Genomic DNA, 72,089 nt, shown 5'->3' on the forward strand with positions numbered 1-72,089 from the left:
TCCTAATGCAGCTTGCTTGTGAAATTTAAAGGAAACTGGATTGCTTGCCTAATTCTTGTCCAGTCCCTTGCCCAGGAGTAGAAGTTAACTCCACTGTGTTGGCATCACCATAGTCTTACCAGATCATAGGGCTGCTCTCCCATTAGAGAGAGTTGATCAGTGGTCGTTTAACTGAGCCTCACTCCACCTCAGGTGATGAGAGACGTTGAGGAGGAGGCACCTGCATGGTAACCTCAACTAGTGCAGGAATTGAACCCATGCTTTTGGCATCACAAACCAGCCATCCAAGTTAATCAACCCCTGCTGACAGACTAATATCTGTATTCTGCCAACATTGACATGAGTCGCTCTTGCTCAAACTGATATGAACTGCTGAAGTGGCAGGCCCTGATAATAAAGACTGTTAAATGGAAAGTGTCTTGAAAGTTTCAAGTGAATGGGGCTGTGACTAATTCCTTTGGAAGATTGTTCCCTGATAGGATTTTATTTGAAAATAAAAATTGCTGGTACGTTGTCTTAGAGACAAATAGTTTGTGTAGATGACTAAATAAAGGATAACTCAGGAGATATTAGAGATGTTGTGAATCATGACAATTAGAAAGCTAGCATAAAAGCACTTTACCTTTACGTAGCATTCGTAACAAGGTTAATGAGTGAATGGCACAAATCATCGTAAACGAATATGATTTGGTCACCATCACAGAGACATGGTTGCAGAATGGTCATGATATTTAATGGGAATTAAATATCCAGGGGTACCAGACTACTTGGAAGGACAGACAGAAATTCAAGAGAGGTAGTGTAGCTCTGATGTTCAAGGACAACATCAGGGCGATGCTGAGAGATGATATAGGTTCTATGGAGCATGAGGTCGAATCCGTTTGGATGAAAATGAGAAATTCCAAAAAGAAAATGTCACTGATAGGCGTTGACTATAGGCCACCAAATAATAACATCACATTGGGGGGGGGCAATAAACAAGGAAATAATTAATGCCTGCACAAATGGTATGGCTATTATCATGGAGGATTTTAATCTGCATGTAGTTTGGTGGAACCAGCTTGGTCAGGGTAGCCTTGAGCAGGAGCTTGTTGAGTGGATCCGTGATAGTTTTCTTGAACAACATGTAATAGAACCGACGATGGAGCAAGCTATCCAAGATCTGGTCCCATGTAATGAGACAGGAATAACTAATGATCTCATAGTCCGGGATCCTCTTGGAAGGAGTGATGAGAGTAAGGTTGAATTTAAAATACAGCTGGGTCATGTGAAGATAAAATCCAATACCAGGGTCCAATGCTGAATAAGGGGGACTATAATAGAATGAGGGAGGACCTGGTTAAAGGAGACTGGAAACAGAGACTTTATGTTGCAACAGTTGTCGAGAAATGGAGGACCTTCAAAGAATTTTTTTAAGGTGCTCAGCAAAAGTACATTCCGGTGAGAAGGAAGGACTGTAATAGGAGGGGTAATCTGCCATGGGTGTCCAAGGAAATAAAGCAGGCTATCAAAGTAAAGGGAGAAAACATACAAATTAGGAATTAATTAGGTCAAAAACAGCAGGAATCTAGAAGATTGGGAAAACTTTAAAGGTCAACAGAAAGTCACAAAAACAGCTGTAAAGAAAAGGAAGATAGAGTATGAGAAAAAAAAGTAGCACAGAATATAAAGACAGATAGTAAAAGTTTCTATAAATATATAAAACAAAGAAGAGTGGCTAAAGTAAATGTTGGTCCTTTAGAGGATGAGAATAGGCAGATAATTATGGGATATGATGAAATGGCTGAGGCATTGAACAGGTACTTTGCATCAGTCTTCACAGTGGAGGATACTAATAACATGCCGTTAAGTGACGAAGAGACGAAGGAAACAATTGTTATTATGGAGGAGCTAGTGTTGGGTAAGCTAATGGAGCTAAGGATAAATAAGTCTCCTGGCTCTGATGGAATGCATCTCAGGGTATGAAAAGAGATGGTGGGAGAAATATCAGGTGGACTGGGGGTAATGTTCCAAAATTCACTGGACTCTAGGCAGTCCCAGCAAATTAGAAAATAGCAAATATAATGCCACTGTTTAAAAAGGTAAGGAGAGAAAAGATGGGGAATTATAGACCAGTGAGTTTAACCTCTGTAGTGGGGAAGATGCTTGAGTCTATTATCAAGGAAGAAATAGCAGCGCATCTCGAAAGAAACTGTCCCATTGTACAGACTCAGCATGGGTTCATGAAGCGCAGGTCATGCTTCACAAATCTTTTAGAATTTTATGAAGACATTTCAAGCAAGGTGGACAACGGGGACCCAGTGGATGTGGTGTATCTAGATTTCCAAAAGGCCTTTGACAAGGTACGCACATGAGGCTGCTGCATAAGATAAGGATGCATGGTGTAAGGGGTAGAGTATTAGCATGGATAGAGGATTGGTTGACTGACAGGAAGCAAAGAGTGGGGATGCATGAGTGCTACTCTGGCTGGCAATCAGGGATCGGTGTTTTGACCACAATTATTTACAATTTATATAGATGATTTGGAGTTGGGGACCATGTGTACAGCGTCAAAATTTGACAATGACACTAAGATGAGTGGCAGAGCAAAGTGTGCAAAGGACTGTGAAACTTTGCAGAGGAACATAGATATGTTGAGTGAGTGGGCAAAGGTCTGGCAGATGGAATACGATATTAGTAAATGTGAAGTCATACGTTTTGGTAGGAGTAACAGCAAAATAGATCATTACTTGAATGGTACAGCATTGCAGCATGCTGATTTGCAGAGGGACCTGGGTGTCTTTCTGCATGAATCACAGAAGGTTGGTTTGCAGGTACAAGTAATTAGGATATGAAGACATTTCAAGCAAGGTGGACAACGGGGACCCAGTGGATGTGGTGTATCTAGATTTCCAAAAGGCCTTTGACAAGGTACGCATATGAGGCTGCTGCATAAGATAAGGATGCATGGTGTAAGGGGTAGAGTATTAGCGTGGATAGAGGATTGGTTGACTGAGAGGAAGCAAAGAGTGGGGATGCATGAGTGCTATTCTGGCTGGCAATCAGTGACTTGTGACCACAATTATTTACAATTTATATAGATGATTTGGAGTTGGGGACCATGTGTACAGCGTCCAAATTTGCAAATGACACTAAGATGAGTGGCAGAGCAAAGTGTGCAGAGGACTGTGAAACTTTGCAGAGGAACATAGATACGTTGAGTGAGTGGGCAAAGGTCTGGCAGATGGAATACGATGTTAGTAAATGTGAAGTCATACGTTTTGGTAGGAGTAACTGCAAAATAGATCATTACTTGAATGGTAAAGTGTTGCAGCATGCCGATTTGCAGAGGGACCTGGGTGTCCTTCGGCATGAATCGCAGAAGGTTGGTTTGCAGGTATAACAAGTAATTAGGAAGGCAAATGGAATTTTATCCTTCATTGCTAAAGGGGTTGAGTTTAGAAGCAGAGAGGTAATGTTACAGCTGTACAAGGTGCTGGCGAGGCCACATCTGGAGTACTGTTTGCAGATTTGGTTTCCTTACTTGAGAAAGGATGTACTGGCACTGGAGGGGGTGCAGAGGAGGTTCACTAGGTAGATTCCAGAGTTGAAAGGGTTGGCTTATGAGGACAAGCTGAGTAGATTGGGATTATATTCGTTGGAATTCAGAAGAATGAGGGGGATCTTATAGAAACACATAACATTATGAAGGGAACCGATAAAATAGAAGAAGATAGGATGTTTCCACTGATGGGTGAAACTAGGGCAAGTGGGCATGGCCTCAAGGTTAGAGGAAGCAGGATTAGAACTGAACTGAGAAAGAACTTCTTCACCCAGAGGGTTGTTAATCTATGGAATTCATTGCCCAGGGAAGTAGTTGATGCTACTTCAGTAATCGCTTTTAAAGCTAAGGTAGCTGTGTTTTTGAAAAAATAAAGGAATTAAGCGATATGATGAAAATGTGGGTAAGTGGAGCTGAGTCCATGAAAAGATTAGCCATGATCTTATTGAATGGCAGAGCAGGCTCGAAGGGCCGGATGGCCTACCCCTGCTCCTGGTTCTTATGGCTACTTCATGTTTTGTCATTACTGGAAGGAGGGCAACAGGCATTTGTTCTTCTCAGTTTATACTCATCCATTCCATAACATCTGACAGGAAAACTTCTCTTCATTTCAATGTTTCCAACAGTTGTAATCCTTCTAGAATCAAAGACAGAATTGCAGTCTGATAATTGTCACTTCCCATGTATCCTTGATCAGATCAGCATCTTTCTATTCCTTCAAGAATATCTAACTCATTGAAGTAGGAATGGTGAAAGATCATGAGCTATACTGTAAAATCTGGTGAAAGAAAAATCTCATATGAAGCCAGTTATATCTAAGGAAAACTCTGGGCATCAGCAATTCAGAATTTCACATTAAATAGTGATTTGGAATTGCTTATCAGTCATTGCTTGACATTAATAATAATGATATTTATGAGGGAGAGTCCTTTAATGCCCTGAAAGCACGAAGTGATTGCTAATGAGGAATAAGCATAATATAAAATGGTAATAGGAAATATCTTGAAATATAGATGAAAGGGCAATATAATTTTCGCATTTAAAATGAATACAGGATTTTGATAGGGTAGAGTGTGGGAGGGTCTAGAATAGAGTGGGGTGATCTTAAAATTACAGCCAGACTATTCAGGACTGATGTCAGAAAGCAATTCTCCATGTGGTCTGAATTAACCACTCAATTTCCTGTATGCATCATGTAAATATAATTGACTGGTGTGTGTATCTACATATATGTATTCATATATACATATGTGTGAAAAATGGTTTGATAAGGGCCATGTATTGAATATTTGATCTCTATTCATACAGCTCCCCTTAAAACTGCCTGTTGATTTCCACACTCCCCACCTACCCAACCTCCACTCCCGGCACCTTCCCCTGCAACCGCTCCCCTTAAAACTGCCTGTTGGTATACTCATGGCAACTGAGTGCAAACCCAACCTCTCCCAGGGCAGTTTTGGTGTTAATGGATTGCCTGCTTTAAGGTGGTGGATCACTCACATTAGTGAAGTTCACATCTATCAATGTCAGAGTTAGATGCTGCTAAATTGCTATTGAACAAACTAATTAGTTTAACATTACAAAGAAATAACTATATAGAAATTTACAGCACAGCAATCTTTCATCCCATACTACTTGATAGGGATTCAATACAACAATGACAGTTTGCACTTAGGTAGCATCTTATTCAACTTTAGTCAATAGCCCAAAGCATATGAACAAAAATAAGCTCAAAGAATTAGGTTTTAAGCTTCAACTGAAGGAGGGGAAAGTGATCAAATGGTAAAGAAATTTAGGTTTGGAATTCCAAAGTTTAGGGCCAACCAGTTTGAAATCAGCAATGGGCAAGTGTCCAAAGCTGGAGGAATGCTAATTTCTCGCAGGCTGGAAGAGGTTTACTTGTCAAAAGACCATGGAGGGATTTGTAAGCAAGAATGGGAATTTCCAAAGTGAGTGTTCCTGGACCAGAAGTCAACAAATAGAGGGATGATGCATGAATAGTATTTAACAAGATTTGATATACAGATAACTGCATTTTGCATGAGTTCATTATCATATAGGGTGGAAGGTGAGGATCCAGTGAAAGAAAGCATTGCCATAGTTGAGTCTCAGGCAACAAGTCTATGGGTGAGAGTTTCAGGAGCAACTTTGCAGATGGGGCTATGTTACAGAAGTGAAAATAGGTTGCCATAATGATGTGGAATCAGAGATGTCCAAGAAAATGCATCTTAATACAACAGAAAATTATGTACCCAACACTTGTCTCTGCCAGAAACATCTTTAGATTACTTCCAGTGTGGAAACAGGTCCTTTGGCCCAACAAGTCCACACCGACCCTCCGAAGAGCAACCCACCCAGATTCATTCCCCTAAATTTACCCCTTCACCTAACACTACGGGCAATTTACCTAACCTGCACATTTTTGGACTGTGGGAGGAAACCCATGCAGCCATGGGGAGAATGTGTAAACTCCACACAGACAGTTGCCTGAGGCGGGAATTGAACTCAGGGTCTCTGGTGCTGTGAGGCAGCAGTGCTAACCACTGTGCCACTGTGCCACCCACTTTAATGCATCATATGGAGAGTACTCATGATCATGATGAAAATGAGCTAATGTGATTTCTTTGATTAACGTTGGCTTTCAAAAGGTTGGGCATTGTATATCTTCCATCAAACACGGAGATTAAAGACGAACGTGCTTTCAGGCTGAAACGTAATTATTAGTACAATGCTATCACAGATTAACAGGGCATCCAGATTGATCTGAAAATGTGTTGCTGGAAAAGCGCAGCAGGTCAGGCAGCATCCAGGGAACAGGAGAATCGACGTTTCGGGCATAAGCCCTTCTTCAGGCCATCCAGATTGTCAACTGGCAGAACACATCATGGGAGGTGACATTACACATCCCTTTAGCTGTAACCTCTCCATCTCTACACTCTCAGCTCATCCAACCTTGTGTGCTCTGCATTTCCAAGGCCATTGGGAAGTGAAGAAGCTCTTCATTAACTGATTGTATATTTCTTGACACTCAGTCAAATTGCCTACTTCCACATTGCTAAAAGTTGTGCAACTTGTAAATGAATTCATTCAAAGAAATTGTAAAAATACACAATTCTTTGCCTTGCAACTTAATTCTCATCAGAGTTCCATGGAGAGCTGACAACTGCACGTGAGGTTCAGACACTGACACTGACATCAACAACATGCTTCAGAGAAATGAATAGAAAACGGATGCAGAGCCAAAGATGTATTTGATGGCTAAAGTGCATGTTAAAGGAGCGATAAATTTAAAAGTGAGAACATAACTTTTCCAAACTCCTCGACTGAGCATCCAAAAATGCTGCAAATACTTGACAGATCTGGCAGCATCTGTGGAGAGAGAAATCAGGTTAACATTTACATCTATAATTTTTCAACAGGATGTCAGCATTTGTTTTTGCTCTTTTGGTAAGTTTGCTTTGTAAGAGATGGTGAAGTGAAGGAGCATCAGCCATACAGTTTCTCTCAGGCACATATAAAAGCAAGGAAGTGATGCTACACCTCTACAAATCATTGCTGAGACCACATTTGGAGCACTGTGTTCAGTTCTGGTCACCATATTTACGGAAGGATGTTAAAACCATGGAGAGAGTGCAAGGGAGATTTACTAGAATGATATCAGGAATGAAGGATTTTAGAGACATGAAAGATTAAAGGAATTGGGCTTATTCTCCACAGAGCAGAGAAGATTAAGAGGTGACCTGATTGAGGTTTTCAAAATTATGAACAATTTTGACAGGATAAAGAAAGATATTCTGTTTCTACTGGTGTATCAGTAACTGGGGTCACAATTTCAACACTGATAGCAAGAGAGCTAGGAGTGAGATGAGGAGATATTTCTTCAACTCAGACAGTTAGGATTTAGAATTCATTGCCTGGGAAAGTGGTGGAGGCAGATTCCATAGGAGGTTTCAAAAGAGAGCTATATGTATACTTGAAAATGTCTTTAATTCAGAGTGCTATCAAGATAGAGCTGGAGACTGGGACTAGCTGGGTAGCTCTTTCAGCAGCTTTTTTTTTAGATTACATTACAGTGTGGAAACAGGCCCTTCGGCCCAACATGTCCACACCGACCCGCCGAAGCGCAACCCACCCATACCCCTAACCTAACACTACGGACAATTTAGCATGGCCAATTCACCTGACCTGCACATCTTTGGACTGTGGGAGAAAACCGGAGTACCCGGAGGAAACCCACGCAGACACGGGGAGAATGTGCAAACTCCACACAGTCAGTCGCCTGAGGCGGGAATTGAACCCGGGTCTCAGGCGCTGTGAGGCAGCAGTGCTAACCACTGTGCCACCGTGCCACCCACTGGTACAGACACAGTGGTTGAATGGCCTCCTTATGTCCAATAAATTCAATGATTCTATGTACTCCATCCTCTTGATTCTGAGAAGGAAATTTGCATTTTTGCAGTGCCTGTAACAGTATCCCTCAGTACTGCACTGGAGTGAGACTTGAATCTCTACAACCATTTGAGTCAGAGGCTAGGATGGTACTCACTAAGTCTCAACTTACTTTTTTAGTAGTTTGTTATATCTGTTGATATTAATATTAAAACAAAGTAATGACTCTCCATTGGCAACTTACCACATATTCAATGACAAGTCATTTCTGACTGGTTTAACACACTTAAAGTTCCTTCTAAATTTCTGAAAGATTGCAATATTGCGTTTGAATGAGCCATTGAAGTGAATGTTCACTGTTTGATATGTATGGAGCCTAACTTTATTCTGACCCAGTCAGATTAATGCTATCTCGTGTGGGAATTATATGTCACTAGATAAAGGAAAATATTGCATTGATGAGAGGGGTCTTTAACCAGATATCACTCTTTTAATTTTATTGGTAAAAACATCTAGAGAAGAGTTGAGGAGAAATTGGATAGATACTCAATATCACAGGAAGAAAGCAGTCATGTGGTGGGACTAATTAATGCAATATATGGTTTTGGAAGAGTCTGAAACTGTTCATACTAGATTGAGTGCAATAAGCACCTCCTGCTGTCATGATGCCATGAAAACATCATGGGAACATAAAATGGAATCTTATGGGAGACAGACCTAAGTCTCGGTCATCGCTATGTCCTAAAAAAGAGCTTATTCTTATGACGCGTATATTGTCACAAATGTCCAATGTACTAACATTCAATTTGCTCTGCAGGGTTCTCCTTGTTAGACCCTCTCACACACTAGGCCACGTAAATTCCAAAGGAGTTCATGTACTTAGAAGATACAAATGGCAGTGCATATAACACCTGTAACTTTCAAGAAACCAGCACAAGATGCAATAAGGCAAATGGCTTTCTTAAATGTTTCTGTGATTCTATGGGGTACAATGGTCTGAAGAGTGATGCCTTTCAATATAAAAATGGCCAGACGCTATTATGAAAAGTAACAGTATAAAAGGAGCTTTTGGAATACCTTCCCAAGGGAAGGATTCAGGAAAGAGTTACTTTAAAATGTGCTTCAAGTTAAGTTAAAGATTGCTATGGGGCAGTGGAAATGGAAGAGTCAGCCTAGATGTTATAAAACGCATTGGGCAAAACAGTAACCAATGGAAATCCTAGAGTAGTGCTTAAGCAACAAATATCTCAACACAGGGTGAAGTTGCTTCAAGGAAACTAAGAGACAATCAGGGTCGGCCAGACTTAATTTTGGATGCTCCACTCAGCAAGAACAACAATGCGTGTTTACATTGCACACTGAATGTAATGAAGTTCCCCTTCACAGCAACATTATAAAATAAAACTTGAAATGTTAAGGCTAAAGAGAATGTTTCTGCTTATCCAATACAATAGTGGAGGGCTCTGGTGAAGTATTAGTGAGGAAATGTGTGGTGTTTGCATTAACTCTGCTACCCTTGACCAACTTGCACCAAGTCCTGCTCACCCTCTGTTTCATCTACTTTGGTTCTAACTCAACCAGTGCCTAATTCTAAAATTCTCATACTGTTATTCAAATGCCTCCAAGAGCTTGTCTGTCCTTTTTGGTAACTACCATTGGTATTACAATCCACCACCGACCCATCCAAAGATCTCAGCACTTAGCTAAACCTGGCCTCTTGGACAGTTCCAATTTTTATCACTTCACCATTGGGAACCATGCCTTCAAATGTCTTAAACCCAAGCTCAGAAATTCCCTATATCCCCTATATCTCCCTATATCTGTCCACCTCTCTTCCTCTCTTTCTTTCAATAAGAAACTCCTTAAAAACGCTATCATTAGGCCAAGCTTTTGATCACTGGCCTAATTTTTATTCATCTGGTGAAAATGTCAAATTCTGTTCCAATTTGTTTCTGTAAAGCATGATTAATGATGTTACATAAATGAAAATTATTGTTGCATGTGCTATCTGTTGGGTTTACAGATGAAGTCACCAAGCAGTAGTAGGGAATAGAAAGATGCCAGGATAGATATGACGAGAAGCTTGACACCATCCAGGTCAAAGCAGCCCCCTTGATTGGCACCACATCCAGAAACATTTACCCTTTCACTTTTTAGTTAGATGACTGAAATTCCTTCTGACGTTATACGGTCTGAATGATCTGGACTAAACTTTTGGCAGAATTGGATGAGAAATCTGGTGAGACCCATCTCTACATTGGAAGTATTTTGTTCCATTATTTTTTATTTTGACAAGCAACAAATGAGTTTCTGGCTAATCAGCAGTGAGTCGCCAATTAAGGGAATTTTTCCTTGTTAAATACCTTGTTAATGGCACAATGTTCCTCGTTAGTGTTTAGCTTCCGAAAGTATTAAATGGTGCCAACCAAGTCAGACATTGAGAATTCTCAACATAACAATCAAGTACTTGGCAACCTTAGCTTGCGGCTGTCTCCAAAGGATCTCCATATTAATAAGACCAAGCAGCATCTCAGAGCACACTCCATGCTCATCTGTGGGCATCAGAACCCGGATTTTGTCAACTCTTCATAGCCAATATGATTCCACTCCAATACACTCGCAGGCCACTCATGTAGCACAGTCCTGCATTGTAGGGTGCAGTGGAAACTAGGCTTGAAAGGCTGCAACAGGGACACTGTGAGTACAGATAGTGAACCAGCTGATAGATTGGACCAGGCTGCATTTCAGGGCTGCTTGTTTGTTCTCTTAGCATTTGCTCACTTAGCACCTAACTGTATGCTTGCAACCTCCATTGGGTCTTGCCTTGCCAAGCCATGCCAGTTAGTGCATTGGTGCTTCAGCCAGTCAAAGGCTCCTTGGGCAGTAATATACAGGCAGATTGCTTGTTAGTAGTGATCTGTTCAGGGAGTACAGAGAGTTATCTTACTGTGTGGCAGAGGGAGACATCAATTTAATACCAACAGCATATATTAGCTGCCTGTGCTGCAAACACCTTGCACAATTATTCAACTAAATGGCCATGTCAGAAAGTGAAGGGTGAGGTCTGTCAGCAGGCCCCAGCATCATCGATTACAGGCACAGGTCACACACAGTGCAGGGACTAGGTCACAGACAGCTAGCAGTTCGGGTCACTCACAGTCTGGGCAACTGAACAACTACAGGTCAGGGAATCAACAACGACCTGGCCTATTGAGCTAGAGCCAGCAGTCAGCAGATTCACGTATTTGAGTCAGGGAGGTTCTGCAAACACAGTGTCTGGTCGGTCATGTCTGGGGGCTGTTTCTTGAAGTCAATAAGAGGGCTGGAGTGAATATGTCCTGGGGGAGTGCATCTACCAATCATTACAGCAGATGCAAGGAGGAGCATTCTGTAATGGCAGTGGGGGATTCCCTGCAATAAGCGATGTAGGAGTCAAGGCTGGGGGCAAGAAAGCAGAGGCACTTGTGGGGGTGGGAACAATAATGGTCAGGGAGGGAAGCTCAAGATGTAAGGGGGGGAGGGTTGTATGTAACAGCATCGGACGGCATGGTGAATTACAGCAGAGGAAATGTTATTGGCAGTTAGCAGCTCAGTGACCTCTACAAGGAAGGCATGGAAGAGCAGGATGCCCATCATTAAGGTGTAATGTTTGGAGGGGCAGGGAGATGAGGTTCAATGTGGGGCATCTTCACATTGGGAGTGGGTGGGTGAAAATGGACTTTTGGGCATTGTGAGGTGAAAGGGGACATGGAAGTTCTTAAGGAATCAGGTGGAACCCTGTACTGATGGTTCCCACCTTAAGCCTCCTTCCCTGCTATCACTTGCTATTCTCTAGATGCACAATGCAAGTGGAAAATAGCTTGGACAATGCCTCAAAGCGCAAGATCCACGTCTGATGGACATTGAAATATGAGTTTGCAAACTCCAGCTACATTTCATTTGCAAACATTTCTTCACTCCAATGCAATGCATGCAGAGTGAACATGCTTAAGCATCAAATGTTGATCAAAGGCAAATTGCATCATGCCATTGGTGCTACCTAAATTAGCATTGGCATCTGATCGATAGAAAGGTTAATGGCAATAGTTGAAAATGAGGTGACTACTAGCCAAAAGCAAGCCACCATTTGCTTTATATGTTGCATTATATGTTATGTAAATATGACAATGGTCTCAGAGAATTTTAATGGAAAGTAGAATGGTTGACGTGGGTCTGGGATGGGAAGGGCGCAGGAGATCCTCACACGCTATCTTTTAGACTTAATACGTTGGTCACTCATGGGTATGGCATGTTCACTGAGCTGGTGAAGGTGCTGTGACTAAGGCCGTGATGTGGCAGAACAAAGCAGTCCACTTAATTGGCAGCATTTCCATAACCATCCACTCTCTCTGCCACTGAAGCTCAGTTGCAGCAGGTAAGTGGGAATACCACCACCTACAAGTTTCCCTCCAAGCTACACATCATCCAGACTTGGAAGTGAATCACCATTCTTTCAGTGTCACTGAGTCAAAATACTGAAACTCCCTCCCTAACAGCATTGTGCTACCTGCACCAAATGGACTGCAGTGGTTCAAGAAGGCAGTTTGCCACCACCTTTTAAGGGCAACTAGTTATTGAGCAATTAATGCTGACGTCCCCATCCCATGAATGAACATAAAAGGGTGAAGGAGCAGCTGGAGGTCCAGTTCCCAACTTGGAATGGCCTGAAGGGTGCGGAAAGAGCAGTGTTACACCTTCCCGGTGTGCTGTCGTCTGCGCAATTGACGCAGGCAACTAGGTAATGTGATAGATGCTGAGAAACGGGCGGAAACAGGAGCAGTTGTCCAAGGTGAAGGATGATATTATTGAGCGGGAGGAAACTCTCCTTCTGGATGGTGGTGCTATTGTATTGGTCTTTATGACCCAGGCATGGGTTGATTAACACCCAGTTCCAATGGATGCGAGCTGGCTGCAGAAGACTGTCATGGAGTGTCAAGTTCAAGACGCCAATATTTGGTTTGCATTGTGGCTGCAAACTACATCCTGTACTCATGTCATGTTCCTGTTTTGGACCTGACAATTGAAGCTCATGTTTGAATGCTTGCTTTTATGTAATGTTCCCTTGCTGGACAACAACAAGATGATGGCAACTATTGAGTATTGGAGTACCAGGGACTTAGAGAGGGTGTTCAGATGAAATGTATTTAAAGGATAAGCTGTGGTTTTGATTGGTAACTAGGGTAAGACTGAGGTTGTATGGGTAAGGGAGGGGCAGCCTTTTTGCTAGGGGCAGCATGGCTTTGGGGTGTTGTGTCATGCTGTTGGTGAAGGGCAAAGCCAGATGCCAACACTTGCCATGGTGGTGTGGGTGCAAGGAATGCCAGTACTTTGGCAGATAATCGCCTGGTGGCGAGCTGTTTTGGGAGCAGCACTAGCAAGATAGAGCTGGAATTTCATGAGAGGCATGCCATAGGGGCTGGGTAGGTAGTTAATGAGATGCATTTGATAAGATGTGGCAAGAAATCACACCAGGCTTTATGGCTGAAAATCTCAACAAAACTCACACTTAGTCAAAAAGAGGTAAGATCAAATCCCGTGTTTTTGTGCACACCCAGTCTTTTTATTGGTCAGCCTGCTGCAAAGCCATGTATGCAAGGGAAGATTGCTGATGACTGTTTCTGTCCTTAGGCCCAGCTCCTGAGAAATCATCCAAAACTACAATCTTTTATTTAACAAATAGCTGAGCAGGCTTGAAGGATTAAGATGGCTCCTTTTGCTGTTAATTCTTATGCTTGTAAGTCTGGACTCAGTGCAGCCATCCATGTATTTTATAAATAATTTATTATGCCTATCTAACGTTCTCATCAATTCAAAGTTGCACTGGATTTAAATGACTGCGGAGAGTATCTCATCATTTTTCTTTTATCATTGTTATTAGATTATTTTTATATCTTGCTTGGGGATTGCTTTATGGCTCTGCTGATTTTGCAGAATCAAAATGTATTTCATGTCTTCCTACGTTAACACTGTTAATAATGCAGCACCTCCAAGAAATATTTCCTCCAAATGAACAGAAATGATCTTGGGTAATGAAGCAAGCTGGCTGTTATGGTATCATGGCATCATTTGCACCACTGTGTCATTACTCCTTCATAAGCTGTCATAAAACGCTTACTTGCAATATTATGGAAAAGCCATTGTGCCCACCATCGATATTACTGCAGTGATTAGGGAAAGAAGATAAGGTAATTCTTTAAATCATGGTTAGTTTGCAGCAAGTTTTCCTTTAATTTAAACCCTTGTAGATTATAGGAAGAAGAGATGACCTCAGGGAGAGAAATTGTCCCACAGTTTCGAGACTCTGAGGAAGAATGAGTGAGTGTAGAAGATGGGGTTGAGTCTTGCTATCAATACAGTAAGGGAGGATGCTGTGAGGAAGAAAGGTGGCAACAATGTGAAAGTGAAGCAAGAGAACACAAAACAGTAATTACACAACTGTGGAGGCTGGAGCTCATGAGTAATAACCATAGTTTTGTTTTCACTACAAGTGCATCCTTGCTGCAGTTGAGATTAACCAAAACTCAAGGAAAAGCACCTCATCTTCCATTTAAACATTTTATAGCCTCAGATCAACATGAAGTTACATAGAAGATAGAAAGCAGGCGGGAGCCATTCAGCCCTTCGAGCATGCTCTGCCATTCATTATATCATTGGCTGATCGTCCAACTCAGTAGCCTACACCTGCTTTCTCCCTATAACCTTTGATCCCATTTGCCCAAGTGCTACATGTCGCCACTTCTTGAATACATTCAATGTTTTGGCATCAACTATTTCATGTGGTAACAAATTCTACAGGCTCACCAGGCTTTTGGTGAAGAAATGTCACCTCATCTCCATTCTGAATGTTCCACCCTGAATGCTCAGTGACTCCTGGTTCTGGATGCACCCACCTTCGAGAACATCCTCCCTGCATCTACCCTGTTGAGTCCTGTTAGTTGAACAATTTCAGATCATACGCAACAATCCTACTTAATATTGAACAGGAAATGGTTAATAATGACTCTGCCATTTCCATTTACATCTCTTCCAGACACATTTATCGTTTCTTAATTTGTCCTGTCACTGCCACCTTTGTCTTACACCTTCATATATTTTAGTATTTTATTTTCTATATTTTACTCAAAGGGAGATTTTCCTTTTTGTCCTTGAGTCTGTATCCCTTTGACCTCAATGAATGTATGAATTTCCTCCAATTTCTAGGCTAAAATCTTAACTCTTATGATGTCAGATTTGCAGCATTCACTACAGTATACTCGTTTCATTGACAGTGATTAATTGGTTGCAAAGACACTTGAGACATGCTGAGGATGTCAAGATGACAGAAATCTCTATTCTTTAACCCTGATAGGAATTGTGTAGCCAGGTCAAACATTAATATAATCGGCAGATGAAGTACAGTGTACAAAATTGTAACTTGAATTGACAAATAAATATCATTGAGCAGTTAAAAAGGATCTTCTAACCAGAGTTGTCCTTACTGGCTGTTGGTTTGGCTATTTTTGCTAGTTAAACGGGATCAATCTTACAACAAACGTGATGGAAATGCAGTGCAATACCTGCCTCTGTTATTCCACTATCCTAAAGCCTTAGTACTATTAGCAGACTGCCTTGCTTAATTAAGGCCATAAAATATAGGAGCAGAATTAGAACATTCAGCCCATTGCGTCTGCTCTGCCAATGGATCATGTCTGAAATTTTTCTCAACCCCACACTCTTGTCTTATCCCCTTAGAAATCAAGAATCTGTCTATCTCTGTCTTAAATACACTTAATGACTTGACCTCACAGCCTTCTGTAGCAATAAGTTTCACGAATTTGACACCCTCTGGCTGAAGACATTCCTCCTCATCTCAGTTCTAAAATGGTGTCCCTTTGTTCTGAGGCTGTGTCCTTGAGTCCTAGTCTACTAGTGGAAACATCTTCTCCATGTCTACTCTATCCAGGCCTCTCAGTTTGCTCTAAGTTTCAATCAGATGCACCTCCTCGTCCTTCTAAACTCCATTGAGTACTGACTCAGGGTTCTTAACTGCACCTCATATAACAAACTTTTCATCCCCGGGATCATTCCTGTGAACCTCCTGTGGACTCCTCCAAGGCCAGCAAGTCTTTTCTTCGATAAAAGGCCCAAAACGGCTCATAATATTCAAACTGCATTCTGACAAGTACCTTATAAAGCTTCAGCACTATATCATTGCTCATGTATTCTAGACTCTCGAAATTAATGCTAATATTGCATTTGCCTTCCTAACTGCTTACTGTACCAGCATGTTAACCTTAAGAGAATCCTGAACTGGAACTTATAAGTCCCTTTGTGCTTCTGATTTCCGAAGCCTTTCCCTGTTTAGAAAATAGTCTACGTCTCTTCCAACCAAAGTGCACAACCTCAACTCTCCCTCCTTGTATTCCAACTGCCACTCTCCTAAGGTGTTCTGCAGCCACCCCACCTCCTCATCACCACCTGTCTCTCACATCAGTAAACTTAACAACAATGCCCTCAGTTTGTTGGTCCAGATTGTTCATGTATAATATGAATAGTTATGATCTCAATACTGACCACTGGTCACCGGCTGCCATCCCTATTCACTACAATCTGTTTGTCACCCAATCCTCTATCCATGCCAGCACCTTGTCCCTTACACCATCGGCTCTTCTCTTATTCAGCAGCCTCCCGTGTGGCACCTTGTCAAGGCATTCTGGAAATCTGATTAGATCACGTCCACTGGCTCCTCTGTCTAACTTGCTTGTTACCTCCTCAAAGAGTTCTAACAGATTGCTAACATCTAACATGTTTTCCTTCCCTGATGAAACCATGCTGACTCAACCCTATTTTACCATGAACATCCAAGTACTTGGCAAATTCATCCTTAGTAATGAACTCTAAAATCTTACCATTGACTGAGATCAGGCTAACTAGCCTACAGTTTCTGTCTTCTGCCTCCATCCCTTCTTAAACAAAGTTGTCACATGAACCATTTTCCAGTTCTCTGGAATCATCCTTGACTCCAGTGATTCCTGAAAGATCACCACCAATGCCTCCACAATTTTCTCAACTATCTCCATCAGACCCCTGAGGTGTAATCCATCTTGTCTAAGTGATTAATCCACCTTTATGCCTCAAAGCTTCCCAGCACCTTCTCATTAGTGATGGCCAATTCACTCACTTCTGATTCCTGATTCTATTGAAGTTCTCGTTGCCATCAGCAGGAAGAGTGGGAACTTGGACCGGGGGCCTGTCGGGAAAAGTGAGTGATTTAAAACTTTAAACAGCAGCAGCACCTCAGAGATCAGAGGTTTCTGGGAAAGGAGGGATTTTTTTTCCCCTCAGCTATATAAGTGACTGTTTTCTAAGCCCGAGGCCCTACCCTTGTAGTGCAGGGAGAGGAACGTTCCTCCTGCATGATGTTTGAGGTGAGGGACGCCATTAGTGTCCCAACCAAATACATCAGGAGGACGTGCACCCAACTCTTCCTCCTCCAAGACCGTGTTAGGGAACTGGAAAGGGTGGTGGATGAACTTTGGATCATTCGGGAGGCAGAGTCTGTGAGAGGTAAGAGTTACAGGGAAGCAGTTACTCCTAGGCACAAAGAAAGCTGAATAACTGTTAGAAGGGGGAAGAAACAGTTAGCGCAGGGATTCCCTGTGGTCGTTCCCCTGAAAAACAAGTATATTGTTTTGGATACTGTTGAGGAGGGATGACTTACCTATAGCATGCACTGGAATGCAAGTCTTTGGCATAGAATCTGTCCCTATTGCACAGAAGGGAAGGGGGAAAGGAGGAGAGTTTAGTCATTGGGAACTCAGTAATTAGAGGGTCAGATAGAAGGTTTGTTGGGAATAGAAGAGACTCACGTTTGGTGTGTTTCCTCCCAGGTGCTAGTGTCCGTGATGTCTCGGATTGTGTCTTTGGGGTCCAGAAGGGAGAGGATGACCAGCCCCAAGTCATAGTCTACATAGGTACTAACAGCGTAGGTAGAAAGAGGGATAGGGATGTAAGGCAGGATTTCAGGGAGCTAGAGTGGAAACTGAGAGCTAGAACAAACAGAGTTGTTATCTCCAGTTTGTTACCCGTGCCATGTAATAGTGAGGCGAGGAACAGGGACAGTTATCAGCTGAACACGTGGCTGCAGGGATGGTGCAGGAGAGAGGGTTTCAGGTACATGGATAATTAGGGCATATTTGTGGAAGATGGGACCTCTACAAACAGGACGGTCTTCACTTGAACCAGAGGGGTACTAATATCCTGGGTGGGATATTTGCTGGTGCTATTCAGGTGGGTTTAAACTAGCTCAGCAGGGGGATGGAAACCTGTGGTGTAATGCCAGTGCACTGGAAGATGTGAGCAGGGAGGACATGGACAGGATAGTGCTGTTAAGAAGACCTACGGTGTGTTAGGTTTTATTTGTAGAGGGATTGAGTTCTGGAGCCGTGATATCATGCTGCAACTGTACAAAACGCTAGTGCGGCCTCATTTGGAATATTGCGTATCATTCTGGTCGCCCGATTACAGGAAGGATGTGGAAGCACTGGAGAGCGTGCAGAGGAAGTTTACCAGGATGTTGCCTGGTCTGGAGTGGAGGCCTTATGAGGAAAGGCTGAGGGACTCGGGTCTGTTCTCATTAGAAAGAAGAAGGCTGAGAGGGGATTTAATAGAGACATACAAGATGATCAGAGGATTAGATAGTGTGCACAGTGAGAATCTTTCTTAGGATGATGACATCTGCGTGCATGAGGATGTATAGCTGCAGTTTGAGGGGTGATAAATTTAAGACAGATGTCAGAGGCAGGTTCTTTACTCAGAGAATAAGAGCGTGGAATGTAGTTAACTTAGCCACATTAGGGACATTTAAACAGTCCTTGAATAAGCATATGGATGATGATGGGATAGTATCGGGTGATAGGCTTAGATTAGTTATTACATTGTTCTATGGTCTATGTTCTTCTTTTTTATTACTAGCTAGTTTAGAACATAGAACATTACAGCGCAGTACAGACCCTTTGGCCCTCAATGTTGCGCTGACCTGTGAAACCAATCTGAAGCCCATCTAACCTACACTATTCCATTTTCATCCATACGCCTATCCAATGACCATTTAAATGCCCTGAAAGTTGTCAAATCCACTACTGTTGCAGGCAGGCTTTCCACACCCCTACTACTCTCTGACTACATGGGTGGCGACTTTCAGGGATCTATGTACATGGATACCGAGATCTCTCTGTTAATCTACACTACAAAGAATCTTACCATTCGCCCAGTACTCTTTACTCCTGTTGCTCCTTCCAAAGTGGATCACTCCCACTTTTCCACATTAACCTCCATTTGCCACCTCTCAGCTCAGCTCTGCAGCTTATCTATGTCCCTCTGTAACCTACAACATCCTTCAGCACGACTGTAGTGCCATCCATAAATTTATTAACCCATCCTTCTACACCCTCATCCAGGTTGTTTATAAAAATGACAAACAGCAGTGGACCCAAAACAGATCCTTGTGGTACTCCACGAGTAACTGAACTCCAGGATGAACATTTCCCATCAACCATCACTCTCTGTCTTCGTTCAGCTAGCCAATTTCTGATCCAAACCACTAAATCACCTTCAATCCATATCTTGTGCAAAAGCCTACTGTGGGTAACCTTATCAAATGCCTTACTGAAATCCATTTACACCACATCAACCACTTTACCCTTATCCACCTGTTTGGTCACTTTCTCAAAGAACTCAGTAAGGTTTGTGAAGCACGACCTACCCTTCACAAAACCGTTTAACCTCAAGTTTATCTTCTTTCCACCTTATTGCATTTTTAGTTATCCTTTGCTGGTTCTTAAATGATTCTCAATCCTTTGGTTTCCACTAATCCTCATCACATTGTATGTTTTTCTTTTGATTTTATGCTGCTCTTCATTTCCCTTTTCAGCCATGATTGCCTTGTTCTAATCGAAATGTGTTTGTTCTTCTTTTTTAATGTGCCTTACCCCTTAAAAACTATTGTCTGTACTGCTCTACCATCTTCCCTGATAGGATTCCCTTCCAAGTAACTCTGGCTAGCTCCTCCTTCATGTCATTGTAGCTACCTTGACTCACTGTGATACGTTTCATCTGATTCCAGCTTCTCCCTCTCAAACAGCATGGTAAATTTGATCAGATTGTGTCACTGTCCCCAATGGTTGCTTCAAACTCCGTAGTCAAGTCTGCCTCATTACAAAATTCAGAATCACTTGTTCCCTCGTGGGCTGTACCACAAGCTGCTCCAAAAATCTACAGACATTCCACAAATTTATTTTCTTGATTTTCCTAGTCCATCTGCATGTTGCTTATTGGAACCGTGTCTTTCTATCTCCTGATTTATTTTCTTCCCCACATCCTGACTATTGCTAGGACCCCATCAGGGTCTTTTTCCTTTGCAGTTCCTCAACTCTGACCTCACGAATTCTCCACCTATTCACACTATATCACTTCTTATTGTCCATTTAATTTCATTTCTAACAAATAAGGCAACCACAACCCTTTTGTCCCTCTGCCCATCTGCCAGTCCTTTTGATAGGAAATGTATCCCAGGATATTTAGTTCACAGCCCTGATGCCCTTGCAGCCATGTCTCTCTAATGCTCACATCGTACTTGACAACTTCCGACTGCGCTACAAGTTCATTTACATTGTTTCCTATACTGCAGGCATTTAATTCCAACACCCTCAGTCCTGAGTTGACTGTTCCCTTCTCATAGGTGTTCCCTTATCTGCTGTGCCTAAAGTTAGATTCCTGCCTTATTCCATGCCATCTGGATAGAATAGATAATCAATCTTTTTCCAAGTGTAGAAATGTCCATTACTAAGGGACATAGTGTTAAGGTGAAAGGGGGTACATTTAAAGGAGATGAGAGAGATAAGTTTTTTTGCATAGAGGGTGTTAAGTACCTGGATGCTCTGCCAGAGGAAGTGGTGGAGGCAGATAAAATAGCAACGTTTAAGAGACATCTTGTCAGATATGTGAATAGGCAGGGACTCAAGAGATATAATCCACACAAAGGCAAAAGGTTTTAAGTTCAGAAAGATGTCATCTGTCAGCACAGTCTTGGGTGGGGTGGGGGGGTGTTGGGGGCAAGGGTCTGTTTCTATACTGTGCTTTTCTTTGTTCTCTGTTCTATTACCTGCACTTTAATAACCGCTCTTGAGCCTTTCCTATCGACTTTAAATAGTTTAAAGTCCTTGTGACCACGTTATTTACCCTTTCTGCTAGAATCCTGTTCCCAGATCAGTTCAAGTGAAATGGTCAGAAACTGCCAGGACTGAACACAATACAGTTAAAAGCTCATCACCATCAAAGTGAATTTAACTTTCAGTCCTGAAGAAGGGTCCTGACAGAAACATCGACATGCTTGCTCCTCGGATGCTGCCTGACTTGCTGTGTTTTGTCCAGTGCCATGCATTATTAAGTTAAAAATCCCACAACACTAGGTCATAGTCCAACAGGTTTAGTTGGAAGCACAAGCTTTTGGATCACTGCTTGTGCCTCCAAATAAACCTGTTGGACTAAAACCTAGTGTTGTGTGATTTTTAACTGTGTCTACCCCAGTCCAACACTGGCTCCTCCAAATCACTGTTTATTAACTTTAACTTTCCCATCACAGGCATCTTGTTGCATTCCTTTTTTACAGGAATACTGATATCAGGATTGTGAGAAGAGTGCAAATTCCAACATGTCGACAGGAACAGTGGCTTGTATTTATATAGTACCTTTTACAGAGTAAAACATCCCAAGAGTCCTCACAGGGCAATACCAGAGTTAATTCATATTATGCCACATGGAGAGATGATTAGGATAGTTTACCAAAAGCTTACATAAAGAGTGTTATTAAGGATCATTTTAAAGTAAGGAAGAGAAAAGTGGAGAGGTTTAGGAAGAAAGTTCCGGACTCTTGGCCCAGTGGATGAAGGCCCAGCAACCAATGATGCAGTGATGAGAAAGTGAGGTCTGCAGATGCTGGAGATCAGAGCTGAAAATGTGTTGCTGGAAAAGCGCAGCAGATCAGGCAGCATCCAGGGAACAGGAGAATCGACGTTTCGGGCATAAGCCCTTCTCATTCCTGAAGAAGGGCTTATGCCCGAAACGTCGATTCTCCTGTCCCCTGGATGCTGCCCAATGATGCAGTGATGCAAATTGAGGAAGTACAATTAAGAGGCAGAATTTGAGGAAAGGGGATATATTGGAGGGGCAGACAGTCAAAAAGAGGAAAAGATCATGGAAGGATTTGTAAACAAGAATGAGAATTTTTAAATCATTGCCAGACCAAAAGCCAATGCATAATTTATAGCCAATGCAAATTTTAATGTACTCTGTCTGCCAGTTGTACATAATTCAAATCATGAAACTCTTTTTCTGTCAAATTGATCAAAAGTGAAACTATTTTATTGTAGAAGTACTATCAATTTCAGATAGCAGAAAGGGTGAAAATGGAAAGAAAGCTTATAATGCCAAGTGTTAATTGGACCTTAAAGGTCACACTATTACACTGCTGTGTGTCTTGAGATAATGTGTGGAAAGATCAATTGAATTTCACTTTAAAGTGGTATTCAAACCCTATGGATTTTGTAAAGATTTGAATCTAATGCATTAAAAATGTTGAGGAGGAGTCAGAAACACTTTGCAGTCGCAAAACTGATCACATCCATCAGATAAGGTTTTTTGCAGATTCATTTGTCTTCAGCTGTTGGAAAGCAATCTTTGTGAGTTAATAGTGAACTGCATGGATATTTTGTGCTACTATTATAATATATTGGTTGCCCTATTCAGGAGCTTAGTCATTGGAAAGCAATTGGGCTTTAATGAATAGACATTCTTTGTTGTTTGCCAAATATCTTATCCATCCTTTTCATAATAACCTAATGTGTGACAGTTTTCAACACCTTTACTTACTTCACAAATTGCAGATTTGTAACTAAAAGACAATTCAGTTTCACAAATGTTTCATAAAAGCAGCTTAGGAGGCAGTTATACTTTCACTTTGTATTGGCATAAAACAGTTCTTCTGTGTTCATTCTTAGGTTGAGGACATCACTGACTGACCTGACATTTATGGTCCATTCCCTTTGCCCTCAGAATTTGATGGTACATTTTCTGCATGGACTGTTGGAAGCAATTCTATATAACTGATTGTCTTGTTGGGCCACGTCAGGGAGCAGTTAAAGGTCAATCATGTTGGGAATGGTGTTGAAGTCATAAATAAGGCAGACAGGGCAAGGCAGTGACATGATCTTCCTCTCACTTCATCTTGCAGCAGCAAAGCAAATCATAGAATTATTGAACGTGATCGTGCAGAAAGAGGCCATTTGGACTGAAATGTCTGTGTCGGCTCTCTGAAGGAGTAATTGACCTACTTCCACTTCCCTGCATGCTCCCTGTCACTCTGCACATTATTCCTTGTCAGACAAAGTCAGCTCCATCTTCCATTGCTTTTTTGGCAATGAGGAGAAAGTGAGGGCTGCAGATGCTGGAGATCAGAGCTGAAAATGTGTTGCTGGAAAAGCGCAGCAGGTCAGGCAGCATCCAAGGAGCAGGAGAATCGACATTTTGGGCATTCCTGAAGAAGGGCTTATGCCCGAAACGTCGATTCTCCTGTTCCTTGGATGCTGCCTGACCTGCTGCGCTTTTCCAGCAACACATTTTCAGCTTCTTTGGCAATGACTCTATTAAACCTGATCTTTCTGGTTCTCAATCTTTCCACTGATACGAACACTTACTCTCTTCAGACCACTCATGATTTTGAGCACATTTCTCAAATTATCTCTCAACTCTCCCTTCTCCATGGAAAAAAGTCCTAGATTCTCCAAACTATCGACATAACTGAACTTCTTATCAAGTCATTGTGCCATGTAGCACAGAAACAGACCTTTCAGTCTAACCAGGCCATTCCAAACATAATCAAGAATGTGGTGCTGGAAAAGCACAGCAGGTCAGGCAACACCCGAGGAGCAGGAGAGTCAATGTTTCGGGCATAAGCCTTTCATCAGGAATGAGGCTTGTGGGTTGGGGCTGAGAGCTAAATGGGAGGGGATGGGATTGGGGGAGGTAGTTGGGAAAACAATAGGTGGATGAAGGTGAGGGAGAAGTTGATAGGTCAGAGGGGACAGTGATGGACGGGCTCGGAGGGTGGTACCGAGTAGGAGCTTGGAACTGGGATAATGTGGGGGGGAGGGGAAGTGTGGAAGCTGTTGAAATCCACATTATCCCATGTGGTTGCAGGGTTCCAAGGCGGAATATGAGGCGTTCCTCCTCCAGGAGTTGGGTGGTAGTGGTTTGGCGGTGGAGGAAACCCAGGACCTGCATGTCCTTGACGGAGTGGGAGGGCGAGTTGAAATGTTCAGCCACGGGGCGGTGGGGTTGGTGGGTGCGGGTGTCCTAGAGATGTTCTCTGAACGATCCGCAAGAAGGCGTTCTATCTCCCTGATGCAGCGGACACCACATCGGGTGCAACAGATGCAGTAGATGAGATTGGTAGATGTGCAGGTGAACTTCTGACTGATGTGGAAGGATCCCTTAGGGCCTTGGACGGAGGTGGGGGGAGTGGTGTGGGTGCAGGTTTTGCACTTCCTGCGGTGGCAGGGAAAGATGCCAGGTGTAGGCTGGGATAATGTGGGTTGGTAGGAGGTGCATTGGGAGGAGTGGTGTTCGAGACCGGTGCTGCGTGAAGTGGAGGAGATGCGCTGGAGAGCAGCATGGGAAGGGAAGTTGCGATTGTGGAAGAAGGAGGCCATCTGGAATTTTCTGATGTGGAATTGGTCATCCTGGAAACAGATGTGGCAGAGGTGGAGGAATTGGGAATAAAGGATGGCGTTTTTACAGGAGGTAAGTTGGGAAGAAGTGTAGTGTAGGTAGCAGTGGGAGTGGGTGGGCTTGTAGTATATGTCTGTAGTTAGTCGGTCGTCAGAGACGGTGATGGAGAGGTCCAGGAAGAGGAGGGAGGTTGCCAAGATGTCCACCCCTCCCAACGCAACAAGGACAGAACTCCTTTGGTCCTCACCTTCCACCCCACCAACCTCCGCATACAACACATCATCCACTGTCACTTTCGCCACCTCCAAATGGACCCCACAACCAGAGATATATTTCCCTCCCCACCCCTATCAGCTTTCTGAAAAGACCATTCCCTCCGTGACTCCCTCATCATGTCCACACCCCCCACCAGCCCACACCCCACTCCTGGCACCTTTCCCTGCTAACACAGGAAGTACAAAACCTGCGCCCATACCACTCCCCTCACCTCTGTCCAAGGCCCCAAAGGATCCTTCCACATCCATCAGAAGTTCACTTGTACCTCTTCTAATATCATCTACTGCATCCGTTGCACTCGGTGTGGTTTCCTCTACATCAGGGAGACAGGACGCCTTCTTGCGGATCATTTCAGAGAACATCTCTAGGACACCCGCGCCCAGCAACCCCACCGCCCAGTGGCTGTACACTTCAACTCCCCCTCCCACTCTGTCAAGGACATGCAGGTCCTTGGAGTCTTCCATCACCAAACCACTACCATCCAATGCCTGGAGGAGGAATACCTCATATTCCGCCTTGGGGCCCTGCAACCACATTGAATAAATGTGGATTTTAACAGCTTTCTCATTTCCCCTCCCCCTACATTATCCCAGTCCCAAGCCTCCAACTCGGCACCGCCCTCCGGACCAGTCCATCACTGCCCCCCTCTGACCAATCACCTTCTCCCTCACCTTCATCCACCTATTGCTTTCCCAGCTACTTCCACCCAACCCCACCCCCCTCCCATTTATTTCTTAGCCCCAACCCACAAGCCTCATTCCTGATGAAATGCTTATGCCAAAACATTGATTCTCCTGCTCTTCGGATGCTGCCTGGCCTGTTGTGGTTTTCCAGGACCACATTCTCGGCTCTGATCGCCAGCATCTGCAGTCCTCGCTTTCTCCATGCCAAACATAATCTCAAACTGCCTGCTCCTGGCCCATAACCCTCCAAACCTTTCCTATTCATGTACCTACCCTAATGTCTTTTAAACGTTGTAACTGTACCTGCATCCACCACTTCCTCAGGAAGTTCATTCCACACTCAAACCACCTCTGTGTAAAAGATTTACCCCTCATTTCTTTTTTAAATGTCTCTCCTCTCATCTTAAAAAATGCCCCCCTTTGTCTTGAAACTCCCATCCCACGGAAAAGACACAGACAATTAACCCTATCTATACACCTCATGATGTTATAGATTTCTATAAGGTCACCACTCACCCTCCTATACTCCAATGAAAAATGTTCCAGCCTTTCTTTATAACTCAAACCTTCCATACCTGGCAACATCCTGATAAATCTCTTCTGAACCCTCTCCAGCTTAATATTATCCTTCCTATAATAAGGGCAAACAGAACTGGATGCAATACTCTACCAGAGGTCTCACCATGTCCTGTACAATCTCAACATGACTTCCAAACTCCTATCCTCAAAGCACTGAGCAATGAAGACAATCCCCTGACCTTTTGTGAATCTTTTCTGCATGCTCTTTTTATGATCTTTGCATCCTTATTGCAGTTTGTGGATCTTGCTGAATGCAAAATGGCTGCTGAAATTTCTGCATTCTAACTATAATAGTTGTTATGACCAGGTGAAGAAAGTTGAACTGGCTATCCTCTTTTTAACATCTTTGTTTGGCTGCAACAAATATGTTTTAATCTTTCTAGCACACAGCTACAGCGTATGCCAATTAATATGTACTTTGCTAGTCTCAAATTACGGAGCCAATTACAAGGTTTATTTGAATGGAAGAGAAGAATTTTATAACTTACTAACCCCAAGAAAAATAATGAAATACATTATCAAACATACAGCCAAATGCAGGTATCAAGCTTAAAAGGAGACATTGTCGACTACAAAAGAAAGGAATAAAGAATATGAAGTTTCAAAGTCCTCAGAGTTCTTGATCAGTTTGGTTTTAACCTGAGTTTACATTGTTTATTTGTCAACTTATATCTTCAATGTTCATGAAATTAGAAGATACAGCAGAGTTCCTGGTTAATTAATGTTTCACCAATTGTGTACATTTATCAGTGTACATTGTTTTTCAAGATGTCAAGAAAAAACAGCAGGAAGATCAAGCCTTCCACTTCTGTTGATAAAATGCATCCCTCTTCCCTCTGTTCTATCCTAAACCTGAACTTCTTATCGAGTCTTTGAGCCATAAAGCACAGAAAAAGACCTTTTGTCCAACCAGGCCATGCCAAACATAATCCCAACCTGCCTGTTCCTGGCCCATAACCCTCCAAACCCTCCATAGTCTGAAATATGTTTAATTTGTGTATTCCCCTGTCTGACTTCCTTGTTTTTTTCTAGTTAATCTGCAGGAGAATATTTAATCACAATCTATGAACATTCTATAAAGTTGTAAACCAAATTGGAAATATACATCTGAGAGCTGATTTCAGACATTTAATGACATGTTAACTTTGATTCGTATTAGATTTTGTTAATAATTATTTCATGAAGCTTTCCTCAATCTGGTCAGATGATCACTGTTGTCATTTTAAGTTTTTCCTTTTTTAGAACCATTTTAGTACATTTAATGTCCAAGGCATTAAAATTAACTAATGAAAATCCATTATTATAACACAATTCTTCAAAAGTATTTAATTGACTGAGGTTATGAGAAAGAATATATAAAAGCAAATTATTTCTGCGCTTAATTTGAACATCCAGTTAAGCCATGCTTGGATGCTTGCATGCAACAAATGTTTTGGAAAATTTTGCTAAAATTTAAGCAAAGTGTAGAGTAGATATCAGGAGAAGATATTAGAAGATATGATGGGGAAACTGATACACATCTAACACATGGAAGGGAAAGGTGGCAAGTTGGAGAAAGCTAGATTATGAGTTCTTCAAAGCAGGAACACATTGGCTGATTTATCAGCTACTAGCACAGAACGAGAAAGCAAGGGCTGAGGAAAGTGCATGTGATCGATGTACTCTTATATACTTTTCAATTGTATCCATTCAGTCCATTGAAGAAATGGACTAGATGATAACAAGGTGTAACTGATTGAACAGAAAATAAAAATGAACCATCATTCAGCAAAAGGACAAGCTAATGTGATGATTCATTTCCTGAAATATCTGTTTACCAATACTGAGTGTGAAAATGAAGCACCACTGGTCATTACACTGGCAACAAAAATGTCATAATCGCCGCACAGGAATGTCACTAAACAGCTTGGGTGCTGCTAATTTTGCAACTCCAAACCAACAGCTGTGTTTGTAGTTTGTGAACTGTGAGCTAACTACTGCTGGAGGGGAAGCAAAACCAATTCCCTCTCTTGAGGCACATCAGAAACTTGTCAAGGTTGAGAATGCATAGACTAATTGCTGCAACCATGGAAGAACTGTTTTGAATTCAAAACTCTTTGAATTTTAAATTCAAGTTTTAGGTTAAAAAAAGGGTCTGCCTATAACAGATTTGAAAATTTCTACAGGTTTGAATTGATTTTGTTGAATTGGGTATACGTATAGGGACTGCACAATAAGCCTTTAATGTGGTAAAACATTCCACATTGCTTCAAAGGAGCAGGAACAGTATCAAATAATATTTAATACCAAATCTTGTGAAAAAATTAGGGCAGATGAAAACAAAACTTCATCAAAACGGTAGACTTTAATGACTGTCTTAAAAGTGGGAAGTGTGGTAGAGAAGTAAAGTGTTCAGGGAGGGAATTCGAGAGCTTAGCACTATGGAACCGAAAGCTTGTTCTCTTTTGTTAATCATATGATGTGTTAAGGAGAGATTGGCTTTTGAACCAATACCAAAGATTCCTTTGCAATAAATCAATTTTCAGTTCTATTAATAATTCTTATCAATAATTATTTTTAAAAGTGAACCTATTCTGAAATGATACATGATCACATTGTTTAATGGCAGATCTTTCATTTGGCAAATGAATTTGAGCAGAAACTTGAATAAAACATGTTTTAAAATCAGTGTGATTTTGAACGCAGTTAGGGCCCAGATAGTTGATTGTATACAAAGCAGAAATTCTTGACTCTGCTTTTCAGCCAGTTTATCCCAATATGTCTACCTATGCCTTTGGTAAATGGTGAGGTGATTTTCTGAAGTGACATTAATGGCGCAGGGCCATTTGCAATAAGGATTTTGATCCTGGTCAAGAAGTCTCCAGATTAACGGGTGGAAGTTACATTCCACTTCACCTCTGGGGGAAAAATAAGTTATGCTTCTCTTGATGCTGCCAGACCAGTCTTACTACTTTGTCTGAACTGGAAAAGGTTGAGAATGATAGCTGACCTGAAGGATTAATTTCCTCTGCATGAGGTAACAACCTCCTGTCAAGTTCTGTCCTTTGGTATTTAGCACAACATTAACATAATTATTTTAAGCAAATCTAAAACCCCAAATAGTGCTGCAAAAATGCACAAGGGGAAAATAAAGCCTCAACGAGCGCAACAATCACTAACACTTCTTCCCAAAGACCAGGATCGAAGTCATTATTGTAAATGGCCCCGCACCATTTATGTCACTTCAGAAAATCACCTCATCATTAACCAAAGGCAGTAGGTAAACTGGTGGAAAAGCAGAGTCAAGTATTTCTACTTTAAATATGATCAACCATCTGGGCCCTAATTTGCAAATGATTGCAAACACTTACCATCAGAGAAATGTTCAAAGCTTGAAGATATGGCTGCTGTGCATTGTTAAAGCTGCAAAGACCTACTTTTGAGACTCTGTGCTGTGTGAGGCTAAATGGAATTTAGATTCTGAACTCAGGTTCAGTTCAGCCATGGTCTGATGAAATGGTGTGGCAGATTGAAGGGGTTGAATGGCCACAGGTGAATGATGGTGGGAGTAGGGGCACACAGATTAGGGAGTACTTGACATCAGTGTTAAGGAGGGTAACTGTCAACAGGAATCCCCCAACTCAACCCTCCTGATGCTGGATAGATCAGGCACTAAGTGCCTTTGAACAAGCAAACCAGACAAAGTAACTTCTCCATCCCTTGTGATGAGTAGACTCCCTACACTACCACACTATTGGGCAAATGCTGGATGAAATCCTTGAATGAGAATTGATTGTCCAATCTTTAACTGGTGGAAGGTCAGGAAGGCTGTATAAGGGCTTTTCCACAAAAAACTGAATAGGATGTGGAGGCAGGAAGCCAGTTGGGTCAATATGTGCCTCCTTCCTCCTCTGCCTGACTAAATGCCCCATCATCAAATGTGCCACTGGAGAACAGAAAATACAAACCTGTAGATGTGTTCTTTAGCTGTTAAGACAAAACAGCCTAATATCATCCGGCGTCTTCAAGAAATCCTAATTGTTCTGTTTGCCCACACAGCCATGAGATGTTTATAATCGTTCATTGCAAAAATGAGAAATCATCTCAGTGATGACTTATCAAGATCATCCAGTGGAGACAGTGTTTCAGAATAGATGAGTTAAGATGTACTAAACGGTCTGTGGTAGCATTTCAAAATAGCTCTGTTCATCTAGATTTATCATCAAAGCACAAAGAGATCTTTTAATTTACAAAGCAAATAATTATTTTGAGAGTTTTGTTGTTCATTTATTGAGGTGAATATGACTCTGTCCATGTCCATCTGGGGTATTTGTTAATATTCTAATTGGTACATAAAAACTAGAAGCAGGAATAGGCCTTTCGCTTAGGTCAATGCTGAGCGATCCTTCAGTGTCATTTCTTTGTTTAGATTCTGTATCACTTTGATACAGCTGAGTGGCTTGGAAGGCCATTTTAGAGACAGTTAAGAGTCAACCATATTGCTGTGTGTCTAGAGTCATATCGAGGCCAAACCAAGTAAGCATACCAGACCTTCATTCCAATAAACATCAGTGAACCAAATGGGTTCTTAAGACAATTAATACTGGTTCCATGGTTGGTATTAGGCTAGCGTATAATTCCAGATTTTATTGAATTCAAATTTCACTATGAAGATTTGAGATTTGAACCTAAGACCCAAAACTTTAACCTGAGGTTTCCAATCATTATTCCACTAATACATATTGGACAGTCCCAACAAAGTTAGACTGGTCCTTTAACCAGAATCCCTGTCACTTTCCAAAGTGAATATTCAGTAGAGAGCTTAAGTCTGGGGTGCACTCTCGTGGTAGTTAAAGGAAGGGCACACTGAAACACTTTGCTTATTGCCCCTGAATTCTGTGAGAAGTTTACTAAGGATTGCCGCACCTGGAGCAACCAAATGAAAAGGACTTGGCTGCAAAGCAAGAGCATATTAGACCCAGAGAGAAAATGTGAAGGGAGGAAATCCTGAGCAAGCAGCTCATCTGAACCTCAGTTGTCTCATTTGCAGCAGCACCTTCCGAGAGCAGAGCATCCATAGTGGTCACCCGCAAACAGACCTTGGTGCAATTATATCTGGAGTATTGCTTGCCTAGCTAAGAAAGAAGATACTTGCCATTGAGGGAGCGTAACAGATGTTCAATAGGCTAATTAGATTAGATTCCCTACAGTGTGGAAACCGGCCCTTTGGCCCAACAAGTCTACACTGACCCTCCGAAGAGTAACCACCCAGACCAATTTCCCACTTAACGTTATGGGCAATTTAGTATGGTCAATTCACCTGACCTGCACATCTTTGGACTGCGGGAAGAAACCAGAGCACCCAGAGGAAACCCACAAGGGAAACCCAGAGGATGTGCAAACTCCACACAGATAGTCACCCGAAGCTGGAATTGAACCTGGGACCCCGGTGCTGTGAGGCAGCAGTGCTAACCACTGCACAACCATGCTGCCCCTGATGCTAGGGATAGCACACGATACTATGAGGAGAAATTGGTTTGACTGGACCTGGATTCAGGCTCAAGATTGTGGTGCTGGAAAAGCACAGCAGGTCAGGCAGCATCCAAGGAGTAGCAGAATGACGTTTCAGACAAAAGCCCTTCATCAGGAATGAGGCCTGTGAGCCGAGGGAGTGGTGAGATAAATTGGAAGGGGTGGGGCTGGGGGTGCCGTAGCTGAGAGTGCAATAGGTGGAAGAAGGTGCGGGTAATGATAGGTCGGTGAGGAGGGTGGAGTGGATAGGTGGGAAGGAAGATGGACAGGTCATGAGGGCAATGTCGTGTTGGGAGGTTGGAACTGGGATAAGGTAGAGGGAGGGGAAATGAGGAAGCTGGTTAAATCCACATTGATGCCGTGGGGTTGGAGGGTCCCAAGGCGGAAGATGAGGTGCTTTTCCTCCAGGTATCATGTGGTTAGGGAGTGGTGATGGAGGTGGCCCAGGACTTGCATGTCCTTGGTGGAGTGGGAGGGAGAGTTGAAATGTTTGACCATGGCGCATTGGGATTGGTTGGTGTGGGTGTCCCGGAGATATTCTCTGAAGCGCTCTGGAAGTAGGCGTCCTCTCTCCCCAATGTAGAAGAGACTGCATCGGGAGCAACGGATATAGTAGTTGAAGTGTTTGGCCGTGGGGTGGTGAAGCTGGTTGGTTTGGGTGTCCCCGGCTTCATTAGAATTTTCATAAAAAAGAGGAGAATCCGTTTGAAAGGTGTAAATTTCTAACGGGGCTAGGCAGACTAGATGCAGAGAGGATGCTTCCCCCAGTTTCCCCCAGTCGAGAACCAGTCAATATAGTCTCATGACACATTTAGTAGACCACTTATGACAAAAATGAGGAAGTATTTCTTCACTCAAAGGATAGAGAACCTATGGAATTCTCTACCACAGAAGGTTGTGGAGGCAAAGTCTCTGAATATTTTCAAGAAAGAGATAGATTTTTTTTAATGTTAAAGGCATCCAGGGGTTTTGGGAGAAAGCTGGAATTTAGCATTGAGAAAGAAGATCAGCTATGATCTGACTGAATGGTGGAAAAGGCTTGAAGGACCGAATGGAGAAAGTGAGGACTGCAGATGCTGGAGATCAGAGTCGAAGAGTGCGGTGTTGGAAAAGCACAGCTGGTCAGGCAGCATCCAAGGAAACGTCGATTCTTGGATGTTGCCCGATTGGCTGTGCTTTTCCAGCACCACACTCTTCGATTTTGAAGGGCTGAATGGCCTCCTCCTGCTCCTACTTTCTATGATAAGCACATAAACATAGGCAGAGACTGAAAAAATATATACTGACCATATAATTAGCATTAATAAATTGCGACAAGAATTCTATGCTTAATTATATATTCGAGCCTTTTTAAAGAAACTCTTATAGCAATTAAGTGTTCTGATGTCATCTTGCCCACAGATAATCCTTGCACTTGAACAATGGAGATTAAATAGCTCCACACCTTCTTTACATCAGAACGTTATCCGAATGTTATCAGAATATTCTTTATCTGTACTATTATAGTCCTCCGAAATTACCTCACTTGTTCTTTTTATGCGTCAATATGGCATTGACCACACTCTTCAGCTTTCTTATATCCTCACAATGTAGCAATTAAAAACAAGAAGGCTCTGTATCTCAGAATTAGGAATGCCTTGTTTCCTTTAGTCTTTCCTCACCAGCTTGCATCACTCTGACGGCTTTCAACCGTCAAACTCAATATGAGTTTCATACCATGTCTTAATTTGTTTCATCTTCTCTTTTATTGACTTCAGGAATTGAAGGACCAGTGCTCATGGTCTCTGTTTGTTGCCCTGATATCTCAGTGTAGGAAACAATAGTTTTGATTCAGTTGTTTTTGTTGAGATAGAAATAGAAGATGCGTTAAACACTGATTCACTCAATTTCTTCAAGTGAGAGTTGGACCTGTTTCTAGCTGGGGCAGAGAGGTGATGCCTCCTTTTTGTTTTTATTCCTTGTGCTGAACACTATCAATCTGTGAAAAAGGCAATATTATAACATTCAGAGGTGCAGAGAGTACCAAGAGTAGTTCAAGTCAGCCCCGCGATTGAGGGGGGAGTTTGTTGCAATAGTTTCAGTAGATCACTCAGGTCAGTTTGGGGGTCACTGAAAGGCAACTTCAGGATCACAGAGAAAGAGTTAGAGGTGGGGCAAACTCCAGGCTAGGCTTTCTTGTTCTTATCTGTTCTGCAAGGAAGGAGTTAATAGCAGTAAAATGGCTCTGCGATGTTGCAACAAGCTCAGCAGGAAGTTGTAAGAATTAGTAAACAGCTAAATGCTAGAGTCAGGATTCTGCAAAAATGGGCATGTTGCTGCCTCGATATTGGGGAAAGCCATGAGGGGGTCAAAGGAAGACTGTGAGTATTATGGCTTCAGTACAACTGAGAAAGTCAGGGTTGAAAAGCCACAACTGGGGAAGACCCAGAGACAGATCTAGCTTGATGAAGCTAGCTGTGACTAAATGTTGAAGTTGTGCCTGTGAATAAGTACTGGAGTCCAGTTTTCAAAGTCTCGGGGAAATAAACTAGACTATGTGCAGTCATTGAGGCAATCCATAATGGAACAGCTTTTCAGAGGACGTTTCAAAGCTGGATTGGCAAAAGTGAAGAATTGTAATTACTTCTGAAGTTCAATGAAATATGATGATCCATTGTGTCATTAATGTATGGGAGAAAGTGAACACTGCAGATGCTGGAGATCAGATGATCATTTCCTGATGAAGGGATTATGCTAGAAATGTCGATTCTCCTGATCCTTGGATGCTGCATGACCAGCTGTGCTTTTCCAGCACCACACTCTTCGACTTGTTAATGCCTGGGCCAATTCTGATAAATCCATGGGATGTGTCCTGATTGAGACATGGTGTCGAAGAGTCATAGCTTTTTTTTAGAGCATGGAAAAAGGCCCTTCAGTCCTTCATGTGCATGCAGGTAATTAATCATCCATCTATACCAATAAAAATACATTATTGCAGAAGCTAGGTGTCTGAAACAAATACTGTAAATGCTAGAGAAACACAATAAGTCTGGCAGCATCATGGAAACAGACAATAAAGAGTTAATATTTTGAGTCTCTTATGATTCTTCGTCAGGACTAAAAGGGGTTGGGAAATATGTTTTTATAAGACCATTAGAACATAAGATAAAGGAGCATAATTCAGCCATTCAGCCCATCAGGCCTGTTCCACCTCTCCATAATGACTGTTTTGTTTCTCCTCCCCATTCTCCTGCCTTCTCCCCATAACTCATGACTCCTGGCCAATCAAGAAGCTATCTATTTCTGTCTTAAATATACTCAATGACTTGGCCTCCACAGCCTTCTGTGGCAATGAGTTCCACAGATTAACCACCCTTTGCTAAGATATTTCTCCTCATCCCATTTCTGAAGAATTGTCCCTTCACTCTGAGGCTGTGTCCTCATGTCTTTCCTATTCGTGGAAACATTTCTCCATGTCCACTCTATTCAGGCCACTCTGTATTTTAAAAGTTTCAATGAAATCCCCCTTATCCTTTTAAATGCCTTTGAGTACAGACCTGGAGTCCTCCTCATATGACAAACTCTTCATCCCTGGGATCATTCTTGCAAACTTCCTCTGGACCCAGTCCAATGCCAGGACATCCTTCCTTAGGTATTGGGCCAAAAATGCTTACAATATTCCAAATGTGGTCTGACCAGAGCCTTATGCAACCTAAGCAGTATTGTATTCTGGCCCTCATGAAATGAATGTTAATATTGCATTAACCTTTCTAATTACCAACTGTTCATTTAAGAGAATCCTGAATTAGGACTCCTAAGTCACTCTGTGCTTGAGATTTTGAAATCTTTTCCCATTTCAAAAACAGTCTATGCCTCTATTCTTCCTACCAAAGTGCATAACCTTACACTTTCCTACATTGTATTCCATCTGCCACTTCCTTGCCCACTCTCCTATCCTGTAAAAGTCCTTCTGCAGCCTCCCTGCTTCCTCAACACTATCTGTCCCTCCAACTATCTTTGTGTTATGTACAAACGTAGCAACGATGTCCCAGTGAAGGAAGTCCAGATCATTGATGTCTAATGTGAATAGTGCTGATTTCAAAACTGACCCCAATAGAACTTCACTATTCACTGGCTGCCATCCTGAAATAGACCTCTTTATCCCCAGTCTCTGCCTTCTGCCCATCAGCCAAACCTCTAGCTATTCCTGTACGTTGTCCCTAACACCATGGATTCTTATCTTATTTTGCAGCCTTCTGTGTGGCACCTTGCCAAAACCCTCCTGGCAACCCAAATAGATCACATCTACTGATTCTCCTTTGTCTAACTTGCTTGTTACCTTCTCAAAGAATTCTAAAAGACTTGTCAGGCCTTTAATGAAGCCATGCTAACTCAGCCTTTTTTACCGTGCACTTCCACATTGTCGAGGAGAAAGTGAAGACTGCAGATGCTGGAGATCAGAGCTGAAAATGTGTTGCTGGAAAAGTGCAGCAGGTCAGGCAGCATCCAAGGAGAGGAGAATCGACGTTTCGGGCATGAGCCCTTCTTCAGGAAGAAGGGCTAATGCCTGAAATGTCGATGCTGCCTGACCTGCTGCGCTTTTCCAGCAACACATTTTCAGCTCACTTCCACATTGTCCACAATCTCATTTTTAATAATGGACTTTCAAGAAGGGCATGTGCCCGAAACGTCGAATCTTCTGTTTCCTGGATGCTGCCTGGCCTGCTGTGCTGTTCCAGCAATAAAGTTTCAGCTTTCAAATCTTACCAATGATCAAGGTCAGACTAGGAATGTGTTGCTGGAAAAGCGCAGCAGGTCAGGCAGCATCCAGGGAACAGCATCTGCAGACCTCACTTTCTCCTCAAGGTCAGACTAACCAGCCTATAATTTCCTGTCGTCTGCCTCCTTCCCGTCTTAAACAGGTGTTTTACATTAATCGTTTTCACAGTCCTCTGGGACCTTCCCTGATTCCAGTGATTCCTGAAAGATCACCACCAATGCCTCCACAATTTTCTCAGCTCTCTCAATCAGGCACCTGGGATGCAGTCCATTTAGTCCAGGTGAATTATCCATCTTTTGACCTTTCAACTTCACCAGCACCTTCTCCTTAGTGAAGGCCACTACACTCAACTGCCTCCAGACTCTCTTGAAGTTCTGGTATGCTGTTGGTGTCTTCCACTGGGAAAACTGATGCAAAGTATCTATTCAGTTCCTCCTCCATTTCTTTGTTCCCCATTATTACTTTTGCAGCCTCATTTTCTACCTGCTCAATGTCCCTTCTTGTCTCTCTCTTATGTTTTAGATATCTAAAATATCCTTGCAATCTTCTTTTATATTAATAGCTAGCTTACTGTCATATTTAATCTTCTTACTCCTTTATAGCTTCTTTTTTTTTCGCTATTCTTTGCTGGTTTTTAAATTCTTCCCAATCCTCTGGTTTCCCATTAATCCCACTTACAGAGCGGTGCAGGAGGAATGAAGGGAACAGATGGTGTAGGGTTCAGTGTAAAAGACAAAGGGCTTATTAATGGTAATGAAAATGTAAGCAAAAGATGTAAAATGAGTGTAAATTAAGGTGTGAAAGGTAGCGAGTAGATCCCTCTCTTGAGAATAAAGTAAGCAAAACAGAGGTTTGTGATGGGTGTCGGGGAAATGAATAATGTAAGAAAATGGAGAACTCTGTTTCTTTCTCTCCACAGATGCTGCCAAAGCTGCTGAATTTCTCCATCATTCTTTGGTTGTTTCAATTTGTTTTCCATCCTCCTTACATTCTCTAATCCATAGCTCAGAGTCTTGTTTGCGTCTTATTTACTTTACTCTCGGTAGAAAAGACCTATTTTCCCCAGTTTCCTTTTCATTTCTCACCATTAATAAGCCTTTTGTCTTTTGCACGAGCCCTCCATACTTTCTGTCCCTTCTCCGTTTCTGTCGTTTTTTTTAGAAGACAACATTTTCCAACCTCTTTCATTTCGGAACAAGAGTCACATTGGATTCGAAATATTAGCTCTGTTTCTCTCTCCACTGATGCTACTAGGCCTGCTGAGTTTCTCCAGCATTCTCTGTAATTGATCCATTCAATCTAATCCTATTTACCATTTGACCCATTGCTTTTTGTATGCTCATCTGAATAATTCTTAAGTGTCTTGATGCTTCCTGCCTCTACTACCCTCTTAGGCAGTTTTATTGTTTACTGTTGTTGTTTTATTTATGATTTTACTTTTTTATTGCATTTTTGATGTGAGCCGTGGGATGTGAAATCCCAGTGTACTACCCATGTTTTAGTTAATTTTAGATATTAAATATATTGTATGTGTATTTTTGATTGTTATACTGTTCTGACTTGTTTAGTAAATTTTACTTGTTATTTGTTGATAACCAGAGAATCTTGTGTCTTTATTCTCTTACTAAGGTCCCTAGATGTTATTTCGTGTCTCCTCTAAACATAAAAGGTTATTAGTCCCTGATCACACTGTACTATAACTTGGTGCCTGGTTGTGGATCATAACAGAAAATTCGTGGTCTGTTCAGAGATTAAACAAAGTTATAGGCACCATACAATATTAACCAGGGCTCAAAAGATCTGTTAACTTCGTAGAGAAATTTTTGAATTTTTTTGCAATTGATCTGAACTTATATTCCGTTTTATGTCTCTCCCAGAAGATGTGTTTATGATAACACTTTTGAAACAATCTCTAATTTTATCCACAATGTTGTTATTTTTTATTTCAATTCAGAAACTTACTTTGCAGGGAAATCCTCGTGTTCAGATCTGTCATTACATTACCAGTCATCCATATCCTAATGTCGGATTCTGGGCCAGATGGTGACAGTCAAATAGCTTCCCCGAATCCCAGGTGGAGGAAGATTTTGGAAGAGGCCTATCATTCTAATAACGATGCAGCTTTGCAATGAAATTGTGATGCATGACTTGTATGCAATTCAATTAACTGGCAGTGAATTATAATTGTGCATCAAAAAAAAACCCATGGCACTTGTAATTATCATAATATATCCATTTATATGCAGGTAGGAATGTAGATTCTAGTAAATGAGCCACAAGAGTAGCAATGAAATTGAGTTGAGTTTATGTGACGGTTTGTGCTGCAAATTAATGTAATAGCTGCTGAAATGATTTGTATCACCTCAATAAAAATGTGAAGAGAAATGAAAACTGTACGTTCTGATGTAACTCTTGTTGATCTGATGTTCTGTACATGTGCCAAAATCATGATTCATTGCACAATCTGACCGTGGGCCTATTAAATTTTGCTGACAGACCTGAATTTTCATGTTGTTTGCTTCGGATTATTGGCATTCCTAGCTTTCCTCTTTTGAATTTGTCACCATTCCTTCTTTAGCTTTGTTTGCTCATCTTTCCAAATAACTCTAGAGTCTTAGGAAGCCAAAGATGTATCTTGAGGAGACCACATTGAGAATCCCAGAAGAAAAATCACAGGAGAAAGGAAAAAAAACGATTCTTCTGATTATTGACTACTAAAGAGTGAAAGGGTTGAAAGAGTGTTCACCTATTGCAAAGAATCATCCAATTCTATAACGAAGAGTTATGTCACAAAAACAATTATGTAACTCTTCTAGTCTCTTCTAGTCTGAGAGTGGTGGTCTGAGAGCTGAGAGCATGGGGAAGTATTGGGGGCCTATGTTGGATGGCTCTCCAGGACAGTCTCACTGAGGGGGAGTTCCGCAGTGATCATGTATGATTTAGGTTCTTCATTTTGACTTTAAGTATCAGATTCAAGTCAATGAGAATTATGAGACTGAGTTTGAGACAGCCAATCTAGAAGATCTTCCAGTTTGACTAAGTATCAGACCACTTCAGCACTTGGCTCCAGAAGTCCCACCTGCTCCAGAAGTGTCATAACAAGTCTCAACAGGTTGATTAAAACAGACTAAAACCTCATTGTGTATTTCTATGTGGAAATAAGTTTCACAGATCATAATAAATCTGTCAAAAGATGTGCAAAGTAATGTATTTCTACAATTTTCTTCTTTTCTCAGAAACACTGCTTTATGCATTCCAGAGTTTCTGCAGAACTGCCCCAAAATTGAAGGTTAAAAAATCCCTTTTCCAGCTATTGGAAGCTTAGAACGCATAAGCTTAAAAAAAGCAATTGCTGAAACTTTCAATAGAAACCTTGATGCACAATTATTTAGCTCACTTCAATTGTAAATTCATCTAATGCGCCCAAAAGGCCATAACTTCTGAAAGCTACTTTCTCAAGCAGATTTGGAAGAAAACGCCTTGGCTATAGAAATATTTGCAAGTTAATCATTAAACTCTTCAAATTCAAAGGTGAAATCTTACAGAGGGCTGAACAACATGGGCTATGCCAAAATTTGTGGCAAAATGGAACATGAAATCTGGCAAGACTGACCGCGACATAGGGAGCACCTTGTACTACACCTAATTCTTTTAACAAGTAGCATGACGGATTTCTCACCTGGCAGCAGTGATTTGCCAATTAAGGAAGATAATAATAAATTGTTAAATGCCTTGGTGACGGACTAACTTGATTTATTAATATTCAGTGTTCTATTTTATCAAACTTGCCAAACAAACTAGAGGTTGAGAAAACTCAACATCTGGTTTGGTTGGATTGGATTTTAACTTTATTGTCACATATATTTTTCACAAGAATACAAGAAAATGCATTAAAAAGCTTTCACTTGTCAGCACGATATGGTGCCATTTTGAATAATTTGTGGAAAACCCACCCCCTTCCCACCAAACCCCAGAGAGATATGTGATGGATCCAGCTTGCCCCTTGTTCCAAAGGATCTCTGCGGTGGACACTGGTCACTAAGATGGCAGGGACTGTTCCATGGGCACTAGCCACATGCACTCACTTCCAGGGGCATTGGCATTCAATATGTGCAAGCCTCTAAGAACCTTCATGGCACATCTCTGATCTAGTTACAGGATATGACTATGCATCTATGCTGCACCTCAGGCTGCACTGACAATGACCGTTGTAGTAGTGCTTCAAGGACACTGTGTGCTCATGGACTGGACCAGGCAGCAGACCCAGGTTCTTTGCTCACTATCATAGTTTTTGCTCACTGTGGGCCTAACTGAATGCTCACAGCATCTCTGCATTTCATTGCTTTGCCTTTTGCACTTTGCCTCCTCAGCCAGATATACCAGGATCATGTTACTTCTGCTTTGCCATTTAGCACAGACACAATATTGGACCGTTAATATGTAAGCACTGTTGTTTCTTTTTTCACTCCTGCACTGTCTCCCTGTTCCACTGACACCAACTGAAATCTCTTCTCGCAAAGACCATAACATATGGCTTCTGGCATAATTAACAATTCACATCACATGTGTGTACACACACGGTAAAGGTCATTGTAGAGCTATCAGGTCACCCATAGCCCAAAAGATAAAATACTGATGAGCTCAATTTCACATCCATTTTTCTTCTATTTCCTTTTCTTGGTATTAAGGACGTCAATGGAAGAATCTTAATATGTGGATGTCATCAGTCTTCTCAGGAAGCAGCAGCAGGAGTAAGCCAGGAGGAGAAAGTGAGGAATGCAGGTGCTGGAGATCAGAATCGAGAGTGTGGTACTGGAAAAGCACAGCAGGTCAGACAGTATCCGAGGAGTGGGAGAATCGACGTTTCGGGCAAAAGCCCTTCATAGGAATGAGTAGGCTGTTCAGTCCGTCTAGCCTATATCACTGGTTTGATCAATATCAGCTCTATTTATTGGACTTGAATCAATTATCCTTAATAACCTTGCCTAAAAATAATCTATCAATCGCAGTTCAGATTGATACTCAGTTTCAACAGCTTTCTGGGTGACAGTTATCCAAGATTTCCCCACTCGTTGTTTGATGAAATACTTTCTATGTCATCCTTGAGTGGCCTAATTTTAATATTACACCACCTTGTTCTACTTCCCCTGGGAAATGGAATGTTTAGTCTCTTTACCAATCCTATCCATTCCTCTAATTGGCTAAATCTCCAACTATATCATGCCTTAATCTGTGCTGAAGGGAAATACAAGCTTGTTTATGCAAACTGTCCCTATAGTTTAATGTTTTAGATTTGGTTACATTTTTTGTTTAGCTTATACTCCACTCCATCTGAAGCCTTTATCTTGCCTTAGGTGCTATCCCCCGAGCTGAACACAGGATCCCAGATGAAGTATAACTAGGGTTTTGTACAGCTGTAATTGCCATCTCCCATTCCAGCATTGAAATTGGGATCAGCTCCTGTTAAGACAAGGGGACAGCAATAATAAAATCAAGCTTGAATCTCTCCCTCATTTCCTCCCACACAGGAAACTGCCTGTCACATATGTTCTTCTCTAACCACAAGGGGAGGTCTGAGTTCCTGACAAGGGTCACTGACATTTCTCTAATCAATTGGCAAGCACTGTCATTTGGAAAAGCATGTCATCCCTGCTGCCACACAGAATTCATTCCAACTGACACAACGTGCCCATGGAACCAGTGTGTATGAATGACAGGTAGATATGGTCTTGAAATAAAATCAGAAAGTGCTGAAAGCACACAGTTTATAAGACAGTAGCATTGCAGAAAGAAATGGGCTGGAGGGGTAGGAGTGGGGGAACGGTGCTCATGTGGAGAGAATAGTGGCGTTGCGGAGACTGTAGTATGGCAGACAAAGATCGGAGTGGGATAAATGTGAAAGCACGGTAAGGGATGAGAAAAATCACGATGGGGTAGACAGAGTTCATGGTGGGGTAGTCAGAGTTCATGGTGGGAAGAAAGAGAGAGTTCTCAGTATGGGGACAAAGAAAATGTTGTCAGGACCAAGTGACAGGTCAAGATGGTGGTGGTGAAAGGGAGCTTGGTAGCATGGTATGATTGAAGTAAGGGAAAAAATGTGGAATGGAGGAAAAGGATAGAAGAGGGAATAATGAAAGAAATTGTAAGAACAATAGGAAGGAGGGGACCATGACATATGGTGGCCATGGTCTGTCAAAGAGGATCACAGGTCTCCTAGGGAATGGGGTAATCATGCAGATAGTTTGGAGGGGCTTATGGGATTTGCTTGATGGATTGGGGAAACACGCCTGCTATTTCTGAGCCACAATCAATGCTGCAAAAAATACCCCTATCTGAGGGGACTTCCTCTTCTTGCCTCCAAGTTTCTGCTGAGTTTCCAAGTTCTGGGAAGCACAGTCATTGCTGAGGGTTAAAAATAGACCTCTTTTTATAATGGCGGCAGGCGGCCTCATTAAATGGTTAAACTGGCTATCCTGTCTCCTGAGAAGGGATTGGTCATTCGTTACACCATTGTGCAAACCTTAAAGTCTTCCTCAGGTGCACCTTCTAAAAGCTCATTTCTGTTCTCTTCAGGGACAAGGGAAGCAGGCCCACAGGAACACTCACCTCCAAACTCCATTCCAAGTCACACATTATCCTGCCATGGAAATCTATTGCCATTCCTTTCTCATTCCTATGGGAAAAAAATCCCAGGATTGATTGCAATCATGCAACTCCATAGCCTTTTCCCAGTAAATACAGGACTGGATTTTCAACTTGGAATCATTTCTTAAAACTGATCCTCATCCCACACCACATCAGTGATGCAAAGCAAAACAAAAGCCCAGCGATGGGTTCCTTGCCATGGGCAGGACTGTATGACAGGGCTGGGGGGGGGGGGGGTTGCAAAATGTAAATGATGGCCATTATTGGGTTTGCTGTTGCCTGTGGGAATAGAGCAGAGGGCCCGAAGTCCCACGGTTAACATATCACTGCAACCAATCACTCCTTTCCTCAAGTGATGGCCACTTGATGTCACTGTCTGAGCACCTCCATTTAATTATTCCTTAGCTGAACTTAATTTTTCATCAGCAGCCACAATGATGAATGGCTTAACGCTGCAGACGTGACAGTTGTGCACAAAACTGTCCCAGAATGTTTACTCTTCCTATTATTGACATTGCAAATTTGATTCTGTCTCTCTCCAGCCCATTTATAACATTTTCACTGAGGTTAATAGCAAATTATTTGAGGCGTGCAGCCTGCCAGCTTCCTTGCCTGTCTTTGAAAAAATCTAATACACAAGATTCAATACACTTGCAAAGTGTATGAATAGGGCGATCGAATGTCCAGCCAAATATATCTGTTGACATTCGGTCATATAACTCTAAATCTCGAGGTTACTGATACTAGTTTGTTCTCCCACAATATCTGCCATCAGAGGACTCAGAATGTTCACCTACTATCATTATTAGTATACTCAGTCTGCTGTTCAGGTGTATTAATCAAAGAGAAACCACATATCGATTCATAAAACAGCACCTCAGCTTTCCATGAGACATTCTACAACCTTCTTTATTGAGTACCAAGTTCAACAATTTCAGATCATAACTACTGCTCCCATTTTCTTTGGCAGTAATTACTGGGAAAGGCCCACTATTTCTGTTAGCATCTCCCTAAGATCTATCTTTTGCTATTTCTGTTCTCCCAATTCTACATCTTCAAGCCAAGTGGCACCATCATCCCTTTCCACCTAAATTTTCCCACCTTTCATCCTATTATATGCCTGCTCTTTCTCCTTTCCTCCACTTTCCCAGCTTTTCCAACCTCTGTCCTCACTTCAAACCTGCTACTTTTATCACTTCTGTTATAAAGGTCAATAACTTGAAACCTGAACCTTGTTTCTGTCTCCACAGATGCTGTCAGAGCTGTTGAGTTTCTCCACTATTTGCTGTGCTTGTTACAGCATCTCTTTTCAGTTTTTCAGCATCTATAGTACAGAAGAACCTCGATTATCTGGCATTTGATTATCCGAATTTCGGATTATCTGGCAAGATCGCAAGGTCCCAATGCTTGGCTAAATGATGTGATCCAGCATTCGATTAACTGAACAAAATACTCCCCACCCGTGTCCTTCGGATAATCAAGCTTCCTCTGTATTTTACTTTATTATCTTGAATCATTTTGTAGAGAATGTGAGGTGCAACACAACATAGAAGCATTATTTCCTCCCCTGTTAAAGGGTTCTTGCTCCTGTCCATAGATCGCAGCTGCCTTCTGCCATTGTCTTCTAATGCTGACTACTGATGGATCAAACCACTGGACCCAGGCGAGGAGGAATAACTGAGTCCATTTTTAAAAATTAATTTGACCTACATTTCTAATCAGCCTGTTCTGAGATATTATTGCACAGCTCTGGAGAAGATAAGACTTGAACCCAGGCCTTTCTGGTCCAGGGGCAGGGATACTACCACTTCATCACAAAAAGGCTCATTCAACTCAGTCCATCTTATGTTCCACATATTATCATCAGCAGCTGCTTGGTGCCAATTAATAGCAGAGATCTTAGCTAATTAATCCCCTCTGGAATATAGGGAGAACAGACAATTGCAGTGTTGCCATCAACACACAAACTCAGCACAGGATGACGAATATATTTGTAACTTTCTGAAGTAACAAAAATTCCTGCGAGTCAACATCTGATCACCTACTCCATCTTGACAGTGACCTGTTTTTATTTAGATTAAACCCGTCAGTAATTGGCCATGCTAAGGCTACCACAACAGTGGGTGTGCTGTCATCTGTGTTTTCTAAGTGTGTGGTATTCTTAAGGGATTATGTCTAGTGTGCATGAGGCGAACCACTTTCTGGTTTAGTGAGAAGATTCCTGTCAACAAGATGTGGTTAAGTTACATCTCTGCAACTATTTACAGATATGTAAGAATAAGTTTTACACTGCTATAAAGAGTGTAATGGCTGTCTCTCACAACATCCTAATTTACTTGCCCTCCAAGTACTGATGATATCATTACAGTGGATGGTGCTTATTGTACTCAATGAAGTGTTAATTTTTTCAGACCCTTCTGAACCTATCAACATCAGATATCATGGGGCTCTTGAGCCACAGTGGTTGTGTCCCTACTTTTGGCCCAGAAGATCTGGATTCAAGTCCCATCTGCCTCAGAAATGTATCAGTATATCTGAGCAGGTTAATTTAAAAACAATAATCTACAAAAATGTGCATTTAAGAAATTTCCAGGTGTGTTGGTTGGCTTGCAGCATTTTGTGAAGTTATGTGTGACAAATTCAAATACAGAAAGGCTGTTTCCTCTGGCTAGAAATAAAGCAAGTGAAGATAACTGGTTTTAGTGGTTGAAGGTTAATAAGCAAGGAACATAAATAACGTGATTGAAAAAGCAATCAGAGGTGACGTGAGGAATAATGTTTGTACTTAACCAAATGGTTATGTTTCGGATTATATTACACATTAATATGGTGGAAATAGGGTCTATATCATCCCTCAAAACAGAATTGGATAAATATTTGAAAGAATTTTAAAATAAACAGAAATATCGAGGGCAAGTTGGAGAGTAGATTGAACTGGATTACTCTTTAGAAAGAGCAGAAACAATGGGGTGAATGACCTATTTTTGGGAATCTGGTATTCATAGAAGCAAATTAAGGAGTTGGTCATTTAAAACTGAGTTCCAGAGGGTTATGAATCACTGAGGATATTGAAGATTAGGATCAGTGGATTCTTGAACTTGAAGGGAATCAGGGAATAGGGCAGGAAATATGAAGTGAGGTATGAGGGTCTGTCTTATTCAGTGACGGAGCAGGTTCCAGGGATGATGAGATAGACTCCTGCTCCCATTTCTTCTGAAGAGGAAAACATTTACGTTTTGATGAGGGAAAGTGAATCTTCCAACTTTGCAATTCGCTTATCTAGGCACCAGATTTAGGTCGACAAGCAGGTCAAAATGCAACAGTATTGCTGTTGTGAATGCAACCCCAGAGAGACAGCTGTCAGGCTATAGCAGCACAATGTATCTGTGGTCTTTGTTTGCTTTGTTTGCTTTGTTTGATGGCTGTGTGTGAACCTGGGGGCCCAATTTCAACTGGTTCCTTCAGCCCCAGAAACCAAGCCAATGGCGCAGTTAAAATAACTCGAGACACTTACTTGCCCCTCTGAGTCTGTTTCTTTATCGCTATGGTAATGGGCACCTCGATGTAGATATCACCAAGACCTGATCTACAATTTAAACCTGTGATGACCATGAGCAGGACAGAGTGGGCAAAACTAAGTGGAAACTGAACCGTGGGTCAGAAATGTTCACTGTCACCTTACAAGGAAGCCTCAGGCCTCCATTGTACGGGTAATCTTTCACCATTCCCAACTGCAGCAAGGCTCTTCAGATTGCAATTCAGATCCCTGACTATGAGCAGATGACACAGCTATTCCTGAAGTGCCATTCCGAAAAAAAAATGAGGTTATTTGATCATTTTTAATTTATTTCAGCAATTTAGAGGAGGCAATGATCAAGTGGTATTATCACTGGACTGTTATTCGAGAGAGCCAGGTAATGCCCTGAGGACCCAAGTTCGAATGCTACCATGGCAGATGGTGGCATTTGAATTCAATAAAAATCTGGAATTTAGACTGTATTGATAACCATGAAACAATTGTCAAGAAAAACCCATCTGGTTCACTAAGGTCCTTTAGGGAAGGAAACTGCTGGCCTCCATGTGACTCCAGAACCACAGCATTATAGTTGATACTTAACTGCCCTCTGGGCAATAAATGCATGTCCAGCAAGCATACCCACATTCTGAGAATGAGAAAGAAAATTAATTAGAGCTGAAAAGCTACAGATATCTCTTCTGGAGAGGAAAGTGGAGGGCAGCAGAAAGCAGGATTGATCTAGCTGTCGTTGGAAGATAGATGGCACAGTTAAAGATGAGCTCCAGTGAATGTGTGAGGTTGGCACAGGACAAATAAGTCTGAGACAAACCCTGACAGTAGGTCATGGAGTCATAAGCCAGGCAATCAGGCTTTATGAATAGAGAATGATCAGCTCCTCTGGCAAGGATTAGCTACATGGGTCAAATGTCTTATCCTTACCGTATAAATAAGAAATGTTGACTAGGTGACTTCAAATCATGTAAAATATTAAGACAGAGACAGGGTGATGGTGTGAAATGAGTCTCCCCTTTAAACCTTCAGTGTAGGAATGCATCCTCTGTTTTGAGTGTGCTGGGATCAGTTGCTGGCAGGCTATGCTCACGCATCAATTCTGGTTATTTGTTCTCACTAGGTAGTCTGTGTCTGAGCTTCACGCAGTAACAGACGTTCCCCAAGTAGTTTCATCGTAATGATTAAAGAATTAAATAAATGACTAAAGGTTCTGGTACAGCACATAAGCCACACCTGGGACACAATGAATTGTGATACCAAGACCTGTTTGTTTCAGAGAAAGTTCCTATTGCTTGTACCTGATTGGCTGAGGGTCTGACGTATACTGAAAACATTAAGAATTCCAAAGCAAAGCTGCTGATAGATTTCCTGAAGTGGGATTTTAATTACAATATGAACTACGCTCCCAGAACATTCACTGACTATAAAGAAACATTTGTACTTATATAGTATCTTCCACAAATTCATGAAGTCACAAAATGTTTTACAAACAATCCGATATATTTTAAGTGTAGTCAATGTGTCCCTAGCAAACTCCCACAAACACCAAGGCAATTTGAATCAGATAATTTATTTTTGTAATGTTAATTAAGAGGTAAATATCAGCCAAGACATCAGGGAAAACCTCTCTACTCTTCAGTGAAATATTACTTTCAGATCTTTTATTTGAGATCAAGAATGCGGCTTCATTTAAATGTATCAAAGATACACACCTCTGACAGAGAAGCATTCCCTCAGAATTCAACTGGAATGCCAGTCTGTATTGAAGCATTTAAGTGTTGATTCATGGTCTTTTATGGGCTTTATTCAAAGAACAACAAAGATCAAAGAAAATTACAGCACAGGAACAGGCCCTTTGGCCCTCCAAGCCAGCACCAATCCAGATCCTCTATTTAAATCTATCGCCTATTTTCTAAGGATCTGTATCACTCTGCTCCCTGCCCATTCATTTATCTGTCTTGACGCATCTTAAATGATGCTATTGTGCCCGCTTCTACCAGAGGAACAAATACGCTCCTTTGCTGGCAACAGGTTCCAAGCACCCACCACCCTCTCCTTAAAGAACTTTCCATTCATTATCTCCCTTAAACCTTTTCCCTCCTACCTGGAACTCGAGACCCCAAGTAATTGAGTCCCCCACTCTGGGAAAAAGCTTCTTGCTGTCCACCTTGTCCATAACTCTTATGATTTTGTCGACCTCAATCAGGTCTCCCTTCAACCTCAGTCCTTCTAATGAAAATAATCCTAATCTACTCAACTTCTCTTCATAGCTAGCACCCTCCATACCAAGCAGCAACCTGGTGAACCTCCTCTGCACCCTCTTCAAAGCATCCACATCCTTTTGGTAATGTGGCGACCAGAACTGTATGCAGTATTCCAAATATGGCCGAACCAAAATCCTATACAACTGTAACATGACCTGCCAACTCTTGCATCCAATACCCCATCCGATGAAGGAAAGCATGCCCTATGTCTTCTTGACCACTTTATCGACCTGCGCTGCCACCCTCAGGGTACAATGGACCTGAACTTCCAGATCTCTCTGTACATCAATGTTCCCCAGGGCTTTTCCATTTACTGTATAGTTCACTCTTGAATTGGATCTTCCAAAATGCATCACCTCGCATTTGCCCAGATTGAACTCCATCTGCCATTTCTCTGCCCAACTCTCCAATCTATCTATATTCTGCTGCATTCACTGACAGTCCCCTTCACTATCTGCTCCTCCACCAATCTTAAGTGTCATCTGCAACTTGCTAATCAGACAACCTATACTTTTCTCTAGATCATTTATGTATATCACAAACAACAGTGGTCCCAGCACGGATCCCTGTGGAACACCACTGGTCACAGTTCTCCATTTTGAGAAACTCGGTTCCACTACTACCCTTTGTCTCCTACTGCCCTGCTATTTCTCTATCCATTTAGCTGGTACACCATGGACCCCATGCGACTTCACTTTCTCCATCAGCCTACCATGGGGAACCTTATCAAATGTTTTAATGAAGTCTATGTGTATGACATTTATAGCCCTTCCCCCATCAATCAACTTTGTGACTTCCTCAAAGAACTCTATTAATTTGGTAAGACATGACCTTTCCTGCACAAAACCATGTTTCCTCACCAGAGCAGGAAAGATGGTGGCTCATAGAGAGATCAAAGGAGATAGGGGGTGTTGGAAAGAAATCAGAGGGATTGTTGCCTATGCAGTCAAACCAAGAATGTAGCACTGCATGTGGAGGTTTTCCATAGCCATCCTAAGGATCCTAAGTGTGGTGGAAGCAAATCTCGAGGTATGGAATAAGAAGTATGTTAACAACAGGTTCCAGATTACACTGATATGATAATCATTGTTACAGAGATTTTGATGAGGACCTGAATGTTAGCCCTTACTCCTTCATAATCTTCAGCTATTCTGCCACCAAATTGAAATGACGTTATCATGGCTGGTGGTCCTTAAGTCACTCCTCCGAATTAACACTTCCAAACTCTCGCACCCTTAGACAATATCTCCCTCCAAGCCTTTTCCATTATTGATACTATAGATTTGTGTAGGGGCGTAGGAACTAGAGAAGGCTATGCAGACTGTTGAGTCTGCCAATTCAATTGGATCACAATTGATCATCTACTTCAAAGCCATTTTCCTACATTATCTCCATATCCTTTGATATCTGCCTTGAACATGTTCAATGATTGAACTTCCACAGCCCTCTCAGGCAGACTCTTTGAAATATTCTCCTTCTGATTGAAGAAATTACTCTTCTTCTCGGTCTTAACTGGTTTACTCCTTATCCTGGGATTATGTTTCTTGGCTCTAGATTCCTCAACCCCAGGGAAACATTTTATCTATATCCATTCTATTATATACTGCAAGGTCAGGAGTCACATGAGACCAGGTTTAGTCCAACAGGTTTATTTGAAATCACAAGTCACTCCACCTGACGCAAGGGTAGCGCTCAGAAAGCTTGTGATTTCAAATAAACCTGTTGGACTATAACCTGGTGCCATGTGACTTCTGACCTTGTCCACCCCAGTCCAAAACTGGCACCTCCACATCACATGTTGCAAGTTTCAAAGAGAGCAGACTCATTTCTTCAAATCTCTCGGGAATACGGAAACCGTGCCTTCAGTCTCCCCTCATAAAACAATTCTGCCATTCCAGAGGTTAATCTGGTGGATCACTGATTCACTCCTTGTATGGCAAATAAAGTCCTCCTTGCATGAGGGGACCAAAACTGCACACAGTCATCAGAATTGAGGAATCACAGAATTGTTATAGCACGTAAGGTAGCCATTTGGCCCATTATGTCTCGCTGTCCAATGAGCATTGTGGCTTTGGGCCATTCATCTGTCCTTTTCTCACACCCTTGCATATTGTTTCTATTCAAATAATCATGTAATTTTCTCTTGAATGCCTCAATTGACATTGTCTCCACTACAGTTCCAGACATTACATTTAAGTGTGATTGTGTGAAATAGATTTTTTTCTCCATGGCATTCGTTATGTTTGTTGGTCAATTTAATTCTATGCCCTCTTAATCTTGATCATTTTTGAACAGGAACATCTTCTACTCAACTACCATATTCAGTCCTCTCATATTTTGAAAATTTCTATCAGATCTTCTCTTAGCCTTTTGCTGCTCACGGAGAGCAGTCCCACCACCACCCCTTCCCCCCTTCCCCCCAGACAGTCAGGGATGATATCACGGCTGTGCTAAAGGAGGACACTATGGACAGCTTGAGTAGTGAGGCATTATGGGTGGAGCTGAGAAATAAGGGTGCAGTTACATTGTTGGGGCTGTATTACAGGCCTCCCAACTGTGAGCGTGAGGTAGCAGAAAAAATAGGTAAACAGATTATGAATGATGTGGAGGTAACAGGGTGATGGTGATGGGAGATTTTAATTTTCCCAGCATTGACTGGGATACACAGTGTCAGAGGTCTGGATGGGGCAGAATTTGTAAGAAGCATCAAGGAGAGTTTTTGAGAGCAGTATGTCAATAGTCCAACTAGGGAAGGGGCCATATTGGACTTGGTGTTGGGGAATGAGCCAGGCCAGTTGTAGAAGTTGCGGTGGGGGATTTCTTTGGGAACAGTGACCACAATTCTGTTAGTTTTAGAATACTTGTAGACAAGGATGAGAGTGTTCCTAAGAGAAGAGTACTAAACTGGGCCAAGGCCAATTATATCAAAATTTAGACAGGAGCTGGGAAATGTGGATTGGTCACAGCTATTTGAAGGGAAGTCTACATTTGATATGTGTGAGGCTTTCAAAGATAAGTTAAAGATAGTGCAGGAAAGGCATGTCCCATTGAAAGCAAAGGATAGGAAAGGCAAGATTCGTGAACCATGGATGACAGGAGAAATCGTGCAACTAGCCAAGAGTAAAAGGGAAGTGTACATAAAGTCCAGACAGCTAAGAACAGAACGGGCCCTGGAGGAATAGCGGAAGAGTAGGACCAGTTTTAAACGAGGAATCAAGGAGGCTAAAAGGAGTCATGAAATATCTTCAGCGAGCTGAATTAAGGAGAATCCCAAAGCCTTTTATTTTTATCTAAGAAGCAAGTGGGTAAGTAGAGAAAGGATTGGTCCACTAAAGGATAATGAAGGAAAGCTGTGTGTTGAACCTGAGAGAATGGGTGAAATTTTGAATGATTACTTTGCATCAGTGTTCACTGGGGAGAGGGACATGGTGAATGTTGAAATTAGAGATAGAAATTTGATTACTCTGGATCACGTTGGCATAAGTAAGGAAGATGTGTTGAGTAGGCTAGAGGTTATTAAGGTGGACAAATCCCCAGGACAAGATGGGATCTATCCCAGGTTGCTGAGGGAGGTGAGAGAGGAAATAGCTGGGGCCCTAACAGATACCTTTGTAGCATCCTTAAACACAGTTGAGGTGCTAGAGGACTGGAGGGCTGCTCATGTTGTCCCCCTATACAAGAAGGGTACTAGGGATATTCCAAGTAACTACAGACCAGTGAACCTGACGTCAGTGGTGGGAATGTTGCTGGAGAAGTTACAGCGGGATAAAATCTATTTATATTTGGAAAAGACTGGGCTTATCAGTGATAGGCAACATGGTCTTATGTGGGGGAGATCGTGCCTCACCAACTAAATAGAGTTCTTTGAGGAAGTGACCAAGTTGGTAGATGCAGGAAGGACTGTAGGTGTCATATACATGGACTTTAGTAAGGGATTTGATAAGGTTCCCCATGGTAAACTAATAGAGAAAGTGAAGTCACATGGTGTGCAGGGTGTTCTAGCTAGGTGGATAAAGAACTGGTTGAGCAAAGGAGACAGAGAGTAGTAGTTGAAGGGAGTTTCTCAAAATGGAGAAAGGTGACCAGTGGTGTTCTACGGGGATCAGTGCTGGGGTCACTGTTGTTTGTGATTTACATAAATGATCTGGAAAAAGGGCACTGTTGGTATGATCAGCAAGTTTGCAGTTGACACAAAGATTGGTGGAGTAGCAGAAAGCATAGGGACGGTCAAAGAATATAGGACAATATAGATAGACTGGAAAGTTGGGCAGAGAAGTGGCAGATGGAGTTCAATCCAGTCAAATGTGAGTTGATGCATTTTGGGAAGTCTAATACTAGAGCAAATTATATAGTAAACGGAAGAGTGTTGGGAAAGTTGATGATGTACCCTGAAGGTTGCTGCCCAGGTGGATAGAGTGGTCAAGAAGGCATATGGTATGCTTGAATTCATCGGAGCTGACAGGGCATGTTAAAATTGTACACAACATTGGTTCAACTGCATTTAGAATACTGTGTACAGTTCTGGTCGCCATATTACAACATCGTGGGCTGAAAGGCCTGTTCTGAGTTGTACTGTTCTATGTTCTATGTTCTATTATCAGAAGGATGTGGATGCTTTGGAGAGGGTGCAGAGAAGGTTTACGAGGATGTTGCCTGGTATGGAGGGTGCTAGCTATGGAGAGAGGTTGAGTAGGTTATGTTTGTTTTCATTACAAAAAAGGAGATTGAGGGGGGACCTGATTGAGGTCTACAAAATCATGAAGGGTATAGACAGGGTTGATAGAGATAAAAGCTTGATAAAGCTTTTTCCTAGGGTGAAGGATTCAAAAGTAAGAGGTCACGCTTTCAATGTGAGAGGTAAAAAGTTTAAGGGGGATACACGCAGCAAGTACTTTACACAGAGGGTGGCAGGTGCCTGGAATGCATTGCCAGCAGAGATAGTAGAGGCAGGCACAGTAGATTAATTTAAGATGCATCCGGACAGATGCTCAAGTAGGTGGGGAGCTGAGGGATACATATGTTTAGGAATTGGGCAACAGGTTTAGACAGGATTTGGATTAGCTCAGGCTTGGAGGGCAGAAAGGCCTGTTCCTGGGCTGCAAATTTTCTTTCTTTGTTCTAGCTATCCTATAACTGAAGATTTTCATCTCTGGAACTATTTTTGTGAATCTTGGTAAACGCTACTGCTCTGTGCTACTATCCTAGAAAGATTTCCTTGTTTTATGGCCAAAATGAAGTGTGTGCACCAAAGCACACTTGCACAACCAGGCTCTCACATCTAAATTAGAGGATTCTGTTTTTCTCAGACTATGTTGAATGAATTGCATTGCCTGTGACATTAATGAGCCATGCCTGCTTTAATCCTGGTATTGTTAAATGTTATGAATGCTGCAAAAACTACCAGAGCACTTTACATCATTCTTAAGCAAAAGCTAAAAGCAGCAGCAAGTCTCAATGATGGTGCTTTCTGAGGGAATAGTAAAGTGCAGCAATGGAGATCTACTCAGAAGTCCTTAGTCTCCCCAGCCCCTTAGCCCCGGTCTCCTCTCACAATGATGTCATCAACATGAGTCAAATTCTTTCCTCATTCACAGGATGTAGGAATTGCTGGCTAGGTCATCATTTATTGCCCAGCTTTAATTGCCCATAAGGAAAATAAAATTCAACCACAGTGCTGTGGGTCTGCAGTTACATGTAGGCTAGACCCAGGTAAGGATATCAGATTGCCTTTCCTAACGATGTTAGTGAACCAGATGGGTTTTTACAACAATTGACAATGGTTACATGATTGCCACGAGGCCAGCTTTTCATTTCAGATTTTTATTGAATTCAAATGTCATCATTTGCAATGGTGGGACTTGAGCCAATGTCTCCAGACCATTAGCTTAGTTTTCCAGCTTCGTAGTCCAGTGACATTACTGCGAGACCATCATCTACTCCTGTGCACGGGGTGGCACTGATGTCAGTGTGCAGCAAAATGATGACATCAACAATGTTTGCACCAAAGCAGACTAGCATGGTGATGTCATCAGCACATGTGCAGCAGCTTGCTGTGGTCTTTCACAGCAGCTGATCCCACTAACCATGTTTGTGCATGCAGAGGTGTCGCTTTGGCATTGGAGATAATCTTTTCCAAAATGAATCCAGGTGTTTGTAGCTTTAAGAGTAAATCCTACTTCTTTAATCATTTTTTTTCAGGTGAATCCCACCCTATCTCCTACGCCAATATAAATAAATAAAAGCATCTTGCCTTTAAAATGTTTTAATGATGAGGAAGAGCTTATGCTCGAAACATTGACTCTCCTGCTCTTCGGATATTGCCTGCACGGCTATGCTTTTCCAGCACCATGTCCTTTGGCTCTGATCTCTAGTATCTGCAGTCCTCACTTTCTCCATGGTTTTAATGAAGCCTGCCATTTCTGGACCTTAATAAAATCTGCTAAATTCCTTTATCCTTTAGACCAAGGCTGCTCAGGCTTCTAATCTGTTCCTCTGTTGCATTAATTCTGTGTTTGTGATGTGCACAGGTCTTTTCCTTTAGTTTATATTACTTTAGTGGCCTTTGATTTCCCTTACTGTGTTTATGCCTTGTAGTGCTTGCTCGTTATGGCAACAAAACTCGCCCTAATCTGTAAGTGCTTTCCTTCTTGCTTTTCTAACTTGTAGTACCGCACTAATTTTTGAAATGTTTTCACTTGTCCACCAAGGTTTTTAACTTACTCACACAATCTGTGCTATCCCTTCATTCTCTAGGTGAACTCTGACCTGGGACTGCATCTACAGGTCAACACCACATGATGGCATCAGAATCTACTCTGAAGTAACTAAGGTCCCTTCTCCAAGAGTTCCTAATGCTCTTCTGCAACAAGTCTCTTATCAGGTCTGAAATGCTTTTACCATTGACTGGAGCTTTTTCCTTATTAAATCTTGCCAGAAGGGCTTCTTCTGAAGAGTTCTAAATGGTACGTTCTTCCCTGCTGATAAGCATTTGCAGGAACAGGTGGCATAAAGCTTTGTCTGAAAATGCTGAAAAATTTTCTGACCTCCATGCCATATGTGCAGTGAAACCAAGTTTGCACCTCGACTTGAGATACATTTGCTTCTTGAAGCATTGGGATCTGCAAGGCCCACTTAGTCTTGTGTGATTAAGGAAAACATCTTGCTGATTTAAATATAAGGGACTCTTGTATTAAACCGGAAACAGTTACTGTATGTGAGCAACTATTTACAGGTCTGTGGCTATAATACACATTGTTATTGAGACTTTAAGGAAAACATGGTGTTGGTTCTTACCCTTCCAAGATCCAATGCTATTCTGCCACCAAGATCAAATGACATTATCATCTTGGGTAGTGCTACTTTCAGACCCTTACACACTTATACACAGGGAATAGATAAGAAATTACAATGAGATTTAAGGAAGAGATGGCAGGTTCAGAAGGATAGCACAGAGAGAGAGAGAGGTGGGGGATTCATAGAGTATTTGGAGCGAGATATAGGCAGCCAGGAAAAGGTCAAAGAGAGAGAGTTGAAGGATCAGAACAATTGGGGGATCACAAAAGAAGTCAGAGAAAATCATGGGGTGCAGTGAGTGAGTGCTGTGGGGTTTGAGGGTATGTTTTGTGTTCTGGGGAAAACATCCTGCTTCCTTTGGGATAGCATGGTGGCTCAGTGGTTAGCACTGCTGCCTCACAGCGCCAGGGTCCCAGGTTCTATTCGAGCCTTGGGCAGCTGTGCGTAATTTGCACATTCTCCCCAGGTCTGCGTGGGTTTCTTCCCACAGTTCAAAGATGTACAGGTTAGGTGCTCATAGTGTGCAGGCTAGGTGGATTAGCCATGGGAAATGCAGGGTTACAGGGAGGGGGCAGGTGCTGTTTGGAGTGACAGTGTGGACGTAATGGGCCAAATAGTCTACTTCCACATTGTAGGAATTCTATGATTCTTTTGGCCCACGTGCACTGTTTGAGGAAAATTCAGTGCTAGTCTGAGATGTTTTTCATTATTGCTTTCCACTGATGCAACCTCTAATCAGTTCTGGGTATTACTGTTATCCTCTTGACCAGTAACACAGCAAATACATTACCCACGCCCTAACTGATTTCTGATCCAGACAAGGTGAAATGGATTTTATCACAAACTTAGTGTGATATAAAGGCTGTGTAAACACATTCTTTTCACATAATTAGTTAGAATCGGCTCCGCTGTCATGTTCCAATCTCTCCTTCTCTCTCATTGCACCAAAACAATGACTGTGTTATTAAGCAAATACAGAATGTGCTTGCCTCATACAGAAGGTACTCAAGGGATTCAGTGTGATGTGGGTTATACATGGCCTAATACATGAGCTCCTGATGAAAAATAAATTGAGTATAAATTACTGCACAAGGAGTTCATAATTCACACAAAGAGCAGTGGTGTGGGCTGGGTCGGCTAGGAAAAACCTACATATGACGGAATCAAGTAATAAACTGAACAAGTTAGAGTTGGAGAATTTGTAAACACAGCATGATTTCTTTAGTATGTAGAAGAAAAGTCTGACAGTCTGTATGCTGGACATTTTATTTTTTTTTCCCTAAAAACTTGTACTGAAAAATCTGTACCGAGGTATCTTTGTATCTAAGATGGTGCCATAAGTAACGACTTGTAAACTTTGCACTGTACTCATTTGAGTACATGTGACAATAAAGCTCATGCAGTTCAATTCAGTTCAATTCAAAATGCTGCAGATGCTGGAAATCTGAAATTAAAACGAAGGAAGTGCTGGTAAACCTCAGCAAGCCTGGCATTATCTATAGAGAGAGAGACGCAGAGGAAGAGTTGAAACATTAATTACTTTCTCTCACACAGATGCTGTCAGACCTGCTGAGTTTATGTTTTGTTTAATTTCATGATTTCTTGATCTCTTTTTGCAAGAGAAAGAAAACACTTTCTGGAAAGCGAGACTTGCGTTTATGCAGTGCCCTCGCAATCCCAAAATGTCTGGCAGTCAAAGAATTACCTTTGAAATACAGTCAGCAGCAACATTGCAAACAGAAATAATTCCACAAACAGAAATATGATTATGACCAAATAAGCTGGTTTTGAATGTTGTTGTTTGAGGAACAAATATGAGCCAGGACACCAGAGAAGCTCTGTTCTTCAAAGTAGTTCCAAGGGACCTTTTGCATCCTGAGAGAGCTGACAGAGCCATAGTTTGACAGCCCATGCCAAAGGCAGCAAACCTGACTGTGTAGCACTCCCTCAGTAAGACATGAACCCACAACGTTCTGACTCAGAAGGAGGGAGTGACACTTTCATTGCAAGTATTCCCCAGTGTTGAACATGTATAAATAATCTACAAATTAGGAGCAGGAGTAAATCACTTGGTCCCAGAATCCTGCCTTGGCATTCAATAAAATCCTGGCTGTTCTAATTGTAAGCTCAACTCCCTAAACCTGCCTCCTGCCAATTACCTTTCACCCCTTTCCTTATCAAGGATCTATCCACCTCTGTCTTAAACAGGCTCAATGAATAGGCAAGAACAAAGCAGTTGGCATATAATGTGAAAAAATGCTACAATACCCATTTTAGTAGAAGGAAAAGATATGCAAATTACTTCTCAAATGGTAAGAGGTTGGGAAATGTAAATGTGTGAAGGGAACTAAATGTTGTTGTTGATAAGTCACTGAAGTCTAATATGCAGGTGCAGCAAGATATTAGGGAGGCTAATGGAATTAGGGTAAGGGATAAGATTAATGCTAAGCCCAATGTCATGTTAGTATTTATTGCAAGAGGATTTGAGTGCAGCAGTAGTGAAGTCTTGCTTCTATTTTATTAGAGCTTGGTTAGACCACACCTGGAGTACTGTGTGCAGTTTTAGTCCCTTTATTGCAGGAAAGATATTATTGTCATAGAGGGATTGCAATGAAAGTTCACCAGACTACTTCCTGAGACAGTGGGATGGTCCTATAGATAGAAGAGAGATTGAGCAAACTAGAGTTTCAAAGAACAAGAAGTAAACTTAGTTAAACCTACAAAATACTTACACCGATAGACAGGGTAGGTGCAGGTGTGATGTTTCCTCTAAGTTTCTTTAAGTTAAAACCATGGGATGGTTGACTTGCGAAGCAGTTTGATGCCAACAGCATGGGTTTGATTTCAGCTGAGATTACCATAAAGGACTCTCCCTCTCAACTGCTCCCCTCACCTGAGGGATGGTGGTTCTCAGGTTAAATCATCACTGATGGTCTCACTTTAATGAGAGAGTTACTCTACAGTCTAGTAAAACTACGTTGACACAAATACCAATTGACAATATCATGCTGGGGAATTAATTTTAAATCCTTGACACACTACTTTCTAAATATTGTTTTTTAAGATAAAAACTAAATCAACATTGAATCCTGTTGTGGGAAAACCTTTTCAACTATCAAGTCTTTTTGTATTATTCCAAAGTTCTTGAATCAAATTCATGGTGACTTAGGCTTACAGCTCTCCTTGTTTCACCAGACTCCTGCTCTCTGTTCCTATACTCTTTCTCTTTCTTCAACATTGCAGTTCACACTTTTGCCTCTGAGTCAGAAATTAGGCTCCATTCAAATGCACGTAAAATAAGATATTAAATAAACTTGATTAAGGATATTGTTATACTTTAGCTAGCAAGTTTAGGGGTGAAGTTTATAAAGACTAAATCTTTTATTTTTTTCTCTTATTTTAGACTGTGGATCACAATGAGGAAAGGAAGCTACTGTAAACCAAGGAAACCGCTGAAGTTGATGTTGAAGAAAACGTAACTGGTATTTACACAGTTCCTTGTAATGGGGGGGAGATGCTGGAGACTCTTTGGCACTATAAAGGCAGGTTTCCCCACAGACTAGCTGTTGATTGGCTTTTCAATTAGGGCCAGTTGGGTGCACCAAGAATCATCAGCATAACAACAGCTCTTTGGTTGGCTCCGCAGTGAACAGCCTGTGTGTGAACAATTCCGCAGCAGAAATATTCCAGACTTTAAAAAGTAAACAACTCACTCTCCCCTTGCAGGGAAGTGAAAGGTATCATTACTCACTGGAAAGCAAGCTCTGCTGATGCAGGTGTCATTATAAAAGTAAAAATTTTAATAAAATAAGCAAATATTCTCTAGTTATCTGATTTTCAGACCCAGGTTGACAGAAAGAAAGGACCAGATTTCTGTACTTAACGAATGTTACTATTCATTACAAATAATTGAACTCCAGGTAAAGTGAAACAGTTATGAAGCATCAGCATAAAACTCTATATGTTAAAACTCTAATCCGCTTATAAAATCCCCCTTATCACACAAACACAGATAGACAGAGAGGGGTGTTAAACATAGAGGGAAAATGGGGAAAGCAGTTCAGTGGCCAATGTTCACAGGATCTGTTTAGAAAGCTCTTATCCTAATCGGAATGCTGCTTCTTGGACTTCCTAAATCTAAATGCTTCCAGAGATTTGCAAAAGGCACAGGGTGGTTGTTTCCCTGATAAAAAGTCTCTGACTTATTAATTAAGAAGCCATAGCTTACAGTGACTGATGATAAAGATAATCTGGTCTTCTACTGGCTGAAAATAAACAAAGCTCCTAACTGAGGGTGGCCTGAATAGCTCCTCTGTATCTCGTTCATAGGTCAAGCTGTTCAGATACCTGAGAAGCAATCATGTAGCTGTTGGCAGGCAGAAGACTTCTTATCATTGGTAACTCACCAGTAGTCCACAAACCACTCCAATTGCTAACCAAAGCCCAATTTGTACACAACAGTACAGCCCCAGCTCATCTGCAACCACTGTTGTAACCAGCAGCTCTGCAAATAGTGTTCACAATGAGTATCTAGGTACTTGCTTTCAAACCATGTAGGAGTCCTTGCAATGCCTGGTTTTTAAACAGTTCTTTTCTCTTTTCAGTCCATAATTAAAAAAATATAAATAAAGGTACAATCTTTACAAAAGGAATTGAAAGATAGCAAGTTATTCATAGAATCATACAGTAGAGGAGGGGCCCTTCAGCCCATGGAGTCTGTATTGCCAACTACATGACTACCTGCACTCATCCTACTATACTAGGTCTATAGCCTTGAATGCTGTGACACTTCATGTGATCATGCAAATACTTTCTCACTTATCATTTTCTTATAAGTTGCTGTGTCTAACCAGTGACTGAGAGACTGAACAATTAGTGTGCCAACTGCCCTGTGACTGCAGCAAAGAACTGAATGGACTTCAAAAGATCAGAGATCAGAATGATTCAGAAGAAACAAAAGGGAACCTCATTAAATTCTATGAACTAGTGCTTTTGAACTGACTTTTCCTAATTGATCTTCCTCCATCGGTAACACCTGTGTTTTTTGTTTATTGATGTTTGTCTATAGAGTTTGCATATAGAGTTTTAAGAAGTGGTCGAGTTATGCGTTGCTAAGTTATATTTTGTTTGTTTGCAGACAGAACTAATTTATTTATAATAAATGCATTTTTTATCTTAAGTAAGAAATCTAGTTAGTCTTTTTTTCCATTAATCTGAATGCACTAAGTAGGAAAACTTGGAATTTTGAATAATTAGTTTAAATTTTTCACGTGTAATAATACTGTGAGCAGTGGGGAGCACTTGCTCATGTGGATCATGCCATTTTGTTTATGGGATGTGACCATCATTGGCAAGGCCAACATTTGCCCATCCTTGACTGCCCTTGAGAACGTGATGTGGAGGTGCTGGTGTTGGTCTGTGTGGACAAAGTCAAAAAGCACACAACACTGGATTGTAGTCCAACAGGTTTATTTGAAACCACAAGCTTTCGGAGCCACCACCCCTTCCTCAAGCAGCTAGAAGAGGGAGCGAGGGTTTCAAAAGCTTGTGGTTTCAAATAAACCCAGTGTCATGTGACTTGTACTTGAGAACGTAGTAGTTGAATTACTTTCTTGAAGTGTTGCAGGTACACCAGAGTGTTCATAGAGTCATAGAGATGTACAACATGGAAACAGACCTCTCGGTCCAACTTGTCCATGCCGACAAGATATCCCAACCCAATCTAGTCCTACCTGCCAGCACCCAGCCCATATCCCTCCAAACACTTCCTAATCATATACCCATCCAGATGTATTTTAAATATAATTGTACCAGCCTCCACCACTTTCTCTGGCAGCTCATTCCATATACGTACCACTCTCTATGTGAAAAAGTTGCCCCTTAGGTCTCTTTTACATCTTTCCCCTCTCACCCTAAAACTATGTCCTCTATTTCTGTACACCCACACCCCGGGGGAAAAGACTTTGTCTATGTATCCTATCCATGCCCCTTATGATTTTATAAACCTCTATATGGTCACCCCTCAGTCTCTGACACACCAGGGAAAACAGCCCCAGCCTATTCAACCTCTCCCTATAGCTCACAAACCCCCAACCCTGGCATAATCCTTGTGAATCATTTCTGAATCCTTTCAAGTTTCACAACAACTTTCCAATAGGAAGGAGACCAGAATTGCACGCAATATTCCAACAGTGGCCTAACCAATGTCCTGTACAGCTGCAATATGACCTCCTAATTCCTGTACTCAGTACTCTGACCAATAAAGGAAACCATACCAAACGCCTTCTTCACTATCCTACCTACCTGCGACTATACTTTCAAGGAGCTATGAACCTGCACTCCAAGGTCTCTTTGTTCAGCAACACTCCCTAGGACCTTATCATTAATTGTATAAGTCCTGCTAAGATTTGCTTTCCCAAAATGCAGCACCTCGCATTTATCTAAATTAAACCCCATCTGTCACTCCTCAGCCTATTGGCCCACCTGATCGAGATCCCATTGTAATTATGAGGTAACCTTCTTCGCTGTCCACTACACCTCCAATTTTGGTGTCATCTGCAAACTTACTAACTATACCTCTTATGCTCACATCCAAATCATTTATATAAATGATGAAAAGTAGTGGACCCAGCACCGATCCTTGTGGCACTCCACTGGTCACAGGCCTCCAATTTGAAAAACAGCCCTCCACCACCACCCTCTGTCTTCTACCTTCAAGCCAGTTCTGTATCCAAATGGCTAGTGCTCCCTGTATTCCATGAGATCTAACCTTGCTAACCAGTCTCCTCTGGGGAACCTTGTTGAAAGCCTTACTGAGGTCCATATAGATTACATCCACCATTCTACCCTCATCAATCCTCTTTGTTACTTCTTCAAAAAAACTCAATCAAGTTTGTGAGATATGATTTCCCACGCACAAAGTCATGTTGACTATCACTAATCAGTCCTTGCCTTTCCAAATACATGTACATCCTGTCCCTCATGATTCCCTCCAACAACATGCCCACCACTGACGTCAGGCTCACTAGTCTATAGTTCCCTGGCCTGTCCTTACCATTCTTCTTAAATACTGGCACCAAGTTAGCCAACCTCCAGTTTTCCGGCACCTCACCTGTGACTATTGATGATACAAATATCTCAGCAAGAGGCCCAGCAATCACTTCCCTAGTTTCCCAAAGGGTTCTAGGGTACACCTGATCATGTCCTGGTGATTTATCCACTTTTATGTGTTTCAAGACATCCAGCTCTTCCTCCTCTGTAATATGGACATTTTTCAAGATGTCACCATCTATTTCCCTACAGTCTATATCTTCCATATCCTTTTCCACAGTAAATACTGATGCAAAATACTCATTTAGTATCTCCCCCATTTGCTGCAGCTCCACATAAAGGCCATCTTGCTGATCTTTGAGGAGCCCTATTCTCTCCCTAATTACCCTTTTGTCCTTAATATATTTGTAAGAACACTTTGAATTCTCCTTAACTCTATTTGTCAAAGCTATCTCATGTCCCCTTTTTGCTCTCCTGATTTCCCTCTTATGTATACTCCTGTTGCCTTTATACTGTAAGGATTCACTCGATCTCTCCTGTCTATACCTGACATATGCTTGGACAAGAGACCAGCACAAGGTCAGTGTCACATTTATTACTCAAAACTATGAAGAGATGACAAATAACTTATTGTATGCAAACAGAAAATTATCCACAATGGTTTAAAATGCTTCATGCTTATAACACTTGCTTCAAGCAACGCCTACAGTTGCTTACCTTTCTTGGAGTCCACACCCATCTTAAACAATCAAGAACAGTGAGCACCAAAGGCAGACAGACTCACATGATTAAACATTGAACATCATAGCTGGCAGATCTAATCCACGCTCTCGGTACTCCCATTTACTCTTTTGACAAAGATATTAGAGATGTGCATGTTTGCTAAAAGCCGAATATTGCCAGTTTAATTTAATCTTTATTAATGAGGCAGGAGGACATGCAGCATTCAGCTGATGTTAAAAGGTTTTTAAAAATATGTTACAACTTATGTAATTCATAATTAATCAGCGGGTTATGCTTTGAGTAGGCCTGTCCCTAATTTCAACAATCTTAAGTTTAAGGTCTATATTGTTTTCATTAGTACGAATCAAAACATCACAGTGTCATAAATATGTTGTGCTCCCTGAATTTTTGGACTGCAACAATTCAATATCACCTTCACAGAGACAATTAATGTGACATTTATGAAAAAGCAGTGGTGACTGCACTTCTGAAAGTACCTCTGATTGTAGTGTGCTCTGGGATGTAATGAAAAATTCTCAGAACATGGCAACCGTTTCCAATTCCAGTTGAGTGATGGACACGATTCCACGTAAATTTCAAATGTAATAGCAGGTTAATATGTCACTTTTAAGTGGGGTATTAAACCAAGGACATATCCAGCTTCTCAGCTAAATGTAAAAGATCCTGCAGTATTATTTCGAAGAGGAGCAGGGGAGTTATCCCTGGCAGCATGGCTAATGTCTGTCCCTAAATCAACATCATTCCAACAGATCACATGGCCATTTATCTTATTGCTGCTTGTGGGATCCTGCTGTGTGCAAACTGGCTGCCACATGTCCTGCAGTGTAACAGCGACTTCTTTTTACAAGATGTCTGTAAAGTGGATTGGGACTTCCTGTGGTGGGAAAGTGCACAGTATCTTTTGAGTTCTTCCTTTCATTCAATGCAACGGGGGACTCTGAAATGAACTGCATGGAAATGAGATGGAGGCAGGTTTAACTGAGGCATTCAAGACATATTAGATGATTATTTGGATAGAAATGGTGTGCAGAGGTACAGGGAGATTGGCACGAGGTAAAAGAACCAACTGAATGGCCTGAATGGCCTGTTTCTGTGCCATAGCAATTCTATGATTCTGAGTGCAATAATCAATAATTGACCCTGTAAATCAGTACTGAGTTTCATAAAGTAAAAGCACCACTCAAAAATTCTGACACGCTGATTCATTCGAGCTGTGGCACATTGTGACAGTCATGAATCCAGGAGCTGCTGAATTCCTCTGGACTTAGATTGTTTCAGACATGATACTATGAATATAAAGGCAGCAATGTGTACAAGGTGCCCTAGAGCGTTAAGTGCAGTGTAGACTATGTTTCAACTTCCTTGTCAAGTTGTGGGCAAGGTTGGCATTTATTGCCAGCCCCTCGCTGCCCTTAACTGAATTGCTTGCTCAATTACTTTAGAGGTTAGTTAAGAACTGCTGCTCACGTATTGATCTTGGCCTGGTAAGAATGGTAGGTCTTCTTCCTTGAAGGATATTGTTGGATCATTGGACATGGTTAGATGGTTGGTTTGTGATATTGAGGGACACCAATAGTATAGGTTCAATTCCCGTAGCTGATGGAAGTTACCATCACTGCCATCTTAGTTGAAACTTTATTGCTGGAACAGCACAGCAGGTCAGGCAGCATCCAGGGAACAGGAGATTCGACGTTTCGGGCACAGGCCCTTCTTCAGGAATCTTTTATAAGGACACATTCCTGAAGAAGGGCCTGTGCCCGAAACGTCGAATCTCCTGTTCCCTGGATGCTGCCTGACCTGCTGTGCTGTTCCAGCAATAAAGTTTCAACTTTGATCTCCAGCATCTGCAGACTCACTTTCTCATCACTGCCATCTTAGCCTTGCCCACTATCCTAATATGTGGTGATCCTCTAATGAAAGAGCTGCCTAAAGGAATATGACAGCTTTCACTTTCTCATGACAATCTGACAGCTTCATAGGCACCTTTACTGGCTCTAATTTCTTATTTTTCTTTTGAATATTAATTGAGGTTCTCACATGCTCTACATTTAAAACAGATTAATAATTGTGATTACATGGGACCTTTCATAAATACTGGACATCTTAAAGCTCTTCACAATCCGCACGGTGGCTCAGTGGTTAGCACTACTGCCTCACAGCACCAGGATCCCAGGTTCGATTCCAGCTTGGGTGACTGTCTGTGTGGAGTTTGCACATTCTCCCCGTGTCTGCGAGGGTTTCCTCCCACAGACCAAAGACGTGCAGGTCAGCTGAATTGGACATAGTAAATTGCCCATAGTATTAGGTGCATTAGTCAGAGGGAAAATGGATCTGGGTGGGTTACTCTTCGGAGGGTTGATGTGGACTGGTTGGGCTGAAGGGCCTGTTTCCACACTGTAGGGAATCTAATCTAACTGAGTGTTTTGAAGAGTAGTACCTCAGGTATTTTCAGGAGTATACATACACGAACCTCTCACAGATAACAAATAACCTGTCTCCTGGTGATGATATTTGAGTGATAAATGCTGGGCAGGAAATGAGGGCTTACCCACCCGATGTTCGTTCAGACTGGGGCAGCATGGTGGCTTAGTACTGCTGCCTCACAGTGCCAGGGACCCAGGTTTGATTCCAGCCTCGGGCAACTGTCTGTGTGGAGTTTGCACTTTCTCCCTGTTTTTGCATGGTTGTTCTCCGGGTGCTCCGGTTTGTCCAATGATGTGCAGGTCAGGTGAATTGGCCATGGTAAATTGCCCATATTGTTCAAGAATGTATAGGTTAGGTGCATTAGTCAGGGAAAAAGTCTGGATGGGATAATCTTCGGAGGGTTGGTGTGGACTTGTTGGGCCAAATGGCCTGTTGCCACACTGTGGGGTTTCTATGATTCTAAATAGAGATTGTTTCACTTGAGGCAGCGGATAGATCCTGGTTGAACATAAGACAAAATGGTGTCGGAGCAGAAATAGTCCATTCAGCCCATTGGGCCTGCTCCGCCATTCAACAAGATTGTGGGTTCTCTGATAATCCTGAGCTACATTTTCCTGTCTTTTCCATAATCTTTGGTTCCCTTACTGATTAGAAATCGGTCTGTCTCAGCTTCAAATATACTTAATGACCCAATCGCAACAGCCCTCTATGGTAAATAATTCCACAGATTTACTTCTGTCTGAGAGGTGGCTCAGTGGTTAGCACTCCAACCTCACAGTGCCAGGGACCTGGGCTCAATTCCAGCCTTGGGCAACTGCCTGAATGGAGTTGGCACATTCTCCCTGTGTCTGCATGGGTTTCTTCTGGGTGCACCAGTGTCCTCCTACTGTCCTGGGATATGCAGGTGAGGTGAATTAGCCATGATAAACATAGGGTCACAAGGATAGTGTAGGAGGTGGATCTTGGTGGGATGCTCTTGGTGTGGGCTGAATGACCCATTTCTACAATGTAGGGATTCTATGAGAAGAAATTCTTCCTCCTGTCTGTCTAAAATGGGTAATCCTTTACTCTAAGATTATGTCTTCTGGAACTAGAGTTGCCCACAAGGGGAAAATAACTTTTCCATATGAATCCTGTCTAATTCCCTAAGAATACTACGTATTGCGATAAGATCATTTCTCATTCTTCTAAACTTCAACAAGCCCAACTTACTCAACCTCTCCTCATAAGAAAACCCCTGTGTGCCTGGGATTAACCAAATAAACCTTTTCAATTCTGCCAATGCCAACACCTTCCTTGGATGTGGTGATCTGTAGTGGCATCTTTTGCCCGAAACATCGATTTTCCTGCTCCTCGGATTCTACCTGAATTGCTGTGCTTTCCCAGCACCACTTCAATCTTGACTCTAAGCTCCTGCATCTGAAGTACCCACTTCCACCTGGTCTGTAGTCTGACTAGTGCCTTAGATGGTTTTAGCAAGACTTCCCTATTTTTATATTCCATTCTCTTTGGAATAAACGTCAACATACTTCCTTCTCTATTACTGGTTGAACTTGGATGCGAGCTTTTTGTGATAGATACATGAGGACTCCCAAATCTCTCTGCACTTCAGCTTTTTGTGGTTGTTCTCCATTTAAATAAAATTCAATCCTTTATTTTTTTCTGTTGATGTGTATAACCTCAAATGTTTGATGTTATATTCCATCTGTCAAGTTTATGCCCACTCATGTGACCTTGTGTCATCCTCATCACTTGCCATCTATTTTTGTCTCCTCTGCAAACTTGGCGATAGTACTTTTACTTGCCTTCTCCCTCAAAGAATGGCATCCCTTACACTGCAGCACTTTTACAGTGTGGCACTGGAGTATCAGTTCGATTTTTATGCTCAAATCTTTAAAGTAGGACTATAAACCTACAATAATTGAGTATGGCAGTCATCACAAAAGGGAAAGTGCTAGAAAAGCTAAAAGGTCTAAAAGTTGATGAAGTTCCTGGCCCAGATGGGCTACATGCTAGAGTTCTGAGGGAGGTGGCTGAAGAAGCAACAGAGGCGTTGGTTGTGATCTTTCAAAAATCACTGGAGTCAGTGAAGTCCCAGCTGATTGGAAAATTGCTATTGTAACCTCCTTGTTCAAGAAAGGATCAAGACAAAAGATGGAAAATTATAGGCTGATTAGCCTAACCTCGGTTGCAGGTAAAATTCTAGAATTTATCGTTAAGGATGAAGTTTCTAAATTCTTGAAAGTGCATGTCAGCATGGATTTAGTAAGTGGAGGTTGTGTCTGACAAACCTGTTAGAATTCTTTGAAGAGGTAACAAATAGGTTAGACCAGGAAAACCCAGTGGATGTTATCTACCTAGACTTCCAAAAGGCATTTGATAAGGTGCCTCATGGGATGTTGCTGAGTAAGGTGAGGGCCCATGGTGCTCAAGGTGAGCTATTGGCATAGATTGAGGATTGGTTGTCTGACAGAAGGCGGAGAGTTGGGATAAAAGGTTATTTTTCAAATGGCAGCCGGTGACAAGTGGTGTCCTGCAGGTTTCAGTGTTGGGGCTGCAGCTACTCACTTTATATATTAATGATCTAGATGAAGGGACTGGAGGCATTCTGGCGAAGTTTGCTGATGATACGAAGATAGGTGGACAGGCAGGTAATACTGAGGTGGGGAGGCTGCAGAAAGATTTAGACAGTTTGGGAGAGTGGTCCAGGAAATGACTGATGAAATTCAATGTGAGCAAATGAGAGGTCTTGCTTGCTCTTTGGAAAAAAGAATACAGGCATGGACTATTTTCTAAACGGTGAGAAAATTCATAAAGCCGAAGTACAAAGGGATCTGGAAGTGCTAGTCCAGGATTCTCTAAAGATTGACTTGCAGGTTGAGTCTGTGGTTAAGAAAGCGGCACGGTGGCTCGGTGGTTAGCACTGCTGCCCCACAGCACCAGGGTCCCAGGTTTGATTCCAGCCTTGGGTGACTGTCTGTGTGGAGTTTTCACATTCTCCCCGTGTCTGCGTGGGTTTCCTCCGGGTGCTCCGGTTTCCTCCCACAATCCAAAGATGTGCAGGTTAGGTGAATTGGCCATACCAAATTGCCAATAGTGTCAGGTGCATCATTCAGAGGGAAATGGGTCTGGATGGGTTGCTCTTTGGAGGGTCGGTGTGGACGGGTTAGGCCGAATGGCCTGTTTCCACACTGTAGGGAATCTAATCAAATGTAATGTTTTCATTTATTTCAAAAGGGTGAGTATAAAAGCAGCGATGTGCTTCTGAGACTTTATAAAGCTCTAGTTAGGCCCCCTTTAGAATACTATGTCCAATTTTGGGCCCCACACCTCAGGAAGGACATACTGGCACTGGAGCATGTCCAGCAGAGATTCACACGGATGATCCCTGGAATGGTAGGGATGAACGGCTGAGGATCCTGGGATTGTATTCATTAGAGTTTAGAAGGTTGAGGGGAGATCTAATAGAAACTTACAAGATAATGCATGGCTTAGAAAGGGTGGATGCTGGGAATTTGTTTCTGTTAGTCAGGGAGAGTAGGACCCATGGGCACAGCCTTAGAATTAGAGAGGGTCAATTTAGAATAGAAATGAGGAGACATTTCTTCAGCCAGAGAGTGGTAGTCTGTGGAATTCATTGTTACGGAATGCAGTGAAGGCCGGGATGTTAAATGTTTTCAAGGCAGAGGTTGATAAATTTTTGATCTTGCAAGGAATTAAGGGCTATGGGGAGAGTGTGGGTAAGTGGAGTTGAAATGCCCATCAGCCGTGATTAACTGGTGGAGAGGACTCGATGGGCCGAATGGGCTTACTTTCACTCCTTTGTCTTATGGTCTTATGGTCTTATAATCAGAGTACTAACCACTGTATCACAGCATTATTTGAATTCATGAGTTTCTTGCTCATGGTCTATATTCTTCGACTACTAGTCCAGTAAAAGAAGCAGAACACTAGAATGCCCACACTCCTGAGCTAATTGGTGTAATGAAATATTCCAATGGAAAAATGGCACAAATCCTGAACCACTTCACAACATAATGAATATAAAATATTGTGCCTACAATGTTATATATGATTCTGGTAATACATTGACTGTGGAACTAATACCTGTAATTGCCATTTTTAATGAGTATTGTAGATTTTATGGTATGTGTAAAAAGCTACATTTTATGTAGCAGTCAGATTAATTGCATGAATATAGTTCAATCTTTAATACATTCTGTCAACAGAAAAGTACTGCTAACAGATATTTAGTTAATGAAAGTGAGTGCCACAGTTGGTGGAAAAGCAGCTGATCAGAAAGAGAACATTAATAATTTATGCTTTCTTCCCAATTGCCCTTTCTCAGTACCAAAACATTCTGATCCTTGATAGGATAAATGACCAAAATCAATAGTTCTCTTGTGCACCAACCTAATATCTATTCTTTACATGTGATTCTAAGCAGAGAATACAAAAACAAAGAAACAACAGCAATAGCACACTCAAAAACAATTCATTAAGCAAAAGGTATAAAAATATGACCCAAGGTGCTTCACACGAAACAAAAGTATTTATTAATGATGGCACAGCGTATAAGATAAGGGAGGTTATACTGAACTTGTATAAAATATCACTCGTGTTGTAAGGTATGTGATTTCTGAATACATATGTCATTTGTTTTAGAGTTTGGTTTTGAACTAGTGACATGTAGGTTTTCATCAATCTGCATGACAGAATTTAATGTTAATTTGTCTCCAGTCCTGGAGCTTTTCTTTTAAACTACTGTGAGAAAGAATTCCTGCAGTAACAATATGAAATCATTGGCATTATGAGAGTTTTACAATTGCAGAGACTAAACACTGAAACACATTAACTTGTTTTTGATTTAGAAGGATGTGAAATGGATAAGGATAAAAAAACATAGCTTAGAAGGCTTATAATTTTCCATTTGCAGAAATCCTGGTAGATTGGTAAGAAGAAGTTTCTTCTGGAGAAAGGAGTTAGTTTGGAACAGTTAGGAAACACTGTGTTAGTTTGAAAGTTCCAGACCAGAAGTGTTTTGGTGGAACTTTGAGATGTTTATTGAAGGTAAGAAAGTTTAATCTCTGTGGTATGACTAATCAAGTAGAGGTTATTAAGTCTTCAAGACTAAGAATTGGAAGAAACAGTCGAATGTATAGATGTGATAGAGAAGGAAACTCCCTCTGGTGATTGATTACTGTAAAGTGATGGTCTTGGGAGAGATGGAACTCTACTTACCTTTTTAAATCATGTGTTATATGCAAACTTCTTGGTTTATTTTACATTATCTTCATTTCATTTGTGCAATAAACATTCCCATTTATTGTTGAAATCAAATCTGCAACATTGCATGCCTGTGTTTCAATGAAAGACCACCTCACTAAATTAAAGGAAAATACAAATAAGTTCTATAAACTGATTTCAATCTAGGATTTGCGTTATCTGGTAATGACATAAGCTTGGATCATGACAATACTTAGACCTTTGCTTGAGTATTTTGTATAGTTCTGGGCACTATGGTTTAGGAAATACATGAATGCCTTGCAGAGAGTGTAGAAGAGGTTTATAATAATGGTTCCAGTGCTCAATTGAAGTA

At 41.7% G+C, this 72,089-nt stretch overlaps 1 long non-coding RNA gene across 1 annotated transcript; it reads right to left on the reverse strand.

The window, feature by feature from the left end:
- Positions 1 to 6,814: 6,814 nt before the first annotated feature.
- LOC122563423 lies at positions 6,815 to 33,355 on the reverse strand. Its single transcript, XR_006315591.1, has 3 exons — positions 33,303 to 33,355; positions 17,130 to 17,198; positions 6,815 to 6,910 (listed from the first exon to the last, which is right to left on the reverse strand). It is a non-coding gene; the product is annotated as an uncharacterized LOC122563423 (long non-coding RNA).
- Between the last annotated feature and the right edge of the window lie 38,734 nt (positions 33,356 to 72,089).

This window comes from Chiloscyllium plagiosum, chromosome 27 (genome assembly GCF_004010195.1).
Source record: "Chiloscyllium plagiosum isolate BGI_BamShark_2017 chromosome 27, ASM401019v2, whole genome shotgun sequence".
NCBI classification, from domain to species: Eukaryota; Metazoa; Chordata; class Chondrichthyes; order Orectolobiformes; family Hemiscylliidae; genus Chiloscyllium; species Chiloscyllium plagiosum.